The sequence below is a fragment of the Chenopodium album genome, chromosome 12 (genome assembly GCF_948465745.1).
Source record: "Chenopodium album chromosome 12, dcCheAlbu1.1, whole genome shotgun sequence".
NCBI lineage: Eukaryota > Viridiplantae > Streptophyta > Magnoliopsida > Caryophyllales > Amaranthaceae > Chenopodium > Chenopodium album.
The window spans coordinates 40,280,390-40,352,478 of NC_137845.1; the positions used below are offsets into that span (position 1 = coordinate 40,280,390).

The 72,089-nt window shown below is 39.8% G+C and overlaps 3 protein-coding genes and 1 pseudogene across 3 annotated transcripts; all 4 read right to left on the reverse strand.

The window, feature by feature from the left end:
- Positions 1-10,281: 10,281 nt before the first annotated feature.
- On the reverse strand, positions 10,282-12,474 carry LOC145571168 (uncharacterized). Its single transcript, XM_081630244.1, has 5 exons — positions 12,376-12,474; positions 12,163-12,279; positions 11,973-12,054; positions 11,789-11,890; positions 10,282-10,383 (listed from the first exon to the last, which is right to left on the reverse strand). The coding sequence occupies exons 2-5, from the start codon at positions 12,216-12,218 to the stop codon at positions 10,282-10,284; spliced, it is 342 nt and encodes a 113-aa protein (XP_081486370.1). The 5' UTR covers positions 12,219-12,279; positions 12,376-12,474.
- A 5,671-nt stretch (positions 12,475-18,145) lies between these two features.
- Positions 18,146-19,570, reverse strand: LOC145571169 (uncharacterized). Its single transcript, XM_081630245.1, has one exon. The coding sequence runs from the start codon at positions 19,568-19,570 to the stop codon at positions 18,146-18,148; it is 1,425 nt and encodes a 474-aa protein (XP_081486371.1).
- A 508-nt stretch (positions 19,571-20,078) lies between these two features.
- LOC145571170 (protein FAR-RED ELONGATED HYPOCOTYL 3-like) lies at positions 20,079-30,994 on the reverse strand. The gene is made up of 2 exons (XM_081630246.1): positions 30,251-30,994; positions 20,079-20,285 (listed from the first exon to the last, which is right to left on the reverse strand). The coding sequence occupies exons 1-2, from the start codon at positions 30,992-30,994 to the stop codon at positions 20,079-20,081; spliced, it is 951 nt and encodes a 316-aa protein (XP_081486372.1).
- A 75-nt stretch (positions 30,995-31,069) lies between these two features.
- On the reverse strand, positions 31,070-31,665 carry LOC145571171 (protein FAR1-RELATED SEQUENCE 8 pseudogene; annotated as a pseudogene).
- Between the last annotated feature and the right edge of the window lie 40,424 nt (positions 31,666-72,089).

The following is a 72,089-nucleotide window of genomic DNA, read 5'->3' on the forward strand; positions in this document are numbered from 1 at the left end:
CAAAGTAGCGATAGGGACGGAATAATTAAAAATGTTCTGCGATCCTAAATCATTCTTATAATGCCGATACCTGCAAAATAGCGTTAGTTAAACATATAAAAGAGTTAAGGAACACGTATCTTGCAATGTCAAGCACATGTCTCTGGGGTAACCGATTTTATTGTTGTATGCTGTTATGACGACCTCCACAAGCTAGGGGACATCGCCTGAAGACTGCTCTTTGCTATGCTTGTAGCTGCCTTCAATTTCCGCTATGACATTCTTCCACATCTTAGGGAACACCATCGAATTGCTCTGCTTGTAGCACTCTTCTGTCGTTTTGTGACCTTCTTCCGCAAGCCAGGGAACACGATCAAAGATAAATCTGCTTGTAGCCATCTTCCGCTTTTTTGACAACTTCCGTCGTCGAACGTGACTCTTCTTGTAGTTACCTTCAGTTGTTTGTGACAACCCTCCACATGCTAGGAAACGTCGTCAAAGACCATTCTGCCTGTAACGATCCTCAGTTTTGCGTGACAACTTTCTTAGGAAAGTTATCGAAGATCACTGCTTGTTGATCCTCAGTTTGCTGGTGCTTTGGTGTAATGCTTGCTGTGCTATTGCTTTGGAAGTGTTGACAATCCTCTCTTTATTAGGAATAGTTGCAAACACAACTCTTAAATGATGAACGACAATCCGATTTAAGGAAAGTTGTCAATGCCACGTAACAATCCATCCTAGGAAATGTTGCCACGATGAAACGACAATCCGTATCTTAGAAATTTTACCAAAATCCAATTTTTGGGGAAAGTTGCCAATGCTTCGTAACAATCTGTCATAAGAACCTTACATTGATTTGCAATCCACGACTTGGAACATTTTCAAAAAAGAGTCGATCGACAATCCCTTTCAGGAAAAATTTTCCACTTACAAAAATGAATGACAATCCTCGTTGGGGAACCTTTGCCAAAATTTTTAAGATAAATAGAGACCTACGACAATCCTTTGGGAAATTTTTCCATAGGGACTGGGTGTATGACAATCCAATCTCAGAAAAATTGCCAAGGTTTCTATGAATATATGACAATCTGAACTTGAAAAAATTTTCCAATCAGAGAATGAGTACAACAATCCAATCTTGGAAAAATTGTCGAAGATTTGATGAATGTATGAAAATCCAAACTCGGAAAAACTCGCCAAATAGAAGAGGAGCACAACAATCCACACTTGGAAACTTTGCTAGTTTTGAGATGACAATCTAGTCTTGGAAAATTGTCGCATAGGTGATGTGCTTACTTTTGGACCAATGCCTTGGTGTTTGTAATGAGCCAATGTTTAGGCACTTAAGCTAAGTGAGATGATCGTCGTCAGGCCGATCACTAATTGCGATTGTAATCGAGCCGACTAATCATGTCAATTTGCTTATAGAGGCTAAATGGCGTACCAAGGAACCCAATCAATCAATATGACCGTCATCAAGTCGATCAGCAATCAAATATGATTTCAATCAAGCTGACTCCTGTACCTACATCTATATTTTGGACTATAGGACTTTGCTCATGTTTTTAAGGTTGGCCCAAGTTTTGGTGTACTTGACTCATTGTGATTTTTTTGACTCAATGTGATTGACTGACTTGAGGTTGACTCAATGTGTTTTGACACGACATGACTCAATGTGCATGACTCGTGTGTACGTTGTATTGTGATGTGCTTGACTCAAAATGCAAAAAAGAAAAAAAAATTTCCGCCATTTTTGTGGAGGGCACCGACTTTCTCCCGAAAAAGGAAGATGCGAAAAAGAATCGAAGTGAGTGTTTGAGTGTGCATGTTGAATGAGCGTAATCAAGTGTATGCATTGATGTTGCATCTCATTGTGTAAGGATTTATTCATCCTAGGCTATCTCAATTGTTGACTCGATGATGAAAGTATTTGGGTAACTTAGGTGCGGAGGCTAAGTACTTCATACTTTGTGATGTAATGATGTTTATGAGTTATTTTAATATGACAAGGCATGCTTCAACGTTGTGTTAAGATTTCATGACAAAGGGTTCCTAAGGGAAGGATTATTTGGTCATGTATCTGTGCAGTGTGTGAAAGTGACACTAAGGTTAGGCCGCAAAAGCTAAGTGTGTGGAAAAGTATTTTGAAAAGAGTCAAATAGTGGTGACTCTTAGACTGGGTAAGCTAATGAAGTAAGGATCAGCCCCTAAGTCTATCTCTAAATGGATAGGGATTAACACTGGAGATCCCTTGATATGGTCATGTATGAATGTGAATGTGAATGAATGAATTTTTTATTATGGTCGCACCACAATGTGAGGTTGCCTACGTATCCGTTAGGAATCAGGCTGAACATAGCTCTAGCTGAACCTCGCACAAGTGTGTGTATACCTCAAATAGGTCTTTTGATGGGTTGTAACGTGGTTATGCTAAAGGTTGAAGAAGAAAGGGATAAAGGCTCAAGACCCTAGATAAGCCCCCAAAGTGTGTAACCTTGCTTTTTGAATCTTTATATTTTTATGCTCGAGGTTTCTCATTTTTGAACTCTCTTTCTTTTGTTTATTTTTTTTCTCTCTCTTTTTTGCTTTATCATTTTTTTATTTTGATAAGTGTGGGCAATCCCGATCATGCGGTCTATCACTCACTTGGCTTTCATGTTTCTCAGGCACGGTACCGAGCACTCGATAAGAGACGCAATCCGAGACTTGTTCATATCAAAGACATGTTCATATCAACGACAATGGAACACTTGCCCTTTTCACACTTTTATTGCTATTTTAGTCTTTTTTGAATTTTTGAGATAACTCAAGCTTTTGTATTTAGAATTTGCATAAGTTGCACACTATCCCATCCTAAGATTAGGTAGATGTGGGTTGAAAAAAGAAGGGTCTATCGTTAGATGAGGCTCAAAGTGGTTCATCAAGAAAGAATTGTATATTTGAAAGGTGAAAGTGATATGATATAGCTACAAGAGGTGCCTCAAATCATTGGTATACCTTATGCTTAGTTCGGCATGGATTTTTCTTTCTTTTGTTTTGGCAATGCAATGCGATGATCAAATGCAAGAAAAGAAATGCTCATTTTATTAAAGAAGAAACCTATAGAATAAATCCAAGGAAGACAAAAGGTGCCTATGCGAGAATTTATTGGGAAAAGGTTTGAAAAAAAAAGAAGAAGAGAGCATGAAATCTTGTCGTTAAAGTCTACCTCGTACTTTGTCTCATCATTACCTTTTTTTTTCTTGTCAATCACATGACTCAAACTTGATTCAACATCCGTGGATGGGAAAAGAGTGTAGTGTATGAGGTGAACGATGTATGGAGGAAGCATGTAAGATAAAGGAATGTGAATGTGGAAAGTGCTTAAGAAGGAAAGTGTGAGATATGTATGGAAAGGTGATGTAGATGGAGAGATATGGAAAAAATAAGAATAGAGTGGACTCCCAACTCAAATGACAGAAAGAGCGACTCATGCATGAACCTAAGACATGGTCATGGTGTGAAAAGAGTATTTATAAAGTGTGTGCTAAGACTAGTGAGTGTAAGTGGCATGTTTGACTCGTGTCATGACCATATGACTAGACTATGTGACTATACTCAAACGAAATCTAAGTTAGGACTTGTGTAAGACAATAGGGCTGTGTGCTTAGACTCAATTAAGAACTAAATACGATTTTTGTCATTAATAAACTGATTACTTAGATTCGGCGTGAAGACTCAGGCAGAAAACTGGACCATCGCTCAAACGATGGAACTGTCGCGCTGCGCCAGCTCTGTCGCAGTGCGACATTGCTGTCGTGTCGCGCCGGACACTAGCGTGTCGCGCCACAGGCCAAACTTCAGCGTCATTGCTGAAACGTCAGTCTAGGTGTGTTTCTAGTGTTCTAGCTTAGAGGGAGAATCCTATAGACGTACTAAGTCAGGTTCGATCAATTTATTTAGACTTTAAAAACTTATATTAATTGGTTAATTAATTAAGGAAAGTTCTTTAGTCATTAATCAGTTTATTTAAACTTAAACATAATTCAAACAAACGGCTATTGTAATCACATGTAAGTATGCACAAGTAAACAATGCACAAGTAGTCAAATAGTCACAACATGATGCAATGAGTTTGCAACCTAACCATGGCTCTTGTTCTCTAAAGTTCAAGGATAAGGGTTAGTCAAAGAGGGTCCATGGTTATGAGTCCGGATGTACCGCGCGGAAGCCTTACCTTTGGAAGGGTTGGCACATGTGGATGGGACCTCGCAAGTTAAACTTGCTTCCACGGTTTGGTGAATACACAAACTCGGATGTACCCTTCGTTGCCATGAGCGTTCGATTGGGTAGATGGAGCGTGAATTCCCAGAGGGTTATGGCCATATGTAGAACAATAATGGGTTCAGAAAAGTGAGAAAAACTCAATCAGGAAGTAGAATCGAGCAAACAATACTACAATTGGACAAAACAAGAAGGTAGATTTCTGTCTCAGTATTGGAAGAACTTGGCGCAAGACAACAGAGTAGGTAGAACATTATCCATGTTATGAATTTCCAGAACCCTTTGTTGTAAACGGCATAAGACAACCTGGATTGGAAATATTTCTGGATTGTTGCTTTTTAGATGAAATCCCAACTCCTATCCATAAAGAAAAAGCACCCCCATGCATTGACTTTAATGTCATGGGACTTCTCTTTGGGAAAGAAAAGAATGAGCCAAGATATATAGAGGATAACTCTTCACTCATTCAAACAGTCCTACAAAGCGAGAACTTTGATCCTTCCAAGCTCATCACTCCAGCAGAGGATTTAGTACAAGGATGGCGCAAGACAGTGAAGGTGACTACTGCAAACGGAAAGAAGATCTCAAAAACTACAGGACAAGGTCCAATGTTCGAAGAATCATCTGAGTCAGGGTCAGAGTCAGAGTCTTCCCCTATCGAGTCCTCTAAGTCTCTTGTTGTAGCACCTCCCTCTAATTTTTCTATTTCAGCATCTACTCCTAGGATAGTTAGCAATCAAATCCCAACGGACATTTCTTTATTCGATGTAATGATCTCTGAGTTTAATAATATGTCTTCTTCCCCATATTCCTCGTGTCTTTCTTTAACTAAAGATGACGAGTATTGCTTAAATAACGATGAAAATGACAAAGAAATTATTAAAGCAATGGAAACACTTGAAAATAAGACACCAATAATTGAGGACACTGAAACGGTTGATATCTCAAAAGATCTGACAATTAAAAGAGAAGTTAAAATCGGATTCACGCTAAACAAAGATGAAAGAACCGGTTTAATTAATCTACTTAAAGAATTCATCGATGTATTTGCCTGATCATATGAAGATATGCCAAGAATTAATAGAGAAATAGCTCAGCACACTATACCACTAATCCCAGGAATGAAACCTGTAAAACAAAAGTTGCGTCGAATGAAACCGACGTAGCTCTTAAAATAAAAGAAGAAGTACAAAAACAAATAACTGCAGGTTTTATCAGGGTATCCAAATACCCCGAATGGGTTGCAAATGTAGTCCCAGTTCCAAAAAAGGATGTTAGGGTTCGAATGTGTGTCGACTATCGAGATCTTAATAAGGGAAGTCCAAAGGACGACTTCCCTTTACCACACATCGATATTTTGGTAGATAATACAGCGAATCATGCACTTCTCTCATTCATGGATGGATACGCAGGGTACAACCAAATTCTCATGGTCGAAGAAGACATGGAGAAAACAACATTCATAACACCTTGGGGTACTTACTGTTACACGGTAATGCCATTCGGGTTGAAAAACACGGGTGCCACTTACCAATGAGCAGCAACTGACCTACTCCATGACATGATGCCTAAAGAAGTCGAAGTATATGTGGACGACATGATTGTGAAATCTAAAGACCGTCCAGGACATCAAGTGGCCTTAAGAAAATTCTTCGAGAGGGTATGAAAATACAACATGAGGTTAAATCCATCCAAGTGTGCTTTTGGAGTAACCTCAGGCAAACTCTTGGGATATGTCATAAGCTCTAGAGGAATAGAGATAGACCCAACCAAGATCAAAGCAATCGTGTCAATGCCACCGCCCAAAACTGAGAAGCAAATTCGAGGATTTATTGGCCGGTTGCAATGTATAAGTAGGTTCATATCTAAGCTAACAACAATATGTGAACCGATATTCAAGAAGCTTAAGAAAAACGTGCCAGTAATATGGGACGACGAGTGTAAAAAAGCCTTTGAGAAGATCAAAGCCTATCTCGCCAATCCTCCCGTATTAGCCCTGCGCTTCCTAGAATTCCTCTAATGTTGTACTTAACAGTCACCAAAGAAACAATGGGAGCTATGCTCGCACAAGAGGTAGAAGGGAAAGAAAACGCTATCTGCTACCTAAGCAAAATGATGCTCGAATATGAAGCACACTATACATCACTTGAGAAATTATGCCTCACATTGGTGTGGGCCACAACCAAGTTAAGACACTACATGCTTGTTCACATAGTCTTTGTAGTGTCACGAATGGATCCTCTCAAGTACTTATTCGAGAAATCCACGCTTAACGGACGCATATCAAGGTGGATAACCAACCTAGCCCATTTTGATGTAAGATTCATGCCTCAAAAGGCTATTAAAGGATCTGTAGTCTCGGACTTCTTAGCGGACTTTCCGATAGAAGATTCGACACCAATACACAACAATGAATTTCCAGATGAAGACTTGATGGTCACGGAAGATGATACTTGGACTTTATACTTCGATGGAGCCTCGAACCAAAAGGGTTGTGGCGTAGGAGTCCTATTAGTATCACCTAAAGAGGAGCATGTTCCGATTTCAATAAAGTTAGATTTCGACGTTACCAACAACGCTGCAGAATATGAAGCATGCGTGGTAGGCCTCGAAACAACTTTAGCATTGGGTGTAAAGAAACTTCGAATATTCGGAGATTCTTCCTTGATCATCAACCAAATCTCCAAAAGATGGAAAGTAAGGAGCGAAAGCTTAGCCCCTTACCAAACCTATCTGGAAACTCTCACCGATCAACTGGAAAAGGTAGAATACAAATATCTACCTAGAGAAGAAAACCAATTTGCCGATGCCTTGGCAAGACTAGCCTCAATGGTTAGGATTCCTAAGGAAATTGAACAAATGCCTCTAACTATAGAGAAAAGACACAAACCAGCATACATTCAAGCTATAGAGGATGATGAAACTATCCAAGAAGAAGAGGGAAAAGAAGAACCATGGTATACCGATATACTAAATTATGTCACCAAAGGAGAATACCCTCCTCATGCTGACAAAAGAGCAAAACGAGCTTTAAGACTTTTGGCTTCCCAATACGTACTCATAAATGATGAGTTACACAAAAGGGTACCTAAAGGTCGAGCCCTATTATGTGTAGGCAAGAAGGACGCTCAAAGAACTATGAGAATAGTCCATGAAGGAGTATGTGGAACGCACGTTAATGGCAAAATGCTAGTCCAAATGATAATGCGAGAAGGATATTATTGGACTACCATGAATAGGGACTGTCATCAATATGTAAAAGGATTCCCTAAGTGCAAAATTTATGCAAACTTGCAACATATTCCTCCATCTCTTCTCTACACTTACACCTCACCATGGCCATTCTCAACATGGGGAATCGATATAATCGGAAAAATCACACCTCCTGGAACAGGAGGTCACGAGTACATCTTGGTAGCAATCGATTACTTCACAAAGTGGGTTGAAGCACAATCATATGCTAAACTCACTACAAAACATGTAGCACTCTGTAGCGAAAGGAAATAATTTGTCGATACGGAGTCCCACATGAGATGATAACTGACAATGGAACTCACTTTCAAGCCGAATGTGAAGAATTGTTACAAAATTATGGTATTCAACATCACCATTCTTCCCCTTACAGACCTCAAGCAAATGGAGTAGTTGAGGTATCTAATAAAAATTTAAAAACTATAATCGAGAAAATGATAGAAAATTACAAGGATTGGCCTGACAAACTCCATTTTGCACTTTGGGGTTATCGCACGTCAATTCGAACGTCAACCGGAAACACGCCATTCGCCCTAGTCTATGGAATGGATGTCGTGCACCCTGTAGAGCTAGAAATACCTTCTCTACGCATTGTGTTAGAAAGTAAACTCGATGAAGTTGAATGGACTAGAGCACGGTATGAAGAGTTAATTCTACTTGATGAAAAACGACTAGAAGCTCTACATCATACCCAATGCTACCAAACTCGTATGGATAGACACTTCAACAAGAAGGTCAAGACAAGAAACATCAAGGTTGGAGACTGGGTACTAAAAGCACTAAGGAAAAATGTTTTGGATCCAAAAGGCAAATTCAGGCCCAATTGGTCCGGACCATACATTGTCAAAACAATCTTGTCAGGAGGTGCAACTCAATTAACTAACATGGACGACAATGAATTCTCAAACATGACCAATCTTGACCAACTTAAGAAGTACTACCCATAATTACTTGAGTAGGACACTCAAGAGAGCTACGTTTGGCATGATTCCTTAAGAAAGGATACGTAGGCAACCCTTTAAAGGAAGCGGCCACTTTAATTATTAAGAATTTCACGTCCCAGCATTGACAAAAGCAAAAAAAAAAAAAAAAAAAGACCTTGTCGCCAAACGACAAGCGTGTCGCCAGGCGACAGCTGGAAAAGTCTGGCGACAGACTCGTATGAGTAGCGCCAATTCTCTGCGGACATCTGGACAACTTTGGTGCATTCTGGAAGTTTTTTCGACTTCCGTACATGAAGAAATTTTTTCAGAAAAAATATTTTAAGCTGTTTTCATTGCTTTAAATAATTTAATGTAAAGTTAATTTAATTAAAAAGCTGAAATTGCATTAATAAGTAAAGAATTACATTATTAATGGAATTTAAATAAAGCTTAAAAAAATTAAAATTAACTTAAATTGTCTAATAAATTGAAGGAAAAGCAATGCTCTAATCTTTCTTTTCTTTCTTAATTCTTTTCCAATTCTTGTCAGAACCTTCCTCTTCATCCATCACTTTTGCTAAGAGACATCCATTAGAGGATCTACATTCGATTTTAGTATGGATAGTCTCTCCCACAGCTAAAACTCCATGCTTTTTCTCTACCCAAACCTTCTTTTCTGTAGAGTCCACCTTTCTTTTCCCTTTGTCTTTATTATCACTCTTCTTCTTAGGCATCACAGGAGTCTTAAACTCAACTCTTTCACCTAGACGTTCCTTAGCAGGAAATTTCTTGTCACCAAGGCAAGTCTTCACATTGGTCTTCTCAACTTTGGTTCGCTCCTTTTGAGATATACCAGTCAACCATTTCTTCACATCATTGGACAAAGAAGGTGGAACCTTTTCGGTAATCACTTCCCATAAAGGCCTAGCACACAAATACTTGTCAAATCGTTCAACTTCTTGTGAAACAGGGAATTCATAAGGGCGACGAAGATCTCCCGTAGGAATGGTTTGCGCAATCCCATATTGCCTCTTTACTCTACAGGGATAATAAAAGGTCAATTTTGACAAACTAGAAAGACGGCAAAAGGGTTGGGTATTACAACCAATCATCTTTTCAAGCTTCCACCAGGGAACGAACCATTTAATGGAGAAGTCACAACAGGCAAAAACTTTGCCCCACTCACGACGACCCATCTTCAAGGAGAAACGTTTCTTTTGTCGAACAAAGCAATTGGGGGTATATTTGTCAATATTATCAGGAAGACTAATCAATTCTAGTCCCTCCATGAGCCACATCTGTAAAAATTAATGCACATAATCAGTATTGCTATACAAAAATATGTTTTTAATTTCTGTAATTAAGAATATTATTTTTCTACCTGTAATAAAATTGGAGAGCCTCGAAGAGGTGCTTCAGGATTCTTTTTCAATTCATCAAAACTAAGCATAGTCTCTCCAACGATTAATGGCATTGGATTTCTCCCAGATTTGATTTGTTCTAGCACATATATTATAATTGCTTGACCATCATTATTTTTACCATTAGTAAGAAACACTAGTGGAAAAAACATCATCCGTAACGGGCAAAAAGGGCCCATCCGTAACGGGCAGCGTCCGTTACGTATGCGGCCGTTACGGATGGCCAATATTATTCGTAACGGGCGGTGTCCGTTACGAATAACACGTTATTCGTAACGGGTAGATAAAATGTCCGTTACGAATAATGGGTTATTCGTAACGGGCATTTCAGGTGCCCGTTACGAATAATGTATTCGTAACGGGCATATCAGGTGCCCGTTACGAATAAGTCTTTATTTGAACTAAAATAAGACTCTATTCGTAACGGGCACTATAAACGCCCGTTATGCATTCAATAGATACTTTGTCCTAAAGTAGTGCGCCCACTGTTCTCGAACCACATTCAAATCTTCAATATCATACGGGGCTTTCCTTGGACAATAATCCTATTAACAACAAAAAAAAAAAAAAAGCATACAAATGAGGTTACAAAATAAAAACAATCCATAATAGAAAAAATCATTTGAATAAATGTTATGGTCTAAATTATGGAAATAAAACTCAAAATATAGAAATAAAACACAGAACATCCATAATCCACTTATATTTTGGTGTCTATGAATTGAAATCAATGAAAGTAGGACCATTAACTCACTTTTGGGACCATATTAAGCCAAAAAGGCTTCAATATTGCCTAAGGGGTTTCTATCTTTCCCATCTTTCATGTATTGGTTCAAATTATAGAAATAAAACACATAACATCCATAATTAACTTATATTTTGGTTTCTATGAATTGAAATCAATGTAATAGGACCATTTACCCCCTTTTGGGAGCATATAAAGCCAAAAAGGCTTCAAAATTGCCTAAAGGACTTATATCTTTCCTATTTTTCATGTATTGGTTCAAATTATAGAAATAAAACACATAACATCCATAATTAACTTATATTTTGGGTTCTATGAATTGAAATCAATGTAATAGGACCATTTACCCCCTTTTGGGAGCATATAAAGCAAAAAAGGCTTCAAAATTGCCTAAAGGACTTATATCTTTCCTATTTTTCATGTATTGGTTCAAATTATAGAAATAAAACACATAACATCCATAATTAACTTATATTTTGGTTTCTATGAATTGAAATCAATGTAATAGGACCATTTACCCCCTTTTGGGAGCATATAAAGCCAAAAAGGCTTCAAAATTGCCTAAAGGACTTATATCTTTCCTATTTTTCATGTATTGGTTCAAATTATAGAAATAAAAACATAACATCCATAATTAACTTATATTTTGGTTTCTATGAATTGAAATCAATGTAATAGGGCCATTTACCCCCTTTTGGGAGCATATAAAGCCAAAAAGGCTTCAAAATTGCCTAAAGGACTTATATTTATCCTATTTTTCATGTATTGGTTCAAATTATAGAAATAAAAACATAACATTCATAATTAACTTATATTTTGGTTTCTATGAATTGAAATCAATGTAATAGGACCATTTACCCCCTTTTGGGAGCATATAAAGCCAAAAAGGCTTCAAAATTGCCTAAAGGACTTATATCTTTCCTATTTTTCATGTATTGGTTCAAATTATAGAAATAAAACACATAACATCCATAATTAACTTATATTTTGGTTTCTATGAATTGAAATCAATGTAATAGGACCATTTACCCCCTTTTGGGAGCATATAAAGCCAAAAAGGCTTCAAAATTGCCTAAAGGACTTATATCTTTCCTATTTTTCATGTATTGGTTCAAATTACAGAAACAAAACACATAACATCCATAATTAACTTATATTTTGGTTTCTATGAATAGGATTAAAACACATAACATCGCCACACTAACCTCCTCTAAGACACCTTTGCAATCCAAGTGGGAAGTAACAATCTCATACATATATCTCATAATGTAGTAGCCACACTCAACGCCTCCTTTTTGTTGAGCACACTAGCATATATAACAAATAGTAAGGACATTTTATATTCAAAGTTAACAATGTATGATAAAACGGGGTGAGTTGTGTATTTACCTCCATTTGTATGAATTTCAATTTTTGCCTATGTGCTTTCAATTCATTCCCTGTGAGATTTGCCCGATATACTTTATAAGCCCTACAAAAATGATAGATAATTTGGCACTTAGAACAAAATAATCTACAACACCAGAAACAATATGAAAATAGAAACTCAATTGGGCACAATTTGAAGTTAGTGGCTCACGTCATCATGATTTCGGCAATTCTCATTGGTCTTGGATTTTCTTTAGGTTGCTTCATAGAGTCAAACTCATACGCTAAACCTAATTGTAGATCTACCACCACAAGAACCCAATGTCCACTACATCATTTAAAAGATAAAGATAAGTTAGAGTATTAGAAAACAAATCATTTATAAAAACAAGTTTAGTGGAAGTATTAAAAACATAGTTCGAACCTTGCTACATATGGAGCCACTATGAATTTGCAACGTTTACCCGCCTTATCTAATTCATGCAAAAATGCATTCTTCACATACACATAAGTTTCAAGGTAATCACTCTAATTGAAGATTCAGAAATGAGTTGGGGACAAAAGAATGTGATCTCAGTTTTGTTGAAAAGGTCGATGACATTGTCTACTAAGTACCTACATGACAAAGAAAAATCAGCATTATAGAAGTAAAAATATTATTATATTAAATAAAACAACCAATGTAAAGGATTATTAAGTAACCTACATGATATAAACATGGATCAATGAAACATTAGCCCATGCTCCTCTTAGAAATTCACGTACATCGGTAGCAGTTACCCAAATGTGTTTGTCGCTGTCAAAATGAAACATCGAGGCCTTTAAAAGTACCGATGTTGTATCATACTTTGCATCATCAGAACTCATTAACCAATACAACAACTCACACCCCTTACCAAAAGTCTCAACAATTTTATCTTCAAGTGGTTGGAATTTTGTGGGTTTGATGGTAGATTGCCTTGATTTAACGCCACAACTATCGTCCCCTTCTTTGCTTTGGGTAGATCTATGCTTCTTTTTGGGTGATGGTGAAACCTTTAAGAAAAGACGAATATTAGTCCTCGTAAAATATACAAAAATGATGGAATTTAATGTCAATAGTAGACGAATATACCTCTTCATCAAAAAAAACCATGTCAACAGGCCATAGTACAAAGGCAGACTTGGCTTTACCCAACTTAGTCACACCATCGGCATTCGGTATCGGTATATCAAGGAGGGCACAATCGGGATAAGGGTTGTCCACACTAACCCTGTAATGATCGGGTAACATCTTCAGGTTGTGAGTAACTCCACCGATAACAGGATATACCGTTCCATCTGCCACAACCACTAAATTTTGATTGTACTCATCTTTCAAAGCAAGGCGACATTTAGTGGCTACCTACATAATACAAAACACTCGATCAATATTATACATGTTAACCATGCTAAGTCACATCTTTAGTATTAGTTCATAAGACATATACCTCTATCACACGAGTGCTTTGTGTTGCCTCCATGGTCGTCTTCAGTTGCATTCCTTGAAATGCCTTCACGTCACCGGTCATATGTGGTAGTAATTTGGCGAGATAAGCTTTCACCTCCATTGCCACACGTTGATCCAACCTCTCTTGAATCCTCTCTTCAATCCTCTCTTCAATCTTCTCTTCAACCTTTTCATCTAGCCTCGCCTCAAATTCTTGAGTTAGGGTAGCTTTCATTGATTCTAACTCTTCCAATGAGCATCCACCTTGGCCGGATGATTTACCCTTTCTATGTCCCTTCCCAAATACTTGTGTGTGACTAACTCCAACCCCACACCTTCCTAGTCCTTTTACATGCCCGCGGTGATCCTTTTTTCCTAAAGCCTTGTTCAGGGCATCCATACCAATACCTTCACTTGAATCGTTTCCTTCAGCATTCTTTTCCAAGTTTTCCAACTATTAACAAAATAAATGTAAATAAACATATTATACAGCAACAGAATTACATAATGAGATTCCAAGAAAATTTCATAATTTGGCAGAACCTTAACACTAAACTGATCAGATCTGGTTGGCTTAAAATTTTCAGCCAAAACCTGAACTGATCAGAACCGATCTGAATTGATCCGAACTGATCAGAACTTAAATTCCAGCCAACATCTGAACTGATCAGCTCTCAAATTTCTGCCACAACATTACACTTCTCAGCTCAAGAATTTTAGACCAAACCTGAACTGATTAGAACTGATCAGTTCAATAATTGCTTCAAAAAGATCAGTTTGTTAATGATCAGAGCCAAAATTTTCAGCAAAAACATCCCCTGATCAAAATTTTTAGCAAAATTTTTGTGTGAATGATGATTTGTTATGAAGATGTATGTAATAATAATATTTGATGTTACTAGTATAATATAGGTAGCTGCCTGGCTGTGTACTACTAGACATCAGAAATATTAGATGTCTGCATTCTGCAGCCTGTTCTTATATTTATGATGAATTTTTTTTTTTATTTTTTTTTCATGTACCATTATTAGGTTTAGGGACCGGGAATGGATTTACTCCGTATAAAATTATTTTTGAATAGGATAAAATATTTAAATGTTTCGTGGAGATAAAGATATAAATTTAATTTATGCTTAATTAATTTCTAGAGGAAAAATATTTGATTATTATAAATTTCAATGTTATAATTAGAAGGTGTCATGGTTTTGGCTTGTGAGGTGGTGATGTGTTCCGCCTCTTATCCATATTATCAACGGATTAACGAACCAATCTTAGAGATAAACAAGTATATAGGAAGGACATTTTGGATATTTCAAATTCAAGACGAGGTCATTACGACTCATTATTGCCCCTATCTATGAAAAACATCCCCTGATCAGAACAATTCAGTTCTTATTTGTTCTGATCAGTACCTAACTGTTCTGATCAGTTCGGATCAGTTCTGAACTGTTATGATCAGTTCTATACTGTTCTGATCAGTTCTGATCTGTTCTGATCAGTTCAGTTCTATACTGTTCTGATCAGTTCTGATCTGTTCTGATCAATTTAGTTCTATACTGTTCAGAACAGATCACAACAGTTCGGAACTGATCTGAACTGATCAGCTATAAATTTACAGCCCAAACATGAACTGATCGGAACAGATCAGCACTGATCAGAACTGATCAGCTCAAAAATTACAGCCAAAACCTGAACAATACTTACAATAGCACTGGCAATTTGCTGGGTTTCGGTATTCTTCGGGTCTATAGCCCACGATCCATCTGCACGACGAGTTTGACGGGCCAAAATCCACCACATAGACCGGTTTTTAAGCTTTTCACTCATTACACTGCTTGTCGTGGAATCTGTTGTGGTTGAGGTTGAAGATGATTCTGCTGGAATTCTGTTGGTCTTACTCCAATCAACTCGAGCCCTCTCATAACTCTTGGAGCCTAGATGGTGGCGATGCTTATTATTCTTTGCATTTTCCTTGCCTTTTTCACTCAAAGCCTGTTACAAATGAAAAAGCTAGTGTAAGTAGTGTTATAGTTGAAATGAAGTATGTGGAAATTACTTTCATAATTGCATACCTTAAATTCATCTGTATTGCAATATGTCTCAAACTCTTTCCATTGCTCTTCTGTGATGTATCCTTCATAAAGCTCCCAAGGCTTAATGTTTGCACTTGGTGAGTCAGGCGGAGGTGATGTTTCCCTAGTAATGAATCGTGAAATTAACCAAGACTTGTGCTTCCTAAATCTAGCACCAACAGCTTCGTGGAACTTCTTCTCTTTAATACCCTTGGGATCATCAATGTGGAACTTCCGCTACAAAATTAGAGTTTGTTAATATTTAGAATTAATTATAAGTATCACTAACCATATTTATATCTTAATTACCTTACTCTCCTCCCACAAGTTTTGCTTTTGAACTTTATCATAATTCTTATATCCCTTCACATTAATGTTAACTCTTTGAGCACAATTACCAATTTGCTTCCCATAGGCAGCTTCCCACTTTCCCGTAGGCATGTCAAACTCATCAAATTCGAGGAACATGGGTGTAGTTGTTTGGACTGCTTTAGATGGGCCTCGTCCTTTTCTTGTAGATGACTTTCCTTGGGAAGTGGAGACATCCATGTCACCAGATTGTTCATGTCCATCACGATCACCTATGTTTTCTTCCATTGTAGTAGCCTACACCTACACAAAGAATGAAATTAATAAGAATTGGAATCAAAATCATAACATTAAAATTATATTAATGTAAAAACTATACAATAAAGTAACTAATGATTTAAATATATACCAATTTAATAAATTCAATATTTATAGCCAACAATACAAATATATTTGTTAAAGGAATACAATAACACAAACCTCGACTGTAGATATAGGAACCACTTCCCCTTCCTCACGATCATACTCTTCATCATCAACAATATCTTCCCCTTCTTGTAGAGGTTGCACTCCCATTGTCAAAGGCGGGATGTCATCGAATTGGTCATACTCTTCTTCGTCCACAACATCTTCCACACCCACAATTTTTCGCTTGCCTTCAACTACAACACGCCATTGCGAATCTATATTATCCTTGATGTAGAATACTTGTTTCACTTGTGAGGCTAATACAAAAGGCTCTTCACCATCAATGTATCGACTAGAGTCAACCAAGGTGAATCCAAATAACTCATCGATTTTCATACCACGACGGTTATCAGCCCATGTGCAACAAAATAAAGGAATTGTGAAATCAACATAATCCAACTCCCAAATTTCTTGAATGACACCGTAATATTCCTGTGTAGCTTCAACTGGCCTTGTATCCCTAGAGCTTGAGTATTCAGTAGAAGATGCAACCACGACAACACCACTATTTTGTTGCACACTTTTTTCATCCTGACGACAAGTGGCAAAAGTAAATCCATTGATATCGTAACCCTCATAAGTATAAACAAGTGGTTGTGGACCTCGTGAAAGCCACTTGATCGTTTCTGAAACATTCTCATTCCTACTCAATTCAAGCTTCACTTGGCTTTCAAACCACTCAACAAAGTGGCGATTATGCTCCTGCATCAACGCGTAGGAGCTGATCTTGGGATTGTGAATTTTCAACTCATTAAGGTGTTTTTCAATGTATGGATGAACTGCAGATAGATTTTGAAGCACAAATCGGTGGGCTTTCTTATATCGATCAAGTGGAGGCTTAACCAATTTCCGACCTACTGTACCCTTCCCTTGTAGTCTTCCCTCGTGACGAGAAGTTGGAATCCCTATTTCCTTAGCCTTAGCTAAAAACACTGAACAATAGTTCCCTGCTTCCTCGGCTATGGTTCCTTTAACGATGCTCCCTTCGGGATTTGCTCTGTTTTTTGCCTTATCTGCCAAAGTACCCATTTGCCTCTCATAAGGGTACATCCAACGCATAAATACAGGACCACACTCTTTTATCTCACGAGGCAAGTGCATAACAAGGTGAACCATTATGTCAAAAAAGGAGGAAAATACATCTCGAATTTGCATAATGTTTCAACAATATCATATTCCATATCGTCAAGTTTTTTTGGATCTATCACCTTACTGCAAATTGCATTGAAAAACAAGCAAAGCTTCACAACAGCATGCCTAACATGTTTTGGCAAAAGGCCTCGGAGTGCAATTGGCATAAACACTTGCATCATCACATGACAGTCACGGGACTTCATACCAACAACTTTCTTATTAGTAGTAGAAACAAAACGCCCTATGTTCGATGAATACCCCGTCGGAACCTTGATTCCTTTCAAACACTCACAAAAGACCCTTTTTTCTTCTCTAGACAATGTATAACACGCATGGGGCAAAAATGCTTTTTTCGTTGTGTTATTATCCTCGGGCCATAGCTTAGGTCGAATTTTGGCTTTCTTCATGTCTCTACGCACATTATCACCATCCTTTGTCTTCCCTTTGATATTCAACAAAATCCCAATTAGTGCCTCACAAACGTTTTTTTCAATATGCATAACATCAAGACAATGTCGAACCGACAAGTGCTTCCAATAAGGCAGATCCCACAACTTAGACACTTTTTTCCACAACACACCCTTCTTCGATTTTTCTCTGTGCATCTTACCAAAGATTGTCTTAACATTCTTAATTTTTTCATACAATTCAATTCCTGTCAATGGCGCACGACTCACTCTGTTCCCAACATGCCCGTTGAATTGTTGTCTCATCTTCCGGTATGGGTGATTTCGACGAAGTGATCATCTAGTATGCATATACACATTCTTGCCACAATGCTTCAAGCGTGTAATTTCCATGTCATCCTCACAAATAGGGCATGGTTTTTCTCCTTTAACTTTGTACCCTGACAAATTTCCATACGCAGGGAAATCATTTATGGTACAAAACACCATGGCTCTTAATCGAAAATTTGTACCTGAAAGAGCATCAAATGTCACAACACCTTCATCCCACAACAGTTTCAAATCGTCAATAAGGGGCTCCAAATAAACATCTATCTCATGGCCAGGTTGTTTAGGACCTGGGATTAGAAGTGATAACATGATATACTTGCGCTTCATGCACAACCAAGGAGGTAGGTTGTATATTGACAGAAGAACGGGCCATGTACTATGTTGACTACTAAGAGTGCTAAATGGATTCATCCCATCCGTACTTAATGCCAGTCTTATGTTCCTCGGCTCCTTCCCGAATTCTGGAAATTTCTTGTCAATGTTTTTCCATTGCAATGAATCAGCCGGGTGTCTAATCAACCCATCTTTCTTCCTCTCATTTTCATGCCACACCAATTTTTCCGCTTCATCCTTAATTGAGAACAGACGCTTCAACCTTGGTATTATGGGAAGATACCATACTACCTTAGCTGGTGGCCACTTCAAGGGATCCTTATTTGCGCCCTCTCGCTTGTATCGTGACACACCACACTTTGGGCAAGCATCCAATTTTGCATTCTCCTTTCGATATAGCACACAATCATTCGGACAAGCATGGATTTTGGAGTACTCTAAACCCAATGGACACATCAATTTCTTCGCATAGTAAGTCGACTTAGGAATGTCATTTCCTTCTGGAAACATATCAGATAGGGTTTCCAACAACAAAGTGAAACTAGTGTTGGTCCACCCGCTCTTCTCTTTCAAGTTGTACAATGTTAGAATCCCAGAAAGCTTGGAATACTTAGAACAACCAGGGTACAACGGTGTCTCAGCTGCTTTCAACACATTCTCATATATATGAGAATCTTCATTAACATGATCACCTAACCCGTCTATCATCTCATCTATCCTATCTTCCTCCATGTCATCATTAGAACCCACTTCATCTTCCTCAAAACCATTTGGCTCAAATTCATCAGCTTCATTGCCATTGCCGTTAATAGAAGAAGAATTATCCATGGGAGGAAATTTTTCACCATGCCAATACCAAATATTGTAGTCTGGCATAAACCCACGAATAATCAAATGGTCCTCTATTTTCTTAATGTCTTCCCACCTTTTCACATTGTTACAATCACGACAAGGGCAGAAAATAGGTCTTACTTTGGTTAGCCTTTGTTCAACCAGAGTACTCCATTGGTGTTGCACTGCGACTCTACAGAACTCTTTGACCCCGTCTAAGTATTCCGGTGTGGTTCGAGAAGCATTATACATCCAACGACGGTCCATTTCTAACAATGTATGATTAAATCCCAAGAAAAAAATTATATTCAACATCACATATCAACATACTCCAGATGCATGATTTCAAAGGTCCTTATCGCTCCAACCTAACCCATCCTTGGAAGTGTATTCCCACTAGAAAATGGTTGACCACTTTTCGGACCTAAAGAAATTTCGGCAGCATTTCCCTAAGGTTCTCCAAGTACACGACGTAATTGATTTCTTAATTACGTATGTACCCAGAGAACACATTACGGAATGCTTAAACGAAATTACCTTTACTTCCGAAAAACAATCAACCATTTACATCCTAAGTGAGAATACAATTCCAAGAACAGTCCCAAACGGGGACTATTCAAGATTTACTCCTTTAGGAGTAAATCTTGAACGGGTATCTAGGCATATGAAGATATAATGCATTATAAATATTAACATAACAAAAATTCACAAAATATTAGACAAAAAAAAAAAAGAAAAAAAAACAAATTTGAATTTGCAGAAAGTTGGAAGTAAATTAAACACCATTTTCACGCAATCTAGCATCAGAACCAACTGAAAAATCAGATCTTGAGCTGGGTTTTTTCCCAGATTTCCAACAATACAAACAAGGATTAGGAGGGTTTTTCTTCAACCTTTTTACATTTCCAGAAATGGGTTTTTCTGGGTTTCGCAAATTATTGCAATTTTTCACTAAATTTCCACCATTCTCACTCAATTTAACCTTCAAACGCTTAGCATTAGGTGCAGTTTTAGGGGTAAAAAAATTGCAATTAAATCAATCAATTAATTTGGGGAAAAAAAACCTAAAATTAAGTAATTGCAATTAAGCAAATTGAAACAAGGGTTAATAAATTGGGGGAGGAGAGAGATGGAGCAACTTACAGGAAGCAGAACTCTTCAATGGAGAACTCAGTGCGCTTCAATGAAGAACTCAGTGCGCTTCAATGGAGAACTCAGACCGAGCTTCAATGGAGAACTCAGACCGAGCTTCAATGGAGAACTCAGTGCGCTTCAATGGAGAATCAGACCGCGCTTCAATGGAGAACTCAGACCGCGCTTCAATGGAGAACTCAAAAAGCCCTTCAATGGAGAACTCGGAGTGCGCTTCAATAATGGAGAACTCGGAGTGCGCTTCAATAATGGAGAACTCGAAATGCGCTTCAATATTGGAGAACTCAAAGTGCGCTTCAATGGAGGAGAAGAGTGAGAATGAGAGGAGCAAAAGATTGAACTGAGCTTGGAGCTCCTTCAATGGAGTTGAGGGAGGTGAGGACGACAACCTTGCGCGCGAGAGAAAGAGGAAATTTTTTGACAGAGGGATTGAGAAAGGGGAAAGTAAAAATTTAGGGCTTACTTAAAAACCTTATTCGTAACGGACACCCCATGTTAGTTACAAATAACAAGGTCAAAATTCTGTTGACTTTTCTATTTGTAACGGGCAATATTTGTTGGTTACGATTAGTTAGTTAATCGTAACGGGCAGAATAATGCCTGTTACAAATATTAACTTATTCGTAACGGGCACCTATCTGTCCGTTACGAATAACCACTTATTCGTAACGGGCACCAATTTGTCCGTTACGAATAACCCTTTTCCTGCCCAATTCACAACTTTTTTGTAACGGACATTGAATTTGCCCGTTACGAATGACTTAATTGTAACGGAAAATCATATGTCCGTTACAAATAGCTTGTTACAAATAAGATTTTTTCCACTAGTGAAAATATTGGCTAAGCATGCAAAAGAGGAAAGCTCTTCTCCTATAAACATGAAAAGATTCAGAGCGTGGTCTATCAAAATAAAAACGTGCAAATTCTTTTAAATCAACATTATTACCATGCACTATTATTTTTAGATCTTTACCCCTAAGGTCAAGGAAACGCTCATAATCTTTGTAATAATACTCACTCACCCTAGGCATTACTAAAAGATTTAATGAAGGAAAGCCTAGAATGGCACCAAACTCTTCTAGTAAAGGGCAAATTTCATCATAGCCTAATCTAAAGCAATGAGTATTAGGATCCCAATATTCTAAGGTGGTATGAATGAAGTCTATATCAAGATCTACGCACTTTATGCCATAAATACCCCCCATATTGAAAAAGTCAAGTTCTTTTCTCCCCTTAGCAGTTAAAGAACGACACCACTCACGAGTGAATTCACAAAAACTCTTCTTAATTAAAGCCATGATTAATTTTTGAGTTAATCTGTTTGAATTATACAGAAATCGTCAGATTTAGGGGCTATTTATAAACAATTTTTGGCTGATTCCGAATTCTGAAAGGATTTGAAAAAATAAGTCTATCGCCAAACGACTAGTTTTATCGCGTGGCGACAACGAATGTCGCCTGGCGACAACGCGTCTGAGCTAGGGACAATTACGCATTATACAAACCGCGTTTTTCTGACTTCGATTCGACTTTGATTTTGCACATTACACCCCGTTATTCAATACCCCTATATACAATTCCAATCCATATTGCTTTTTTATTTTGATTAAATTGGGCTTAGGCTTATTTTTAGTCGAAATCATTTTATTTTTCATTTTTTTTTAGGGAGAAAGTCGGATACCCTCCATTGATAATAAAAATTACGGAAATTTTTGCGCAAAAATTAAGTCACAATTGCACACGTTTACATGCACATAAAATGAAAAATAAAATGCAAAGATAAAACAGGCTTAATATAAAAATTTGTATATACAATATGTCTAGTATGTGAGTCATATAATACAACGGACCAAGTCCTATGAAGTCAAATAAATAAATAAGCACATGTACAAACTATGGTGCCCGAGGCCGTAGATGAACAGGTACGCCCATCATATCAAAGAACGTTGTAGTCTGGGGTGTATGCCCCTCACCATCTCCTGACCAACCAGTCGGCGGAAACCTCAGCTCAGGGCCAATCCACCCAGGCTCACCAATCGACAACGGCTGAGGCTGCAAGGGCTGCTGCGACGACGAGCCTACCTCTTACATCCCACCACCCATCGAAGGAGCCGATGTCACTCCTCCTTGGCCCGTCGGCCCAGCAAAGACATCCTCAGGCGAAGAAACCGAGTCCTCGGTTGGAGCAGCCTCAAACCGGCCACCTCGGCCGCCATCAGAAGTTCGGCGACGCCTTGAGCCAGATCTAGTCGGCTCTCTCCTAGCCTCGGGTCTCGACCGAGTGCGGGGTGAAGGAATAGGCTGTCCCTGCAAAGGTAAATCAAGTCAGATACCGAGTAAAGAATATAATAAAAGGTGGCGAAAGAAAGACAAGAGAGATACCTCCTCAACGTCGTTCCTCCGACAGGTAGCTCGGTTACGTAACCTCACGAGGTGGCTGCGAAAGGCGTCTATACACCTCACCATGGTTGTCACCACCTCGCAAGAAAACTGTCAAAAGAATAAATTCAGTGATAATACAGAACAAATACAAAAGCAAGAAAATAGATAAGCTCACCCGAATTCGGTGACGAGGAATGGAGTGCTCCACAAAACGTTGATCCTCGAGGTCTGGAGGAATCATCTCCTCAATCGGTCCGAACATACCCTGGTAATGGATAAACCCCCTCGGAGGGACGAACTCCCTAGGTCCAGCTTGATAAAATAAAATTCAAATGATCAGAATTCACTTAAGGGCTACCTAAAGAAAAATAAAAAGTATAGCATACCACTGCCTCCTCAGACAAAACAGGGGTCGGCGCTAGCAAAGGCAGCAAGTCATCCTTGTAACTCTGCTCCAAATGGACATGAGATCGCCAGGGAGACGACCGGCTCGCGGAGTCACGCGTCAACGCCTCATGAAACATATGTTGAGGCGGGCGAGTGGGGACGACGAAAACATCCGAGGAGTGCTGAATAGCTACTCTCTCGCCAAGATACACTGTAACGTCATACGTCCCCTAAAAATAACGACGCTCGGTAGTATACCGCGCGACCAGCTCAGGTATAGCCAAATCAGCCCATGGTCGGTATACCACGCCAGGCTCCTACAAAACAGCTATGTAAGATAAAAGCTCTCAAAAGAGTAATATCAAAAAACAAGTGTTCACGAGAATCTACCGAGAGGATCAGATCTCGAATACGTGCAGTCTCGACCTGGCCGGTACGACCTCCCCAACTGGCGCCAACGGGGAGCTCGCGAGGTGAGGTACTCGTCGGCGAAAGTGAGGGGAAGTAATCATAGAACCAAATCTACACAGATGAGAGAAAGTCAGCAAATGTTTGCACAAGTCTAGAGCTAATTTCAAAAGGATAGAAATATACCTCTACGACCCTCCAGAAACTTGAAAGTGCGACCTCTCCAGACAAGGCCCTGTGACGGCAAAAACGTCGTAGGCCCAGAAGAAAGTCAGAATAGGCCAAGCTGGCCCAATCATACGTCCTGACCAGGTGAAGGTCGCGAACAGCTCTCAGGTAGTAGAGGAGTAGTCGACTACCCTTGTCAGGAGAAAAGGTCCCTAACAGCAAAATAAGAACAAAGATGCGCACCCGCTGCTCGCGAGTGGTCGCATCATCCTCAAAAGCCGCTACTAAGGTGGAACGGCGGATGCACCAGGAACTAAGCTGTCCCGGCTGAGCCTCAGCACGGGCCGGAATAGCAATCAGACCCAATAAATCCAAAACCATCGGCGAGTAGACAGTAATATCACTGTCAAATGGCAGTGGAGAAGAACGAAACTCCAAACCTGTGATGAGACTGAAGTCGGCAGGAGTGACCGTCATCTCACCCAGGGAAAGTGAAAGGTGTTGGTGGTGTCCCAAAAGAACTCCACCAAAGCTCGGACAACGAGGCTACTCCCATCATAGGAGTACATGGCCTGAGTAGCCCAAAAGGGGGAGTCAACCCACAAGACTCCCACAATTGTCGCAACGCCTAGTCTTTGCTAAAGTACGCTTTATTAGCGTACCGATGACGTTGTTGCCAGAACCATGACTGCGAGTCCTCTCGCTGATGAGCCCGCGTCGCACCCGCTCAGAAATATGGTGCTCAGGAGAAAAGAAAAGAGTGTGCTCATCCCACTTTGGAAGAGGTCCAAGTCTAGTAGAGGGGTCCTCACCCTCGCCGACAGGCTCGTCCTCCTGGCGTGTGTCCCTCGACTGAGAACTAGAGTCGTGTTTCCTAACCATGCTATATTATGAAAATAATAAAGATTAAGGCTCTGTAGTATCTAAGGTTCGCCTAGCCGCATGATACTATGTTCGCAAAAAAATGGAGTACGAAGCACTAAACAGAGCACAAATTCAATATAAGCATAATTAGCATTTTCAAGCAACCAAACAATTTCTTGCAATACTATCATAAATATTGTGACAAATAGTACAAGAAGAACTAGTAAAAACACAAAGAACGGATCACATTGTTCTTCACGACCTCAAGAGGTCCAACAATGGTAAATCGCTCATTCTTCACCAAATTGAGTCAAACAAGTCTCGAAACACTCCCAAGGCAATGTGTAAGCATAATCAAGCAAGTTTAAGACATAAAACTCAACAAAAGAAGCAAATTAAGCAAGAACATATTCGGATTTTCGGAAAAGTCGCGAACAAAGAATGCATAATTCAGCAAAAACCGAGTTGAGTTTGAGTAAAACTTACATGGATCGGGAAAATAGATGAAATAAGCTTTGATTTTCCACAAGTTTGAGCGAATTCGATTGAGAATTGAGCAAGAACGAGAAGATCGAAGTTTTGAGCAAATACGAAAAAACAAAACAGCAGCAGTGGAAAATGAAGAAGAAAGGGAGGGTATTTAAAAAACCCGACTCTGTCGCTAAACGACATGTTTTTCGCGTGGCGACAAGCAGAAATAGCGGCGACAAGCAGTTCCGGCTAGCGCTGGAGCGGGGACAGAGTACAGGGCTCCATAATATGGTTATGTGAACCTCGTGCAGCGGTTTGGGTTCCTTGGTACGCCAGTTAGTCCCTCTAAGAAACTTAACATGATGATTGACTCGATTACGATTAAATCAACTGATCGACTTGGTAAAAAGATCGTCTCACTTCGCATAAAGCGCCTGAACATTGGCTCACTACAAAGGCACCGACATAATGGTTCATAAACAACAAAGGCACCGACGTAATGGTTCACAAGCAAGCAAAAGTGCCGACGTACTGGCATAGCGGAAGCAAAGTTCAAGTGAACTTTAAAAGATCGACAAGCGTTGGTCTTCGATAATTTTCTTCAGAGTATTATCGCAACAAATGAAGGTGATTTCAAGCAAAGTTATCTTCGATCGTGTTCCCTAAGATGTGGAAAATGGTCACAAAGCGGAAGAGGATCGTTTCAAGCAAAGCAGTCTTCGATAGTGTTCCCTGGCTAGCGGAAGATTATCACAGTGGAAATTGGAGGCAGTTCCAAGCGTAGCTGTCTTCAGGCGGATGACGTTCTCTAGCTTGTAGAAGGTCGTCAAAACAAAATGAAACAAATCGGCTACCTTCAGAGACGGTCGTCGACGGTGCAAGATACACGTTTCTTAACTCTTTTATCTATTTAACTAACACTAGTTTGCAGGTATCGGTGTTACAAGAATGATTCAAGATCGCAGAACGTTCTGAATCATTCTCCGTCCCTATCGATACTTTAACTCTCGTTTTCGAAACATGCGTTTCTCCAAACTCAGTCAAAGTGGGGGCTTCTGTAGACACCCAAATGTGTCTCCCCAAAACAAAACCCAGTGATGAATACCTTTTGCGTCGAATGATAATCGAATGACGTGAAATTGTGAAAGGTCCGGTGTTGCGGTTGGTTTTTATTAAAAATCCTTTCTTTCTGTTTTCGAAAAACAACTCTATTTTATGAAAATAGTAAATCCAGTTTATTTTGGTCCACAACAAGGGTCCAATAATAGTTTAGTTGGATGGGGCATGCAAAGATCTTTCCAACGATATATTATAAGCCCAATTCCGATGAATAATGAGGAAGTTATGGCCAAAATACTAAACTAGGCCCGGTTAATCTTTACATGCGGCCCGATGATCTAGGGGAGGGCCCAATGTTAATTATTATTCCTAAAAGTTATTAGAGTTAATTATAGTCTTCTATAATTCTCTAGAAGGTTCTTTTAAGTGATAATAAAATTAGAATTAATAATTATATTTTGATAAGTTTTACTTGGAATAAAATATTATTTTATGAAAAATACGATTTCAATTTTCATACGGACTTTAAAAGTCAATTTTGATTGATAAGTGTACTCTGTGTTTGAAAGCGCGTAGGAATCCAGGCTATTGCCAAACGACAGGCCTGTCTCTACGCGACAAGCCTTGTCGCGAAGCGACAAGTTTGGTTTTGCGGCGACACCGTGGAGTTTTATTCCTTATCAAATTCTACCTATTTCCGGACTGTTTTCTTATAAATAAGGTCCTGAACCTCCGTTTTTATCCACAATCATCTACAATTATCCACAATCGTCAGTCATCTAGAATCATCTATTCTCTAAATGCTCTCATCTCTCTAGCTTTTCATAAACAAAGTTCCTCATACATTAGTTCTAGACACACCTAGCCGAGTTCGAAGTTGCCTTCGCCCTAGATGTGAAAGGTTATAATTTATGAGGGTTTGGTCCCAAATCTCCATTTCCATTATTTGATTTAATTGTTTTGTTTAATATTTTCCTTGAAGTTACTAACGCGTGTATTTTGTTATTAGAAAGAGGTACGAGGCATCAAAGTATGTAGTCTTATCGCTCTATTCTTGTAGAAAGCATGTTTAAATTTGTTCAATTCCTAGTATCATGTTAGGATGTTATTATTGCTTTCTAGTATCATGTTTAGGGTGCCTTTTACTCTTTTCTAATATCATGTTAGTATCATGCTAGGGCTAAAGCTTTGATTTTTATGGTTTAGCGACATGCTAGGGTTTGTTATTAATCTTGTTAGTATCATGCCTAGGATCTTGCTATTATTATGCTTTAGCGTTGATATGATTATTTTAATTATTATTGTTATTATTATTATGATTGTTATTATGATTATTATGTTGCTTGATGCTTATTTATTGTTATTGCTTGATCACGCCTTTTATGCATGTTTAAAGGGAATTTGTACTTGTAATCACGCTTAATAAGATAATTAATAATCTTGTTTAGGGTTAATTTGATTATAATTCAAGTGATCGCCAATAATAGTTTTGCTTGTGCATTATATTCAACCAACATAGATAAACAGGTTTAGGGTTAATCTATTGATTGCATATTAGTCAGAAAGCGCACATGAATATATATGTGTAGAATAAAGTAGAGGCCTATTTTTAAGGCAGGTTCAATCTCTTTTAGGTTGGATTTGTACTTTCATCCCCGAACCCTATTTGGTTCAAGATCGTTAAGGGGTGTAATCTTCACCTTGTGAACGGTTTACAAGTTCCTAAATCTTGTTGGCGACTCTTTTGTTCTAGTTTCCTTCCCTTTGGACGCCACCATGCTTAAGTGTATGATCACAGTGTGGTTCAAGTTTAGGGTAATGCTTGAAATATTCCCTTCACATATCTTTTGATCTAGAAGTCGAAATAAGTCATATATTATGTCGTTGGAAAGCTCTCGAAGTCTACTTTTTAACCCAGATAGAATCAGATTAAAATCTTTTGCAAATAAAAAGATATGGCCCAAATAGTGGAAAGGTTTCAGTTTTGGATAGAGTTTCGTATCTCTTTCATATCTAATAACTCCTAATTAGTTTAGGAATGGGATTAAACCTTTGGACCCTCCACATGATCATTGGGCCATAGGTAAAATCCGGTTTGAGCCTAGTTTAGTATTTTGGGTCATAACTTCCTCATTATTCATCGGAATTGGGCTTAAAATATATCGTTGGAAAGGTCTTTTCAAGCCCCATACAGCTAACCAATTATTGGACCCTTATCATGGACCAAACTAAACTGGACTGGATGGTTTTCGTAAATAGAGTACGAAATGAATGATTTTTGAAAACAGAAAGAAGTATTTTTATTATAAACAAAGGAATCACGACACTCTTTCACATCTCACCTTGATCGATAATCAAATGACGTGAAAGATATTCGTCACTATGTTTGGTTTTGGGGAGACACAATCAGGTGTCTACAAGTACTAGTCCGTTTGATGTTCGTCAAACGTTTGTCGTACATAGGGATTATAACGACAACACTCGGGCAGCTAGGTCCTCTTAGTAAGAGAAGCTGACAACACAAGACTGGAAATGTCCCTCTATTAACCATAGGAAACATGTCTTTGTTGTTACAAGGCCTCTCGAAGACCGAGACTGTAAAATGCATGGCCGTGCTCACATTGATTTTAAGAAATCATCTGTTTATTGACAGTCAAACTCGGATTTCGTGAAACACTACTGGACGTAATAAGGATGATGAATAATATTACCTTATAGTTTATGAAGATATATTAAGTGACATAGGAAATAGGCTATACACAAAAGGCGCAATTGTCCGGAAGGACAAGTGGGAGATTGATAGGAATGGTGTCCTTCGAACAAGTGTATTATTCCAATAGAGGGTTTGGAAATATTAGAAAGCTAATTATTTAGTGAGGTAATGTGATCGGAGTAACTAGTTAGAGGCCGCTTCCGATCAGTAAATATTCTTCTATAATTAATATTACAGCTTAATCTTGATTGAACCCTTCGGGTCACACCCAAGCAACTAACGATCCGACACGACAAATTAGTTTGGAAGGAATTAATGAGTCGCTCGAGTTTTCTGAACATTGACGTCGGAAAATCGAGCTAAGAGCATCAAAACTGGGCGTCGCAAGTCGAGTCGAATGAATAAAAGATGAGACAGTAAAAATCAATTATTTAATCAACAATTACCAAAATACCCCTAGCATCGGGATGCCCTGAGAAAACCGAGTTCTAGGGGGAAATGGTGCTAGCATGCCAATGCTACCAAGCATTTTAGTATGCACAGCAGCTAGCAATGCGCTAGCGCGCGCATCAGCTAACAACTAACAATGCGCTAGCGTGCTAGCACGGCTAGCAGTAGGCCACGGCCAACAGCCCGCATATGTGCGTGGCTTGCTGGGCCGAGGTTTTGACCAGCCCGCACGCACAACGCGCACGCAGCAGGCCTAGCCACGCACCAAGGCACCAACTAGGCAGGCCTTGGTGCCCAAGGCTGGGCGCCACGTGGCACGGCGTGGTTGGCTCGGGTGGGCTTGAGTGTAGCGGTTTGGGGAAGCTAGGGGAGGAAGGAAATGGTCCCCTCCCCTTGTGGTCCTCACCTACCCTCTCCCTCCTTGTTGCCACTTGTTGATTAATTATTGCTTTGATATTTTTTTTTATTTTTGATTTAAAAATAAAACGGAAAATTTATTTTTACCAACTTTCCCACATTGATGGGAGAGTGGAATGTTTCTTGGAGTTCTCTATAAATACCCATGTATTGGGACTTGAGAATTCCACTTGAGTTGGAACTCAAAAAGGCATCTCCCTAAAGTGAGAAAACCTTTAAGTTCACATAAAACTCGATTGGTCTGAACTCGGCTAAACTCCGAGTTAGAGACCGTTCGGGTCGTTGTTGCGGGTGGACTATCGTTGGAGGTCTACGCGCTTGCGAGACTCGGCTTTCGAAGTAAGAGCTCATTAAACGAGCGAAGCACGCGTCAAGGGTAAGATGGTCTTTTCACTCTATCTTGTTATTTATGTCTTTTAGTTATATTAATTGTGAGCGGGTCTTGGGGTCGGGTTTTGTTCCGCGGAAATTCTGACTTTCCGAAACCCAACAATAACCATTTTCAATGCCTCATCTGTCTCACTAGTAAGGCGGTAAATAGGCTCAAATGCAATCATAATCCTGTCGTAATGATGAACTTCTATAGTCTTAGAAAGATCATGGTATGCAATCTTCACTCTAGTATTCTTGCGGTGAATATATTCACACCATCTATCCAGGATGTACTTATTAAGCACAGCAGGTACCTGTTGCACTTCAAGAGCATTGAGGCAATGCCTGCAAAGAATGCCACTGCATTCAAACATCTTGCATTTACACTCCACTTCTTCAGTCTGTGAACTATACAAAACCCGATAAATTCTCCACTTATTTACTTTCATTTCCTTCTTATCAAGCTCACTGAAAACATAAACTCTGTCTTTAATTAAGTGCTTAAACATCCCAGATCCAAGCTCTTTTATGCTTGAACAATTACAATATATCAACCTTTTGCACTGTCTTTGTACTTCCACGAATTTAGCATAAGTGTAATCATTCCTAAACGTCTCTTGAATCTTGAAATCTGTGACTAAGCCACGAAGATAAATAGCAAAATTCCCATCAGCCAACCTCTCTGCATCCACCCGATGGTCCATAGCCCTCACATATCTCTCGGCAAAGTCACAAAAACCTGTATTCTTATCGAAAACTTCATCAAAAAAATTGTGAATGCTTTCCAACCTCTGCGTGGTTTTCATTCCAGCCCAAACCATGTGCTTCATGGCCGCAAGAATCCTCATTTCACGCTTTGAATACAATACAACCAACCACATGTTACTTTCCAACTTATACTGTGCTATGAACTGCTTCCACCTTCATTCAAACTCCTCCATACTTAAGCTATCATATATTATATTCTTGAGTTCCTCTTCAAACTCAGAATACCCTTTACACTTGCTTAACTTGCTGCCAAACTTATCAGTGATATGCCACAGACACCATCTATGCCTTGTTTGTGGCATAACCTCCTTCAATGCTTTGCGCATTGCTGCGTCTTGATTAGTCAAGATTTCCATAGGAGGATTTCCCCCAATGACATCAATCCATGTTGAAAAGACCCACCTACCATAACATTTCAAAACAGAATAGTAAACAAAATAAGCAGTCCAAAAATAAGTGTTCAAACAAAAGTTATAGAAATAAAAAATAATAACAAAATAAGCAGTCCAAAAATAGCATCCACCTACTTGAAAGTTTCTGTATTCTCCCTAGATTTTAGGGCACAACCAAGAAATGTTGTCTGCCCATGATGATTTACACCTACAAAATTTGCAAAGGGCAAATCATATTTATTAATCAGAAAAGTAGTATCAAAACACACGACATCATCGAAATCCTCGTAAGCAGCTCGGCTTCTAGCATCAACCCAAAACACATCCTGTAGCACCCCATTAGAATCCAACCTTTGCATGTGATAGAATTTCTTGTTGTTCTTTTACGTCATCTGGAAATAATCCATCATTGCATTTGCATCACCATCTTAAAACTTCAGCTTCTTCTTCCTAGCCCTATAATTATTCATGTCCCTCTTAGTAAATGGCATATTGGCTAAGCCATTCCTCTCACTAGCTAACATGTTATGCATTCTTGAGGAAATTATACCAACATCAGCACCAAATTCAAGCCTTCGCCTCATAAACGACACTTTCTCCTATTCAGCTATCCTGTACTTTGGAACACACATTGCTTTAGATAGGGTTGGATTATGATTAGTATGCTTCAACTCCACTTTCTTCAGTTCCTAGTAACCACTTTCCAACAATTTAGCATACACCTTTGCACCAATACCATATTTTTTCGACTTCTTTATTGCCACGATTCCCCTTCAAACTCCCTTGATAGTCCTTTACCCGCAACCCTCTTCCTAGTGTCTAGTTTTCCATAACAATCACATTTCCACGTTGCAGCACGTTTTACCTGCACTCCTTACACAATCTTATACGCACTTTGAGCAAGCAGCATCCCAAATCCTTCCTGCTTACTATATGCATTATAATAAACATCAGCTTCTTACCATGATTCAAAAATCATTCCCACCTCAGAGGGATCCACCCTAACACACTCCATGTTCACCATGGACTCTTTACGCTTCTCCTCAAGCTCATCTAGAGTGCAATATTGTAGGAAATATTTCAAACATCCCACAGTTGAACCCCACTGTGATCATACACTTAAGCATGGTGGCGTTCAAAGGGAAGGAAGCTAGAGAAAAAGAGTCGTTAATAAGTTTTAGGAACTTGTAAACTGTTCACAGGGTGAAGGTTACACCCCTTCACGATCCATGAGATCGCTAACTCCATAGTGGTCCTGAACCATGACTGGTTATTCGGGGATGAAGGTACAAATCCAACCTAAAAGAGATTGAACCTGCCCTAAAAATAGGCCTCTACTTTATTCTTCTCATATTCATGTGCACTTTCTGACTAACATATAAACAATATATTAATCTTAAACCTGTTTAATCTATGTTGGTTGAATACTAATGTACAAATAAATCTATTATTGGCGATCACTTGAATTAAAACCATATTAGCGTAAATAAAATTATTAATTATCTTATTAAGCGTGATTTCAAGTACAAATTCCCTTTAAACCTGCAAGGGAGGGCGTGATCAAGCAATAACAATAATATCAAGCAACATAATAATATTGATACAACAAATCATCATCATCATCATAATAATCTCATAAAAGCAAAATATTAACAAGATCATAGGCATGATACTAACAATATTAATAAAAAATCCTAGCATGTCACTAAATAATAAAAATCAAAGCTTTAGCCCTAACATGATACTAGCGTACATGATATAAGAAATAGGGAGCAACCTAAACATGATACTAGGAATTAAAATAATCTAAGCATGCTTTCTAAAGATATGAGCAATGAAATTACTCACTTTGTTGCCTCGTATCTCTTTCTATCAAAACAATACAGAAGTTAGTAACTTCAATAAAAATATTAAACCAAACAATTAATTTAAGTCTCGTGATGGATGAATGTTGTTTTTGAAAAGGCAAGGCTTAGAAAGAGGGAGAAAGAATAAGCTTCTAACTTTGAAAGAGAGAGAGAGAGAGAGAGAGAGAGTGAGAGAGAGAGAGAGAGAGAATAGAAAGATGATTGTTAATGATTGAAAAACGGGGAAATACGACCCTATTTATAGAGAAAAACATCCGAAAATTATCAGAGAAGATCGAATTCCAATCGAAGTAAAACTGCTCCCATCGCGGCATGACAAGACTATCACTAGATAATTAGAGTCCGTACTTTATCATTAAAAACAGATTAAATCCTTCAAAACACTTGTTTTATTTCAACTAAAATTCTTTTTCTTTTCTAAAAATATATAAAAATATAATTATTAATCCTGAATAACCTTCTATATTATTCTATTAAATTAAAGTAATTCCTAATGACTTTAGGAATGATAATTAATGGATCCTCCACTTGATCATTGGGTTGCCCATAAACTCATTTAATATCCAATTTAATATTTGAGCCATAACTTCCTCATTATTCATCGGAATTGGGCTTATAATATATCGTTGCAAAGCTCTTTTCAAGCCCTATCCAACTACATAATTATTGCACCCATATCATGAACAAAATTAAATTGTATAGGACATTTTTCATAAATAGGGTACAAAAAGAAAGATTTTCGAAAACAAAAAGAAGTATTTTATTAAAAATAGAGAGATCACTGGGTTTGGTTTTGGGGAGACACAATTTGGTGTCTACAGAAGCCCCCACTTGACTGAGTTTGGAGAAACGTAAGTTTCGAAAACAAAAGTCTAAGTAGCGATAGGGACGGAGAGTGATTCAGAACGTTTTGCGATCCTAAATCATTCTTTGCAACGCCGATACCTGCAAACTAGCATTAGTTAAACAGTTAAAAGAGTTAGAAACGCGTATCTTGCACCGTCGAATACATGTCTCTAGAGTAACCGACTTTGTTTGCTGCATTTTGTAATGACAACTTTCCACAAGCTAGAGAATATCGCCGTCATCGAAGATGACTGCTTGTAGCCATTATTTTTGCTATGACAATCTTCCTCAAGCTAGGGAAAATCGTCGAAGATTGCTGGTTGTAGCTATCTTCAGTTGTTGTGGCAACACCTTGCTACGGAAGTACCTCGCCGCTGTAGACAATCTCCTCTGTACCTCGGGACATCGTCGAAGATTGCTGCTTGTAGCTATCTCAAATTTTGTGGCAGTACCTCGCCGATGTAGAAGACCACTGCTTGTAGCTGTCTCCAAAATCTCGTCTATACCTTGAATTGATCATTTTAATTGACAAATTTTACACCTAAGTGAAAGTCGTGGAAGACCGCTGCTTGTAATGATCCTCAATTTGCTAATGCTTCGCTTGAACGCTTGTTGTGTTGATGTTTTAATGTGATTTTGCTGTGCTAGTATCTCTAGAAACCGTTTGTCAACAATGATTCTTCTCCCTTGACAAAGAGAAAATCTCTTCTTGGGATTCTATAACAAACGCTTTCATTGATAGATATAAGTGTAACATTCAAGTTGAAACTGGCCATAGGGAACTTGAGATGCTAAAGCAAAAGGAAAATGAAGGGTTCACCTCTTTCTTCAATAAGTGGAGGGAAACTTCCTCTAGGATCCTAGAGGTTCCTACCGAAAAGGAGTCCGTAAGAATATTCATCAAGAACCTCTAAGAGAAGTATTCAAAGCTTTGAAATACCAACACAACTTGAATACTTTCAAGGCCGTCTATAAAATAGGCATTGACATTGAAGATGACCTTGCAAAACAAAAAACTACTAACAATAGTAACAACGGTGGCTAGAAAGGAAAGAAGAACGACAATCCTTCTTCTTCCGAACACACCTACTCTAGTAACAATGTTAGTAACTTTGACCTCAATGAAGTCTTAGACATGGATAATCAAGGACCCAAAAAACAACGAAGGAAAGAGTTCACCCCTATTGGGATGAGCTAGGATACTGCTTTCGATCGACTCCATGCCAAGGGACTCATTACTCCTATTAGACCTATTCAAGATCCCGCACCTGAAAAGAGGTTGCCTAGTTGGAACCCTAATGCACACTGCAAATACCATCAAGGTAGGGGTCATACTACTGAGAGCTGTTGGAAGCTAAAAGAGGTCATCCAATAATTTATTGATAATAACAACCTTCCCATACCTCCAGCTGGTAAGAAGACCGAGTGATGATAAAGCACAAGACACAAGGAGGGCTTCAACGACAAGATTTCGTGACCTCCTCTTCTTTTTTTTTCCTCCTTTCCCCAATAAGTCTAGCATAGGCTTTTTTTTTATTTTCCTTAGATTTATTTTGTAGGATTTTTTCTTTTTTCCTTTTAATAAAATGAGCATTTCTTTTCTTTCATATGATCATCGCATTGCATTACAAAAAAAAAAAAAATTCACGTTGGACTAAGCACAAGGTATACTTATGATTTGAGGCACCCCTTGCAGCCATATCATATCACCTTTACCCCTTTCGAATATACAATTCCTTCTTGATAAAACATTTGAGCCTCGTCTAACGATAAACCTCTTTTTCTTCAACCCACATCTACCTCACCTTGGGATGGGACAGTGTACAACTTATGCAATTCCCAAATGCAAAAGCTTGAGCGATGTTATAAAAATTTCGAAAGATTAAAATTACAAAAAATAAAGTGTGCAAAAGGGCAAGTGTTCCAATGTCTTTGATATGAACATGTCTTTGATAAGAACACGTCTCAGATTGCGTCTCTTATCGAGTGATCGGTACCATGCCTGAGAAACATGAATGCCAAGTGAGTGATAGACCGCATGATCGGGATTTCCCACACTTATCAAAAAAGATTCGAATAAAAAAAATGCAAAAGCAAAAAAGATAGAGCAAAAATATAAACAAAAGAGAGTTCAAAAGTAAGGAAACTCAAGCATACAAATACAAAGATTCAAAAGCAAGGTTGCACACCTTGGGGGCATATCTAGGGTCTTGAGCCTTTATCTTTTCTTCTTCAACCTTTAGCCTAACATCGTTACAACCCTTCAAAAGACCTCTTTGAGGTATACACACACTTGTGCAAGGTTCGGCTAGAGCTACATTCGGCCTGATTCCTAACGAATACATAGGCAACCTCACATTGGGGTGCGGCCGTAATAATCATGTATTCATTCACATACATATTCACGCATAATCATATCATGGGATCTCTAATTCTCATCCCTATCCACTTAAAGCTAGAATTGGGGGCTTGATCCCTACATCATTAGCTTACCCAGCCTAAGAGTCACCACTATTTGACTCTTTTCAAAATATTTTTTCCATACATTTAGCCTGTACGGCCTAACTTTAGTGTCACTTTCACACACGTCACAGATACATGACCAAATAATCCTTCCTTTAGGAACCCTTTGTCATGAAATCTTAACACAACGATGAAGGACGCCTTGTCATATCAAGATCACTAATTATCATAATCATCATTGCATTACAAAGTATGAAGTACTTAGCCTCCGTGCCTAAGTTACCTAAATACTTTCATCATCGAGTCAACAATTGAGATAGCGTAGGATGTTATAATCCTTGCACCATGAGATATAACATCAACACATACATTTGACTAAAATCATTCAACATGCACTCTCAAACAATTCACTTCTTCCTTTTCGCGTCTTTCTTTTTCGGGAGAAAGTCGGTACCCTCCACAAAAATGACGGAAAATTTGTGCTTTTCTGCATTTCGAGTCGGACGAGCACAATCACAATACCATGCACACAGGAGTCATGTACATTAAGTCATGTCATGTCATATCACATCGAGTGGAGTCTTGCACCTTGAGTCATGTTGAGTCGTATGTGTCAAAACGCATTAAGTCGAGTACACACAATGAGTTGAATAGCACCAAGCCTTAGGTCAACCCTAAGAAAAACAAGGGCAAAGTCCTATAGTAAAAAATATAGATGTAGGTACACTAAGTAAAAAGCTGAACTAGCTGAAAAAGCTCTGACTAGGATTCAAGCGCATTGCAAAATAAACGATGCAGCACGATGCACCTTGGCGCAGCACGAAGCTTCCTGACACGGCGCGATATACCTGTCGCTGCGCGATGGCTCTGATTCACCCGTGTCAGCCTTTGATGGTCTTCAATTTGGATTGGTCGGTCCGTGACTAATCCATTTGAGCCTTTTGATGAGCATTTGAGCAATGGATAGTTGTTCGATTGGTAATCGGCCCAATTACAGTCTTGATTGATGATCGGCCTGATGACAATCATATTTTGATTAAATGAACACCTTTGAAAAATTACACTTTTGATTAGTAGTCAGCTCGATTACAACTTGATTGATGATCGACCTGATGACGATCAAATGAAGTAGATTTGAAAAAAAGATTAAGAACATTTGGGTAGTGATTGATTATAATCACAAAGAATTCCTAAGATGGAAGATTTCTACAAATCCATTTAAAGACTTTAAGAATATTAGATATGGTTCTTAAAATGATTTTTCCAAAGATGGAAAGGTCAATTACTTCTAAGAGTAAAGACAAGAAGATTCGTAGACTCAAGATGAAGAAGCTTTCAACAGGAGGCTCTAAGATTAAAGAGTCTCTCGCTTGGATTTGAGAAGGGCGGTTTGAGATGAAGCGGTCTTTGATAGCTTTCCCCATGGTTGAGGAGGTTATCATTTGATTTGAGAAAATAGCAGGAGATGGGCGATCTCCGATGGCTTGTGCTAAGATTATGGAAGTCCTCACCAAGATTTGAGAAGAACGGTTCGTGATGAGGTGGTCTGCGACGGCGTTCGTTATGATTGTGAAGGTTGTCACCATGATTTAAGAAAATAGCTCGTGATGTAGCAGCAGATCTTCGACAATGTTCCCTACGATGTGGAAGATAGTCACAACAACAAAACTAAGGATCGTTACAAGAAGAATGATCTTCGACGACGTTCCCTAAGATGTGAAGGGTTGTCAAAAACAACTGAAGATGACTACAAGCAGAGTCACCTTCGACGATGTTCCCTACCTTGTGGAGAATTGTCACGAAAACAGGAGATGGCTACAAACGGAGTTATCTCCGACTATGTTCCCTGGCTTGTGGAAGATGGTCACAAAACAACAGAAGATCGCTACAAGCAGAGAAATCTTTGATGGTGTTCCCTACCTTGTGGAGGACTGTCAGAGCAAAAAAAGGTGAAGACGGCTACAAGCTGAGCGGTCTTCGACGATATTCCCCTGGCATGAGGAAGATCGTCACAAAATTCATAACTAAAAATCGGTTACCCTAGAGAGGTGTACTCGACGGTGCAAGATACACGTTTATTAACTCTTTTATCTGTTTAACTAACGCTAGGTTGCAGGTATCGGCGTTACAAGAATGATTTAGGATCGCAGAACGTTCAAAATCATTCTCCGTCCCTGTCGGTACTTTGACTTTTGTTTTCGAAACTTATGTTTCTCCAAAGTCAGTCAAAGTGAGGGCATTCGTAGACACCCGATTGTGCCTCCCCAAAAACCAAAACTAGTGATGAATACCTTTCACATCATTGATTATCGAACGAGGTGAAATATGAAAGATTCTCATGAATCTCTCTGTTTTTAATAAAAATACTTTGTTTAGTTTTTGAAAATCTTTCTTTTCATACCCTGTTTATAAAAACCGTCCAGTCCTGTTTAGTTTATTCCATAATATGGGTCCAATAATTGTGTAGTTGGATGGGGCTTGAAAAGACCTTTCCAACGATATATTATAAGCCCAATTCCGAGTTATAACGAGGTAGTTATGGTGAAATACTAAAGTGGGTCTAAACGGGTTTTATGTGTGACCCAATGATCATGTGGAGGGTCCACTAATCTTAATTATATTCCAAAACCAATTAGGATTAATTAGGAGCTTCTAGAAGTTTCTAAAAGATCTTAATTATCCTTTTTTGAAAAGATAAGATTAAAGAATTTGAAATTGAATAAAACTTCACTTTTTGAGAATCCTTGTTCTGTGCAAAATGGAATATGTTCAGATATTATTTTAGTGCCTCATCATTTTTATCCAAATTTTATATGGTTGGATAGATCTTGAAATTATCTTTCCAATGATATATTATAATATTAATCCGAGATATAACGAAAAAGATATGAAAGAAATACGAAACTCTATCCAAAACTGACACCCTTCCACTATTTCGGCCATATTACAAATGTTGCAAAGTATACTTCAAGAGATTTCCAACTACATATTATATGACTTATTTTGACTTGTGGATCAAAAGTTACGATAAAAACAAAAATCCGCAAAAAACTGTTTTATCGCGACGCGATAATTCTATCACGCTGCGTTAATCTTATCGTGCTGCAATAGTCCTATCGCGCCGCGATAGTCCTTATCTTGCCACGTCAAAAGGAATATTATTCCAATTCGAATTATGAATCTTTTCTAATCGTTTTCGGATGTTTTTCTCTATAAATAAGGTCGTATTTCCCCGTTTTAATCACCAACAATCATCAACAATCATCTAATTCTTTCTCTTTTTAAGCTAAAGCTTATTCTTTCCTTTTCTCTCTTGATTTCTAAGCCTAGCCTTTTCAAAATTCAATACCGCATTTACGAGTCTTAGACGCACCTAGCCAAGCTCGAAGTTGCCTTCACCCTAGACATAAAAAGGTTGATAATTTCTGAGGATTTGGTCCCAAATCTCTATATCAATTATTTAAATTAATTTTTTGATTTAACATTTTCCTTGAAGTTACTAACGTGTGTATTCTTTTGATAGAAAGAGATACGAGGCATCAAAGTAAGTTATTAGCTTACTTCCTTCTTGTAGAAAGCATGCTTAGATTTATTTAATTCCTATTATCATGTTAGGATGTCTTTATAATTCCTAGTGGCATGTTAGGGCGTTATTTATTGCTTTCTAGTATCATTCTTAGATTGCAAACTATTTCTTCTATCATGCTAGTATCATGTTAGGGTTAAAGCTTTGATCTTTATTGTTAAATAATATTCTAGGATTTGTTATTAATCTTGTTAGTATCATGCCTAGGATCTTGCTAATATTATTATGCTTTGATGAGATTCAGAATATTATTATGACTATGATGATTTTTTGTGTCAATCATCTTATTATATTGCTTGATATTATTATTGTTATTGCTTGATCACGCCCTCTCTTGCAGGTTTAAAGGGAATTTGTTCTTGAAAATCACGTTTAATAACATAACTAATAATTTTATTTAGGTTAATGTGATTTTAATTCAAGTGATCATCAATAATAGAATTGTTTGTGCATTAATATTTAATCAACATAGATTAAACAGGTTTAGGATTAATATATTGATTGTATGTTAGTCAAAAAGCGCACATGAATATGAGAAGAGTAAAGTAGAGGCGTATTTTAGGGCAGGTTCAATCTTTTTTAGGTTGGATTTGTACCTTCATCCCCGAATATCCAGTCATGGTTCAAGACCACTATGGAGTTAGCGATCTCATGGATCAAGAAGGGGTGTAATCTTCACCCTGTGAACGGTTTACAAGTTCCTAAAACTTGTTGGCGACTCTTTTACTCTAGCTTCCTTCCCTTTGGATGCCACCATGCTTAAGTGTATGATCACAGTGGGGCTCAAATTTGGGATGCTTGAAATATTCCCTATGGGGCGTCGGGAGTGGAGAATAATGTTTGATACTCGCGACTTTTCCATCAAGTGGATCGTTCCTTGGTGGAGAATTGAGAAGAGATCGGTGTCAATACAAAATCCTTCGGTCGAATTCCAAGCTTATCAAAGCTAACTTTTTATTGCCCTTCTAGGTTAAAGAGACAATATGGTCTTGCTCAAACCATTCCTTCAGGAGATCTTCGCCGCCCTAATGAATTTCCTTTTTCTCAAGATGTGGAAAAATTTGATGACTATTGGTGCGCTAGACCTTCGGAAGTTGTGTTCCACAGAGTTCCTCCTCCTTTGTCTAGAGATGTGAAGTAGTGATTACTTGGTGTATCTCAAAAGGACAAGAACAAAGTTCGGAACATGAACAAGGACAAAGAAAGCATTAAAGACCTCCTAGGGGATAAGAAAATTCCTCCTAAGGATCTTCTAGCTTCAAAAGTTGAATTCAAGACTCCTATGATGCCTAAAAAGTAAAGTATTGCAAAAGGCCAAGAAAAAAGAAAAGATGACTCTACGGAGAAGAAAGCATGGGTTGAGAAAAAGATTGGTGTAATAGCCAAAGGAGAAACTATATTTACTAAGATTGTATGTAGATTATCTAAGGGATCCCTGTTGGTGAAAGAGATGGATGATAAAAAGGAAGCAGACAAGAATTGGAAAAGAACTAGAAAAGAGAAGGCCGATTAAAGTATTGCTTTACTTAGATAATTTTTAGTTTAAGTCAATTTTATTTAAATATTTCTTTAATTCCATCAATAATGTAATTTAAACTTTATTTACTAATGCAATTTTCAGCTTTAAAAATTAAATAAACTTTTATATCAAAATTCTTTTATTTTATTTAAGCAATGGAAAAAAACTTGAAATATATTTTAAAAAAAAAATAATTCGAGTACGGAAGTCCAAATTTTCCGAAATTCACCGAAACTTGCCTAGATTGACAAAAATTTTGCGATAATGGAAATAAAGATCCATCGCGGTGCGACGTTCCTGTCGTGGCAAGATAATTCTGTAGCGGAGCGACAGTTTTTGTCGTGGCGCAATGGATTGAATTTTTATGCAATGGTAACTCTGGTTCAGCGTGCTGATGTAAACATGTGATATTTGTAAAATTTAAGGTGGCCGCACCCCGTAAATGGATTCCTACGTATCCTTTCTTTAGGAATCAGGCCAAACGTAGCTCTTTTGAGTATAAAACACAAGCAATCATGGGTAGTATTTCTTAAGTTGGTCAAGATTTTTCATGTTTGAGAAATCATTACCATCCATATTAGTTAGTTTTGCAGCACCTCCTGATAGAATGGTTTTGACTATGTATGGTTCAAACCAATTAGGCCTAAATTTGCCTCTCCAGTCTAGAACATTTTTCCTTAATGCTTTCAAAACCAAGTCTCGTACTTTAATGTTTCTTATCTTGACCTTCTTGTTAAAGTGTCTAGCCATGCGAGTTTGATAGCATTGAGTACGATGTAGAGCTTCTAGTCGCTTTTCATCGAGTAGAATTAGCTCCTCGTATCTTGCTCTTGTCCATTCTACTTCATCGAGTTTTTCTTTCTAATGCAATGCCTAAGGAAGGTATTTCCAATTCTACAGGTTGTACGGCATCCATTCCGTAGACTAAGGAAAATGGCGTATCTCTTGTGGATGAGCGAATTGACGTGTGATAACCCTAAAGAGAAAAATGGAGTTTGTTAGGCCAATCCTTATAGTTTTCTGTCATCTATTCGATGATAGTTTTCAAATTTTTATTGGCTGCTTCCACTGCGCCGTTTGCTTGACGCCTGTATGGAGAAGAGTGATGATGTTGAATGCCGTATTTTTGCAGTAATTCATCACATTCCGCTTGAAAGTGAGTTCCATTTTCACTTATCATTTCATGTAGGACTCTGTATCAACATATGATGTTTCTTTATATAAAGAGTGCTACATGATTTGCTGTGAGTTTCTCATATGATGCTTCTTCAACCTATTTTGTGAAGTAATCAATTGCAACAAAGATGTATTCATGGCCTCCTGTCCCAGTAAGGGTGATTTTTCCAATGATATCTATTCCCCATGTTGAGAATGGCCATGGGGATGTATAAGTGTAAAGTATCGATGGTAACGTTGCAAGTTTGCGTATGTTTAGCATTTAGGGCATCTTTTTACATATTGATGGCAATTCCTATTCATGGTAGACAAATATACCCTTGGTGCATTATCTTTTGGACTTGAATTTTGCCATTCATATGAGTTCCGCACGCTCCTTTGTAGATTATTCACATCACCCTTTAAGCTTCCTTTTTGTCTACGCATAAGAGAGCTCTTCCTTAAGGTACCCTTTTATGTAGCTCATCATTTATGAGCGCAAATTGGGAAGCCAAAAGTCTTAGAGCACGTTTTTCTCTCTTGTCAGCATGAAATGGATATTCCCCTTTTGTGACATAATTAAGGATGTCAGTGTACCAAGGTTCCTCTTCCTATTCTCTTCTTCTTGAATGGTTTCATCATCTTCTATTGCTTGAATATAAGCTGGCTCAATCTCCTTAGGAATTATAACCATCAAGGCTAGTCCTTGCCAAGGCATCTGCAAATTGATTTTCTTCTCTTAGTAGATATGTATATTCTACCTTCTCGAGTTGATCAGTAAGGGTTTCCAAGTATGTTTGATAAGGGGACAAACTTTCACTCCTTACTTTCCATATTTTGGAGATTTGGTTTATGATGAGGGAAGAGTCTCCGAATGTGCGTAGCTTCTTTACTCCTAATGCCAAAGCAGTTTCAAGGCCTACCACACATGCTTCGTATTCCGCAGTATTGTTAGTAATGTCGAAATCTAATTATATTGAGATTGGGACATGTTCTTCTTTTGGTGACACTAATAGTACTTTTACTCCACATCCTTTCTGGTTTGAGGCTCCATTGAAGTATAATGTCCAAGTATCATCTTCCGTTTATTTGTGACAATTCTCCACAAGCTAGAGAACATCGTCGAAGATTGCTGCTTGTAGCTATCTTCAGTTATTGTGGCAACACGTTACCACGCTAGTACCTCGCCGCTGTAGACAATCTCCTCTGTACCTCGGGACATTGTCAAAGATTCCTCCTTGTAGCTATCTCCAATTTTGTGGCAGTACCTCGCTGCTGTAGATGGCAGCTGCTTGTAGCTGTCTCTAAAATCTCGTTTATACCTTGAATTGATCATTTTGATTGACAACTTTTACACCTAAGTGAAAGTCGTCGAAGACCACTACTTGTAAGGATCCTCAAATTTGCTAATGCTTCGCTTGAACGCTTGCTGTGTTGATGCTTTTCTGTGCTAGTACCTCGGCGCATTTATAGACGTAATGAGCCGGTACTTTGGCGCTTACGTTGCTTGTGAACCAATACTTCGGTGCTTGTGATGAATCAATACTTAGGCGCTTAAGTAAAGCGAGATGACCGTCGTTAGGCCGATCACTTATTGTGATTGTAATCGAGCTGACTACCAATCTTGTGAATTTTCTTATAGGGGCTAACTATCGTACCAAGGAACCTAAAATGCTGATTAAAGTCCACATAAACTACTTTAGGGTCCCAGGAATTACATCGCTGAAGAAATGAGAGCCAATGCATGCTGCCACGTGCCATCGCGACGCATTAGTTTTGTCGGGGCGCGATAGCTCTGTCGTGACGCGATAGTTTTATCGCGGCGCGATGAAGTGGCGTTTTCCAGATTAAAACCCCTTCTTCTTCCTCATTTTGGCTATTCAACATTTGTTGCTCGATTGTCGCTCAAACCTTCAAATTGTTCGTTCTTGCTCATTTCTCAACGAAATTCGCTCAAACTTCTTGAAAATTGAAGCTCTTGATATCTAGTTCGCCGATCTATGTAAGTTTTGCTCCAACTCCTCTCAATTTGGAAGGATTTCGTGCATGTTTATTTGCGAATTTTTGAAAAATCCGAAAATCTTCTTTCTTGTTTCGCTTCGTTTATCAAATTTCCTGCCATGAAATTGCTTGTTTATGTTTGTATATCACCTTAGGAGTTTTTTGAGACTTGTTTGGCTCAATTTGGTGAAGGAACAAACGATTTACCATTGTTGGTCACCTTTAGTTCGTGAACAAAATGTGGCTTGTTCTTCATGTTTTTGCTGGCTTTTTGTATTTAATTGCTTAATTACTTAGTACTGTTTTTTAATTGCTTAGTACTGTTGTTATTGGTTGAACCCAAAAACATGCTCTGTTTTAGTACTATGTACTCTGTTTTTGAACATAGTATCATGTGGCTAGGCAAACCTTACATACTATAGAACCTTTTAATTTACTTCCTTTATATTTGGAACGTAATTAGTATGGCTCGACGTCGTGGTTCGGGCTCACGCTCTCGTGGGGATCATCGAGAGGACGAGCCTATAGACGCAGGTGAGGGTACATCCACCAATCTTAGGGAGTTTCCTGAGTAGGAAAGACGTACTTTGTACTTTGCGCCCACCTTTCACATTTAGGAGCGCGTTCGTCGTAGCATCATCGATGATCGATTTCGGTGCCATGGCTCAGGCAATAGTGACATTGGGAATCTGTATGACACCTACATTCACAACAACATGGAGCTGCTCACGCTTTGGGAGTCATGCGGCTTGACTCCTCTACTTAGGACTACACAGGCGCTTTACTCTTTGTAGTCGAGCCATTTCCTAGTTCGGGCTCTGGTAGAGTTCTTTTGGGACACCACCAACACGTTCCGTTTTCCTTGGGGCGAGATGACTATCACACCCCTCGACTTCTCTGTTATCACTGGATTGGAGTTCCGGTCGACTGTTGTTCCTATTGGTAGGGACCTTATTCTTTCCTCACCCGAGGTGGATGAGCTTCTAGGTCCTATTGTCGTCCGAACTAGTGCTAAGTCTAGAGCGGGACAGCTAAGCGGTCGATCCATCTGCCGGTCTCTGCTAATAGAGGCCCTTCCGGGGTTATGCGACCACCCTGGAGCAGCGGGTGCGCATCTTTGTTCTGATTCTTCTGTCAACTAAGTAGCCAGGCATTACTCTGCTACCTCCCTGCTATTTGCGACCTTAGACAGGTCGGGACTTTTGACTGGGCCAGCTTGGCCTATGCTGACTTCCTGCTTGGATCACGACTCGCCTGTTGCCATCGAAGCTACAGTGAGGAGGTCACCCTCTCTAGTTTCTAGAGGATTATAGAGGTATACTCTTGTTTTCCTCTATTAGAACTAACTATTCCATGCTAGTTAGCTTTTGCTGATCCTTCCCTGTTTACTACAGGTTTGATTCTACGAGTACTTTCTGACCTTATCCCTGGCTAGGTCTTTGCCTCGAGGGCTCCCGATTGCTGCTAGTTGGGGAGGCCGTTATGCTGGCACGGTTGCTATTGGACTCCTGCGAGAGTCAATTTTGGTGGTACGAATTATAACCATTATTTCCGCTTATTCTACATTGTAGGACACTACTTTATGGATATCTCCTTTTTCAGGATCCTAAGCCTATTTTCTGTCCTGTTTAGTATACAGCTCAGCGCTGCTACTTCCAAGGGACGTACGACGCTGTGGTGTATTTGGGCGAGAGAGTTGCGCTTCAGCACGCGTTCGCGTTCTTTATCATTCTGACTCGTCCTCTGACAGGCTAAAGTCGTATCACCTAATCAAAAGTAATTCCTAAATCCACTAACTAATAAAGTAAAATAAAATACGGAAATAAACTAAAGCTAATAAAATAAAGAAAATAAACTAAAACACTCCAAAATTACCAAAATAAACTAGAAACTTTATTAAAGAGAAAACAAGAGAATAAAAGGAAAAATAAGGGAAAACAAACACGAAAATAACCTAAACACTACCCCTAGGAGTGACATAAATGTCACTTATCAGGAAACATGAAAATCAATCATCAATGCATCAATTAATCAGATCATAAAGGGCTTTAGCTACGTATTACAATCACAGAATTAATCTACCGGTATTAAATCTCATCTCTCGAATCTCGACTTAACCATTTATAAATTAACCTGCCTATTGAAACTAGACTTAAACATCAATTCTCATCTCTCGAATCTCGAATCAATATTGTCAAACTCATGCATAAAAGATCAGGCCTAATCTAGTCACAGAGCATTAAATCAATCAATGGGAAATTAATCAAGCATTGACAATCAACAACAATAAATTACCCCTTCAAATTATTTATGGATCCCCATAAACCTTATAAAGAAAACTACTCAGACATAATTAAATATACACTAAACAAAGCAATTAAAGGAAACATGATGAAAGAAATAAAGTAAATAGCTGAGATTAAAGAAGAAGAAATCGTTACCAAAGTAATCAGAATTAAGGAGTTGAATTGAGAACAAAGTTGTAGAGAGAGAAAGTAATCTAAAAACAAAGTAGAGAGAGAAAGTCTAAGAGAAGAGATCCTAATCAAAATCATTAAATCGTATTTATACCCAAAATAATTACTCCTAATTAAAACTAAGATAAATTGCCGAAATCAGCTCTTAAAAACCTCGCGCCCGATCGGGCCCGCCTTTTTCCAATATGAGCATCTCTCGCGCCCGACCCGGCGCGAAATCGGGCACGAACTAATCTTCCTCGCCCGGTCGAGCACGCCTTCGGGCGGTGCCTATTTTGGCCGGACCCGGACACTTGGGCAAGCTTGGACTTCTCGATTGGGGTCCGATTCTTCGGCCCAATCCGGATTTCCTCTTCGGGTCTTGAATACTTAGTCCAAATGCCTCGGAATCTCAAATGCTAAGCCCTTAATCACCGGTTCGACGACTCTAACCGGTCCTGGGCTATAAAAACTGGTTGTGCTCCTCCAATGCTCGTAGTCACTCCATAATATCCCGGGGAAATGCTCCAAAAGTTCAAATCCCTACAAAAGTCAACCAAAACTACGAAAACACTAGACAACACTAATTAGTAAAAAAAGTGGCTCTAAAGAGCCAAAAACACTACCAATTATGACCAAGGGACGGGGATAAACACTATATAAAATGGACATATCAAACTCCCCCATGCCAAACCTTTGCTTTTCCTTAGGCAAAGATCTCATCAATGAATAAATAAATACATGCCTCACCCCAAATAGTCAAAATCAAGCACAAACAATTCAAGGGAAATCTAATAAACATGTTTCAACATCAACCAATCTCATCCACCCAATTACTCTTCGTCCCTAACAATTGTCAAATAGAGCAAACCAAAAGAGCATATAGAATTCAAGACTAGTGCTCACACACTCAACTCTCATTTATGTGGCGAGTAAAAGATGTACTCGATCGCTCTCCATCTCAACCCCTTTAGGTGAACAATGCCCTCCCAAACTCACAACTCTCGTGTGTTTAAAAAGACAAGCACTCAACCCAGTAGTCGACTCGAAATATGTCAAATCATTCTTTGCATTGATAAACAACTAATTTCACATTCACACAACTCTTGTAATGTAAGGCAAGGATAAAGGGTAGGAAATATTTAAGAAAATGTGGGAGAAAAGCCATGCTAAAAGGGAGCCAAAACCTAATAAAACCCAAAGTCAAAAATAAATAATGACAATCATCTCCAACATACTCAACTCCACCAAACATTCACCAAACAACTCCAAACATAACAAACAATCCCAACACTTACAATATCACTCACAAAAGTATAATAATGTAAAACTTGAGTGAATAAACAAACTTTAATTTCCAAACTTGATTTTCATTGAAATTCACTTTTTCTTTTCTTTTGATCAACCTCCAACTAGAACATTTGAACATTAAACAATTTTTCTCTTTTGCTCGCTCTGTTTTTTTTTTTTTTTTTATTGAAGTTCACTTATGTTTTTCACTTTTTCTTTTCTTTTCTTGAACTTATTTTTCTTTCATAACATCGTACTTTATTTTTTTCTCAAGAACATTAAACTTTCAAATTCATCAAAAATAAGCTACGATCAAGAACAAAATATCTTCTCAAAATCCACCCAAAATGTGCAAATAATAAGCACACTACAAACTCCCTCACCTCACTCACTAATAGCTCCCCCAAGCTAAGCTTGGGACTAGTAACCAATGGGGCAAATATGGCTTGTAATGTGGCTAATAAACAACAAAAAGTCAAGGCAACAACATGGGTAGCAAGAAGGGAACAAATGTAACTAATATCATCTGAAGGCCACCTAAAGAACAAATGCCATCGTCCTCCTCATGTGCATAATAATGAGCCATGAAACACTACTCATAGTTGCAAACCAATACTCAAATTCATTGATATACTAGGAACTAACACACATTCCTAACCAAATCAACTAGTCAAGCACTATATTCACAAGTAGTTGGACAAAATTGACGCATGTTAAGGCATCCAAGCAATCAAACTTCAAATCATGATCAACAAATCCACAATGCTCATCGTCATATACCAAGAATTAAAACAAAAATTTTTTTCAAGTATGAGGCACAGGGAAGCATGATTTACAATTCATTGAAACGTATTTCTGGATTTTTTTTATTTTTCAAATTTTTTTGTATTTTTCATATAAGAAAGAAATAAAACTATACTAGAAAGCAATAAATCTAATCTAAGAAACACACCAAAAATAAAAGAAAACGGAAAAAGAAAGATACCAAATCCAAAAATCTCCCCCAAGTCAAAATCAGACAATGTCCTCATTGGCTCGGCAACTAGCCCAACTGGCTAATCCTCATCATCCTCATCCATGGAGCCGAATCCTCCACCGCTACCTCCTGCACCACCTGCACCAGAAGAGCTACCACCAAAATAGTTAGGCTGAAAACCCCCCAAGCTGGTCCCCCAAAAGGTATGTCCTGGCCGTACCCGTGGAAAGAGGAATAGTCAGTATAAATACCACGTGCGGTAGGATATCTATCGTATCCCTGGGGTGGGGGCTGAAACCAATCAGGGTAAATAGCATCGTCGGGAATATTGCCGCGACAAGCATAATCATCATACATAGGATACAAGGCTCTACCCTTCTCAAGGTACCCTAATCGCTGGTCAAGGGAGCCTACCATCCTCCTAAGGTCGCTATGTGAATACTCTATGCGTCCTATGGCTTGACCTATACTCTAAAGATCCCAGACTTTCTCAGAGTCTCTATGGGGAGGAGGTGGGGATGTATGAGACATGCGAGGTGGTGAAAGCACTACCTCGGGCTCACGCTGGGGTGGTGGTGGAACTGGTGGTGTTTGCCCCCTGGCGTGGGCAACTAAAAGGTCATATCTGTAGGACTCTTGCCCAGGGGGAAAAGCGGTCAACTTGGGGTTAGGCAGGGGAAAGATAGGCAGTGGTTGCTCCGACCCTTTCCTAATGCACCAGTGGGGGACTCGCTGGCTATCCAAACGTACCCAACCCATATCCTCAAGGTATCTAGCAATCATGTAGGTGTTTGGTCAACAGTTAGTGAAACCGTGAGGTCCACTCTCTACAAACCCGGCTTTCTTAACTGCTATCCTGGTAATTAAGCCTCCTCGATGAATCGGGGTAGTAGCATGGTTACTAGCCGAGGCATGTCTGCTAAGGTTAAAAATGATGTATCTAGAAATGTTTAGTTTACCGTACCCAAACACATAATGTCCAATTACAGCTAGTTCATTGGTTTGGGCATTATGCGGCTCATTCCTACTTAGAAAACAAACACCTGCAAATCTTTGCCAGATTTTAGGTACAGGGTGATGGATAGGTTTTGCACTAGCATGTTGGGCGTTAGTTGCCTGTAAACCAGTCAAAACATGACAGATATCCTCCATTTTATATTGTTCATTCCATTGGATGGGTAATTCAGAATTCAAATCAAAAATTTTACAAAAATCAACAAAGGTTAAAATAATATTTCTATTATTTAACCTAAACATCAATTTCGGACAATTTTTGCTATTTACAACAGACAAATAGGAAAGAAATTCACACGTTAATTCACGATAAGTAGGGTAGTGCATATCTACAAATTTCTTCATTCCTATATCGCTTAAAAAACTTTTAACATAATCATATAAACCATAAGATTCAAGAGTAGGGCGGTGTAACCACCGTGAAGGGATTACCTCTCGCCCGTAGAGTTGCTCAAGCCGTTCTTTTTGCTCCCGGGTTGCAATTCGGATGGATGGCCATTGCGGAAGTTGCAATTCCGGATCATATTGTTGACTTGAACTAGAACTCCTCCCAAGAATCGTTCTTGACCTCTTTGATGCCATACTTGCAAAATGGGTATGATTTTTTTTTATTGGAATTTGGGAAATTTTGGTATAAAAATGTAGAGGATGAAGAGAGGGTTAGAAATATGTAAGAATTATTGGATTTGGGTGAGAATTGGAGGGGAGATCTTAGAGAGAAGTTAGAGAGTTTAAAGTTTTAGAGAGAGAAAAAATGGTGGAAAGAGAAAGGAATGAGAAAAGAAAGAAGGAAGAAGAAGAAATGTTGGGCGGACGATGATTGCGCTCGACCGGTCGGGCGATCTAAACTTCTAATTTGTATTGCTCTCGCGCCCGATCGGGCGACAAAACGCTTGAATTTTTCTTCGACTCTCGCGCCCGGTCGGGCGATGAAAAGTTCCGTACTTCGTCAATTCTCGCGCCCGATCAGACGCCGTTCACCAGGTCGGGCGAAAATTCCTAAATTAGAACCCTTAGTCTCGCGCTCGGTCGGGCCCGAGACAACATTAGTACGAGGAATTTGTTTTTTCTCTTTTTATCAAATTTTGCTAACTCTTTTCCTTAAAACCTGTACAAAAACTCAATAAAATCATTAAACTCCCTCCTCTTTCCCCTCACAAGAAAAAGAAAGAAAGCTAGACTAAAAAGCAAGAAAATACGGGTTGCCTCCCGCAAAGCGCTGGTTTATCTAGGTCCCGCACGACCCTCTTACCTCAACACTAAAAATTGACGTGGGGAAAACTAGGTCGTTGGGCTAATCTTCCCTAAGCCAAACAAAATTTATAAACACTCAACAAACCTAAATACAAGTATAGAGGTAAGTCAAGGGTCGAACCCAAAGGAACGGTAATGTCTAAGTGCTTTCAATTATATGCCTAAGCTAGGTCGAAGACAAGAGATAAAAGAGGACACTAACAACTACTAAGACAAAGAAACCAAACAAGTAAAATGCTAGGGATTAGGATTCACTTATAATAGCAATGAACAATGCAAATTGGTTTAGGAAGTTGACTAAGTCAAGCAATGTGAGGGAAGATCAATTATGCAACCAAAAGAGCATATCAAGCTATTCTCCTAGAGGTCTAACTAGCGTCAACTACGATAAACTCTAGCTAGGAAACATCACAAGACACCTCAATCGTGTAAATGCAAGCCACAAATCAATGGTCCGTATCAATGTGAACTTACAATGCAATCTAGTGTGAATAACTAGGGTGATCAAGCCTAAATCAAACACACACATGCACATAATCAATTAACCAATTTAATCACATCATCAACTCCATCAAAATCCCCAATCTACATCAATCCATTACATAATATAAGCTTCACCAAATCCCTAACCAAACAACTACTCTAGTAACATCATCAATTCAACAAACAACTAAAGTAATCAACAATCAAAGAAGAACAATAACTCTAATCAAAAATCAATCATCAAATCATCAAAACACAATCAAAATCAACAATCTAAACATGAATACTAAACAAAACAATAAATGAGATAGAGTTTAGAAATGCTCATTGATAATAGAGTAGATCTCCAATACAATTATCACCATTGGATCTTCAATCTCTCAATCACCATTGAAATTCTTCACTTTCTCTCTCTAAAATCTACTCCTAAAACTAACCCCTAAATCTAGAGAGAGAAGCTCTCAACTAAGCTAAGAATATGATCTAATTCTATTGTTAAAACTCCTTACAAAAATTGGGTTCAAATAGGTATAAGAAGAGAGAGAAAATCGTCAAAATCCGATCGGAAAAGACCCACGTTGGTGCGGCCACACAACAGGGGATGTGCGCCCGCACAACCATGGTGTGCGGCCGCACATCCTTCGTGTGCGCCCGCACATTCTGCGCGTGCGGCCGCACGCAGCTGGGTTTCTTCGAATCTTCAACTCTTCAAGCTCAAGGGGTGCACACATGATTTATGATGGTGATGGAGGACAAGGTAGGCAGTAGCTAGGGCTTAATATTGAGGGCACACACTTCCTTTAAAAGGAGCACAAGAGAAGAACCAAGACTTGGAACTTCCACTTCTTTGCATCTTGAGCTTCCCAAACTCCATGAACTTGATCCTAAAGCCTCTTCCACCATAATGGATCACCAAAATCACGACCCGAACCTCGTCCAATACCTACAACCACGAAAATAGAGCAAATAAAGAAGAAAAGACTAGAAAACCAACGAAAAGCACAAAAGCTACAAAATAAGAGAAGAAAGGTAAAACTAAGCAACAAAGCATAAAACTAAGCACTTATTAAGCATGAAAGCTATGAAAAGAGAATAGAAATGACCTAAATGCTCGTCAAATGTGTGCCATTTATGACACACATCAAATACCCCCAAGCTTACCTTTTGCTCGTCCTCGAGCAAAACAAAACCAAGGGAGTGGAAATGACGAGCTTATTAAAACAAACTAAAGAAGAGACGAGATGAGAATATACACTAACTCACTTTCGTAGGAATCACGGTTGTTTTTAGCTACAACAAGCCCTTTAAACTCCAAAGTCGCCTATGAGGACGAGTGAGGTCTCGTAAGGGTATCCTAAGAGTTTGACCCATAACTCTCACAATAATACAAACAAGGCAAAGCATGAAGAAGAAAACAAAATACAAGAAAAGCAAACAAATGTTCATGAAAGGACTTTTTGCAAATGTACATGCACAAGTGGATGCAAATCTTTCTAAACAAGTAAGGGAGTGCACGTTCCAAGATACCCAAGGTTGATTGAAACATAAATATGCTAAGCATAGGAACTAGCTTTCACAATCCACTTTCATCCCAAACGATCTTACCGCGTTCTTCCTAATAGCTTCAAATCGACCTCTAATGAGCATCCCATTGATTCCACGAAGGAACCGAAAAAAGAGAATTTTTAGGCTACTCGACATCTTGACTTTTGCATCCCCTCTCTCTATTCCTAAAACTCATATTCCTCTCCACCGATGAATAACTCAACCATTTAGGTCAAAAGGTCTTTCCCCAAGGTTGTAACGTAAGGCAAAAGGGTGAAGGTAGGCTAAAATTTAAAATTTGGTGGTTTTCCTAAAAGTGAAGCAAAGAACGGCCAATTCTTAGAATCACAATCAAGTAGTCACCAAACAAAAACAAACTAACACCCCCAAGCTTATTCAAAGCTATAAATCACAAACATATACACAAAAAGCGTGAGAACGCTTCCCCCCAAGCTTAAATGGAGCATTGTCCTCAATGCTCAAAAAGGGAGATAACTCACATCAAAATATTTTTTGAATTTTTCATTTTTCTCTTTTTTTTTTCTTTTATTTTTTAATAGTTCTTTGTCCTCGCCTCTTTTAACTTTGGACGGCTTTTTCGATTTTGCACTTATTTGTCCATGCCTTTTATAATTTAGGACGGCTTTTACTCATACACATTTGCCATTATTCACAAGGAAACCATAACACAAACTTGCTATCATAAAGACCAAACATTTCAACTTCTCCACCACAAACTCCATCAAAATGATCAATTGCGTCACAAAAACCAAGAAAAGAAAGAAAATGAAACAAAAGGCCAAATATCTAAAGATGTGGCTTGAAAAGAAGGTATAAGGCTCAAATGGTTGCAAGAAGGCAAATGTAAACCCAAAAATAAAGAAAATGAATAAAACTATCCTAAAAATGAAAAATACCACCCCGAAAAAGGTGCCTTTGTCCTCCCTAAATGGTTCGGTCTCGGATTCAAGATCTATGAGTCAAGTTTCAAGATTAGGTTTGCAAGAAGTCAAGGATCCATGTCGCTCATACAAGTAAGGTAGAAGGCTTGAAAAACATAGAACTCACATGGTTGTAGCAAAAACTCACTATTGGTGTCAAATCGACTATAGGAAGCAACTACCAAACGGGCCACAAACAAGTAGAATCCGGCTTCATGTTCCCACTAGTTCTAACCAACTACCTTAGCATGCTTTATCCTAGAATCAACCAAGCGTAATCTCAAACCGTGCACACCATTACCATTTAGGATTCAATTATACAAGTCCAAATGTTATTATGTCCAAAGCAAGAACAAAACAAAACACATTGCAAATTTGCCTTGATAGAAAGGAAAATCTTTTTGGAGTTTTCAAAATAAGAGAAACATGGAAAAGCATATACAAAGGTGCAAAGCATATATGAATCAACATCCCACCAAACATGATAGAATACCCTCCCCCAAGCTTGAATGAGACAATACACTCAAACATAAATCATATAATCCATGGGAGGAGAAAACAAGGAGATCAATCCAACAAACCAACATATGTCCAACAAGTCATCATCCACTAGAGAAAGAGCAAAGAAAGATATTACCGGATTTGAGGTGGGTGTAAATACCCGCAAATGACCCAATTAAACCTTTCATAGCTAATTTCTCAAGAATTGAACCTTGTTTCCATGTGCTAGTAAAAATAGGAGTCGACCATCCTTGATTCTTAATCCAAATCGAAGCACCAAAGTATATCAAGTCATGTACCTAGCAAAAGGCACACAAAAATTTCCATGAGAGAAAATCTATTCTAAAAAGAAAAGGAAAATCTAATCTAAAGCACGGGTTACTTCCCGAGAAAGGCTTGCTTAAGGTCCAAGCTTGACCGCTCTAGTAAAATAATAATTCAACGCACGCAAGAGCTTGTCAAATGCACTACTACACATTTCATAAGAAAGTAAGTGTGCACATGACAAAAATAAGGCATGCAACAAGCAAAGTGCACACCTATGAGGAGAGAGATGCCAAGGGAAGGAAGAAGAATCAAAAGAAAACTCAACAAAATAAGAAGAAAAAGAAAAAGAAAAAGAAAAAGAAAAGGAAAAAGAAGGCAAACTCTCCTCAAAATATTTTTGGGTGGCAACATCACCCTTTTCCCAAATTGGAGACAAATGAGCCACATTCAAATCTTCATAGACAAAAGGGTCCCCAATAGGCTTACCAACAAAGGAAGGGAGAAAAATAGGGCAATAGGGATGTGATTAAACTTTTGAGAGAAAGGGGTATGAGAAATAGGCAAAGGGTTAGCTACTCCCTCAACATAAGGTCTCACATCACCAATGAGGGCATGAAAATCAATCATAGAATCCTCAATAGAAGAACGCTCATGATCACCATCTCCCTCAAACATCCAACTCCCAAGAGGTACCACATAATCTCCTCCATTACCTTCATGAACAATAGCTCCCTCAACTTCCTTAAAGCCTAGAGTCTCAAAACCATGCATGAATGGAGGCAAATTAATTTCAAAATCATCTCTCTCCCATGAAGCATCATCAATGAACTTGCTTAAAAGGCTATGGCTATTCCCTATGCACTCAACAAACATAATTGTCATGGATAGAAGAGTCACATTCATACACTTGAAACTCATCACAATCAACAAAGGAAGAGATGTCTAGACTTAAAATTTCATCAAACTCATCATCACTCTCGACTCTCTCTCCTTCACTCCTATGCTCAACAATAAGATCCTCACACACTCTTGGTTGCTCGAAATTACCATCATCACCCTCAACACACACATTAGATTTGTAACTTTCACACATAAGCATCAAGGATGACAATTGGCTTCCTAGCTCTTCATTTCTCCTTCTTCCCTCCTCAAGACGCTCCTCATTCTTTTTCATCATCTCCAATTGACTTCTTAAACAATTAAGAGTCGACTCTTTTGTAGACCCAAGATCATCACGAAGCTCAACATGCCTGATTTGAGTTTCCAAGGTAGCAATAAGGGATTCAAAAGGGGTAGGAGATTGAGGCTCAACAAGAGAAGAAGAAGTACAACCAAAAGTGGGATCATCATCATTACAAGCATGAGCATTTTCATTAAATAGGGGGTTGGGGGCATTTTCAAATGTATGAGATTTGTTAGCTTGAACATGCAACACATTATCATGAACAAAAGAGGAAATAGAATTGGAAGCATTTGTTCTAGGTTTAACTATGGGGTCATGGGACACATCATGGTAAATCATGCTAGCATTGAAAGAATTAACACATTGCACATCAAAAATGGAAGCACGTTTACCCTTGTTATAGACTTCCCAAGCAAACCAAACATAAAATTTCCAAGCATCTTCAATAGAAAATGCTCTAAAATCACCATTATGCATTCCTTCAACTATATCCCTAGTTTGCTCATTCAAACCATGATAACAAATCTCACAAGCTTCCCAAAGACTACAACAATTATAGTCAAGAAATTCCTTAAGTCTATTGAAATAATCACAAAAAGGCTCATCATCATGTTGAGAAAAAGATAGACATGCCATTTTTATAAAGGAAACAAAAACAAAATAAAAGAAAAGTATACACAAAGACCTAGACTCAAGCAATCAAAAACACTCAAACATAGACACCGTTCCCCGGCAACGGCGCCATTTTGACGTGGGGAAAACTAGGTCGTTGGGCTAATCTTCCCTAAGCCAAACAAAATTTATAAACACTCAACAAACCTAAATACAAGTATAGAGGTAAGTCAAGGGTCGAACCCAAAGGAACGGTAATGTCTAAGTGCTTTCAATTATATGCCTAAGCTAGGTCGAAGACAAGAGATAAAAGAGGACACTAACAACTACTAAGACAAAGAAACCAAACAAGTAAAATGCTAGGGATTAGGATTCACTTATAATAGCAATGAACAATGCAAATTGGTTTAGGAAGTTGACTAAGTCAAGCAATGTGAGGGAAGATCAATTATGCAACCAAAAGAGCATATCAAGCTATTCTCCTAGAGGTCTAACTAGCGTCAACTACGATAAACTCTAGCTAGGAAACATCACAAGACACCTCAATCGTGTAAATGCAAGCCACAAATCAATGGTCCGTATCAATGTGAACTTACAATGCAATCTAGTGTGAATAACTAGGGTGATCAAGCCTAAATCAAACACACACATGTACATAATCAATTAACCAATTTAATCACATCATCAACTCCATCAAAATCCCCAATCTACATCAATCCATTACATAATATAAGCTTCACCAAATCCCTAACCAAACAACTACTCTAGTAACATCATCAATTCAACAAACAACTAAAGTAATCAACAATCAAAGAAGAACAATAACTCTAATCAAACATCAATCATCAAATCATCAAAACACAATCAAAATCAACAATCTAAACATGAATACTAAACAAAACAATAAATGAGATAGAGTTTAGAAATGCTCATTGATAATAGAGTAGATCTCCAATATAATTGTCACCATTGGATCTTCAATCTCTCAATCACCATTGAAATTCTTCACTTTCTCTCTCTAAAATCTACTCCTAAAACTAACCCCTAAATCTAGAGAGAGAAGCTCTCAACTAAGCTAAGAATATGATCTAATTCTATTGTTAAAACTCCTTACAAAAATTGGGTTCAAATAGGTATAAGAAGAGAGAGAAAATCGTCAAAATCCGATCGGAAAAGACCCACGTTGGTGCGGCCACACAACAGGGGATGTGCGCCCGCACAACCATGGTGTGCGGCCGCACATCCTTCGTGTGCGCCCGCACATTCTGCGCGTGCGCCCGCACGCAGCTGGGTTTCTTCGAATCTTCAACTCTTCAAGCTCAAGGGGTGCACACATGATTTATGATGGTGATGGAGGACAAGGTAGGCAGTAGCTAGGGCTTAATATTGAGGGCACACACTTCCTTTAAAAGGAGCACAAGAGAAGAACCAAGACTTGGAACTTCCACTTCTTTGCATCTTGAGCTTCCCAAACTCCATGAACTTGATCCTAAAGCCTCTTCCACCATAATGGATCACCAAAATCACGACCCGAACCTCGTCCAATACCTACAACCACGAAAATAGAGAAAATAAAGAAGAAAAGACTAGAAAACCAACGAAAAGCACAAAAGCTACAAAATAAGAGAAGAAAGGTAAAACTAAGCAACAAAGCATAAAACTAAGCACTTATTAAGCATGAAAGCTATGAAAAGAGAATAGAAATGACCTAAATGCTCGTCAAATGTGTGCCATTTATGACACACATCAAAAATTAGGGCCTTTGGCCTACCGCTTGATCGGATGGTTTCTCACCCAGTCGAGCGGTGTTCAGACTACGACCCGGCTTCCTAACATACCCTGTGGGACGCCAATTCACCTTATCTGGTTGATCCTCCTTGTCGTGAACTGGGGGTTCTTCACTACTACACACAAGAGGCCCCTTTTTGACCGATGGTTACTTCAAATTGTCACTGGATTGAGCAGTTGCAACTCGATCTGGTGGAACACTCACTATAGGCTTAGTTTCCACAACTTGCTTTTTTATTTCCACCTTCTCATCTTCAAAGCCAAGACCAACAGTGTAGAGGGCTCTTTCTATTGCATCAACTTCCTTTTGCCATTTGTTTATTTCATCTGTAGAAGAGGCAACACAAGATACCGCCTCCAAGGGATCTTTTACAAGAGCTTGGGGCTTATTAGAACAATTATGAACCACATTAACACTAAAACACTTCTCCTCTATCATGGGGCTTTTAGAGGTATTATTCAAATTGAAAGTAATTTTATCATCCCCTACTGATAGTGTCAATTTGCCACATTTCACGTCTATAATTGCTCCTACAGTGTTAAGGAATGGTCTGCCCAAAATAATTGGGGTTTGCATATCCTCAGCCATATCAAGAACAATAAAATCAACAAGTATATAAAATTTACCTACTCTAACAGGAACATCCTCTAAAACACCTAAGGGGTATTTAAAAGAACGGTCGGCCGTTTGTAGAGTAATATTAGTAGCTTTTAATTTACCCATATTTAGCTTGGAACACACAGACAATGGCATGACACTAACGCTAGCACCCAAATCACATAATGCATTATCAATCATTAGACTGCCAATATAACAAGGGATAGAAAAGCTACCCGGATCTTTCAGTTTAGATGGAGATTTATTATGTAGTATGGCACTACATTCTGCATTAAAAGCGATTGTCTCTACCTCACTAATAGATCTCTTTCTAGTCAATATTTCCTTCATGAATTTTGCATATGCAGGAATTTCTGTAATTAATTCTGTGAAGGGAACCGTTACCTGCAAATCTTTAACCATCTCCAGAAATTTACCGAACTGCTTATCCAAATTTGTATTTAAGTGACGATTGGGGAATGGAAGTTTGATAACCGGGTTTGGAGCATTACTTCTCTTATCTGGAGCTGCTACCTTCCCTGAGTTGTACCCTGCAATGTATTATCAGAAATATTGGTAATACTCTTTAGCCCTGTAGGGCTATTAGCAACATTGTTAGGATTAATGGAATCAAGATTAGCATTATTCATTAAAACAGGTTCATAATTTCTAGGCATGGGGGGCCCATCATAGTGTGAACCACTCCTTAGAGTTATTTCGAAGGCTTGATCCGTAGGCCTGGTTGGCTGTGCTGGCAGGGCTCCCTGTTGACGGGCTTGTAAAGTAGAAGAAATCAGCGCAATTTGATTATCTACAATTTTATTATGTGCTATGATCGAATCAATTTGGGCATCTCTACTCTCCATGTGCTTTAGCATACTAGCCAGCATTGCTCTAATTTCTACCAAAGCGGGGTCGAAAGATGAGGAGGGTTGTTGTGGTTGGTTCTTCTGGCCAACATTGTGATGGTAGTATTTCTGTTGTGGTTGTTGTGGCGCCTGTGATTGTTGTGGAGGTGGCGGATTTTAAACATTAGTGCTCCGGTAGGAAAGATATGGATGATTCCGGAACCCAGGATTGTAGTTGTTAGAGTATGGGTCATTCTGCCTATAATCTTGAAAGGCATTGACTTGCTCCACGGAACTCCTGCAATCTTGCTCCCTATGACCTACAATTCCACAATTTTCACAGAATGCCTCATTAGAATTATTATTAATTGCAGAAACATTAGCTATATTTGCAGTACTAAGATTATCTAATTTTTGACAAATAGAGGTTAATTGAGCTTGTAAAAAGGACACAGAGTCGACACTATGTTTCCTTTTGTTAGCAAACCCTCTAGGATTCCCGTATTGGGAATTGTGGATTGTCATATCCTCGATTACTTGACCTGCATCATCAATATTAAGGTTCACAAACCTCCCACTACCTGCAGAATCCAATATTGTTCTAGATAAATTTCCAATCCCATGATAAAAGGCTTGGATTAACTGCCGTTGTGCTAAATTATGGTAGGGACACCCCCTCTGCAGATCCTTGAATCTTTCCCAAGCCTCATACAAAGTCTCATCTGGCTCTTGGGCAAAGTTTTGAATTGCGCTTCTTAGGAAAGCTGTCATCTCTGCAGGATAATATTTATGATAGAAATTTAAAACAAAAGTCTCCTAGTTAGTTATACCAAGTGCAGTTCTATTTAATCCATTATACCATAATTTGGCTTTTCCACATAAAGAAAAAGGAAAGATAATCTCCCTGATTTGGTCCTGTGTGACTCCAGCTTGCCTGATGGTATTGCAATATTGACAGTAGTCTGCAATATGAAGATTTAGGTCTTCACCCTTAGCTCCACTGAATTGCTTCCTTTCTATCATCGTGATAAATTGGGGTTTAATCTCGAATTGCACCCCATCAAGAGTTGGAGTGGGGGTAAGATGTGGAAAATCTATAAGCGTCGGCTACGAATAATCACTGAGCTTCTTAGGTGTCGTCATCTCTAATTCTGAATCTGAAGGATCTTCTGAATCACTAGAATCAGTTGGAGGGTTTCGGTGATTACTGTTATCCCCAGAACCCGCCAGGATTTTCCTATAAAGATTCTTTTGTCTATGAAAAGAGCGTTTGATCTCAGGATCGAATGGGATATAACCTGATTTATCCCATTCGATCCTGGAACACCTGGGCATACACAAAGAAGTAGACGAAAAATATGAGAACTATCCCAAAGAACTTACGTTCTCTGGGACAGAAGAAAATAATCTAGACTATGAAAACAATCAGAAATAAAAATAAAACCGTTTCCCCGGCAACGGTGCCAAATTTTAACAGGCTAAAGTCGTATCACCTAATCAAAAGTAATTCCTAAAACCACTAACTAATAATAGATAGGGAAGTAGGGTCGAATCCACAGGGAAACGAGTTTTTCTATTCCTAATTAATTATTATAATCTAAATTATTAAGTAACCAAAAGTTGTTATTTAAAGGAACTATACTACGAAGAATATGAGTAAGGGGAAATCAAATAATAAAAGACCTAGGGCATAGGTTCACCAATAAATAATATTCCAGGGTAAAACATGAAAATCAATCATCAATGCGTCAATTAATCAGATCATAAAGGGCTTTCGCTACGTATTACAATCACAAAATTAATCCACCGGTATTAAATCTCATCTCTCGAATATCGACTTAACCATTTATAAATTAACCTACCTATTGAAACTAGACCTAAACATCAATTCTCGTCTCTCGAATCTCGAATCATGCATAAAAGATCAGGCCCAATCTAGTCACGGAGCATTAAATTAATCAATAGGAAATTAATCAAGCACTGACAATCAACAACAATAAATTACCCCTTCAAATTATTTATGGATCCCCATAAACCCTAGAAAGAAAACTACTCAGACATAATTAAATATAAACTAAACAAAACAATTAAACGAAACATGATGAAAGAAATAAAGTAAATAGCTGATTTTAAAGAAGAAGAAATCGTTACCAAAGTAATCAGAATTAAGGAGTTGAATTAAGAACAAAGTTGTAGAGAGAGAAAGTCTAAGAGAAGAGATCCTAATCAAAAGCATTAAATCGTATTTATACCCAAAATAATTACTCCTAATTAAAACTAAGATAAATCGCCAAAATCAACTCCTAAAAACCTCGCGCCCGATCACGCAAAGGGCCGCCTGATCGGGCCCGCCTTTTTCCAATATGAGCATCTCTCGCGCCCGACCGGGCGTGAACTCGGGCGTGAACTAATCTTCCTCGCCCGGCCGGGCACGCCTTTGGGCGGTGCCTATTTTGGCTGGGCCCGGACACTTGGGCAAGCTTGGACTTCTCGATTGGGCTCCGATTCTTCGGCCCAATCCGGATTTCCTCTTCGGGTCTTGAATACTTGATCCAAATGCCTCGGAATCTCAAATTCTAAGCCCTTAATCACCGGTTCGACGACTCTAACCGGTCCTGGGCTATAAAAGCTGGTCGTGGTCCTCCAATGCTCGTAGTCACTCCATAATATCCCGGGGAAATGCTCTAAAAGTGCAAATCCCTACAAAAGTCAACCAAAACTACAAAAACACTAGACAACACCAATTAGTAATAAAAGTGGCTCTAAAGAGCCAAAAACACTACCAATTATGACCAGTCTTACACTGAGAGGCTTTTTCCACGTTTGGCTACACCACCTTCGATATTGGAGGAAGCGGAGGTATGTTTTTGTATCTTTTGATTTTTACTTTGGTAGCCCCCAACGATACTTAATTGTTGGAATTTTTATTTCCGCAGGCTAATGCTGAGGCTGCGGAGTTTATACCTCCGACCATGTCCATCACCTGTAGGGGTCTTATGGACCAATCTAGGAGATGATACCCCCGACTCCTGAGGAGTGGCGTCTAGTGGAGAGATCGATCCCACGACGTCAGACTTGGGTAGGTTTATCTCTTATTTCCGAATGTATGTATATTTAGATATTTTCTAATCTTTTCCTTTTGCATTTTACTCACGAGGTGATGATGAGGATGGACAAAGCTATGGATGCCTTTCGTTATCAGCTGGTGAGGTTGAGCCACCAGGCATCATGCTGTCGAGATGGTGGTGCGACAGAAGAATGTCTCTTGTCTTGCATTGTGTTTGTCTTTTTTGTTTCTTTTATTTGACTTGGCTTACTGTTTGATTTCAGCTTGTTCCTCTATCACGTACTCGTTTGAGGCCATAGGGTAGGAGAGAGAGATTCGGATCACAGCGCCGTCATACCTTGGTTGAGAACCAGGACGGTCGAGAGGGGTCGGATCACACTACAGTCTTGGAGGACTTCGGTTCTTCTTCTGAGAGTACGGTGATGAGGCCACCTGGTCAGGGTACGCTAGTACTTGATCCTTTCACGGCCGATGAGACATATGTGGTTGGCTCGTCGTCGCAGCAGCCTTAGCGGCAGGAGGCTCAACAGGGTAAGGCAGGATGGTTTGGCCCTACTGTTTCTGTTTCGGGGTTTTTTGTGAACTCCTCGAATACTGGTCGCGTTCTTCTGACAATGAGACTTGGACACCTGCAAAACAACAAATATTCCGTTTATCGGAATATTCGCCTCCGACGATCAAGTTAGAGATCGGAAATCGGAAAAGCTAGAGAGAGAAAGTAGAGAGAAGTTGGAGCTTTTTAATGCTCTATATTTATGTTATGTCGTAATCCACCCCTCCCATCATAAATTATTGGGGTATTTATAGGGGTGGGAACATGTGCCCCTCTAGGGTTTATACCCTAGAATTTCGTGACGTGATTGGCTGCGCAATCAGGGGTCGCCACGTGTCATGGGGGGCGCCGTTTTACGGAATTCAAGGTTTTTCTCGGAATTTGGGCCTGATGTAATCAAGGCCTTTTTCTCTTTCTGATGTTGTATTGTGTATTTAAAGGTAGCTGGCATGTGTCACCCTGTCAGGAGGACACGTGTCACCCTCTCATAGTGCCACGTGTCGCCTCCTTATTGGGCCACGTGTCACTATGAGATTGGGCCATGTACTTGGGGTATTTTTACGCTAAACATTTGCCCCTCAGAGGGGGTGGCTCGTACACTTACTGGACGTCCATGTACTCTGGGTTGGGTTTACCTCCCATCTGCCCTGGACGTCCATATACTTTGGACTCAAAGCTCTTTTTGCTACCTGCACGTCCGTATATTTTGTTCTGGATGTCCTCGTAGTCTGGAGTGAGCTTGTCTTCTTGCTCATTTGGACCTCCATATTGTGTACTGGACGTTCTCGTACTCTGAGAGAGGCTTAACCCCTGGTTCATTTGGACGTCCACATACTTTGGACTGGACGTCTTCATGCTCTAAGAGGAGCCTATCTCCTAGCTCATCGGGACGTCCACATATTTTGGACTGGACGTCCTCATACTCTGGGGGAGCTTATCTCCTAACTCATCGGGACGTCCACATATTTTGGACTGGACGTCCTCATACTCTGGGGGGAGCTTATCTCCTAACTACCCAGAGCGTCTACCGCATTTAAAATGAACATCCTTACTTTTTAGTCTGGACGCTCTCGTACTCTGGGAGGAGCTTATCTCCTAGCCACCCAGAGCGGCCTCAGCAGTGGGACTAGACGTCCTCCTATTTTGGTCTGGACGTTCTGATACTCTGGGAGGAGCTTATCTCCTAACTACCCAGAGCGTCCACATATTTTTGAAATGGATTGGGCTTCCTCGATTTCAGGCGTACTCTATGGTTCTTTCATCATGCTGCGTACGTCTGAACTTTCCCCTTTGGACTAAACGTCTAGGAACTGGGCGGACGCATTTTCCTCTTAGATATTTTTAAGTTCTGGAGACTAAGTGTTGAAGGTGTAAATCTCCTGAATTTGTGACTTAACTCACTTCAACTCACTTTGACGTGCCGTCAATTGTCCGTCTGATTTTTTCACAAGTTAATAGAACCCGAACATCATTTTGTCCCTTTCTTCGAGTAATTTCTCAAAAAATTACCGTTTGAATGTTTAGGCAGGAAAGATGGTTTTACCATTTTGCCCCCATAAGTTCATTATATAAATATGGGAGGTGAATTCTCATTTTCACACTTTACCCAATTGTGAATTCTAGAGAGAAGTCAGAGCATTCTAGTGAGAGAAAGTGATTTTTCCTTTAATCTTCAAGAGCGCCGCCGTGAGTTTAAGTTTTCCGGGCATTTTTTGAGTTTTCCGATCAATCTTCAACAACACCAAGAACACTTTGAAGTTTTCAGAACGTACAAAGGTAGGCCGTCTACATTTCTTTCTTTTCTTTACTTGTATTTTTTCTTTTATTTCAATTCTGGATCCATACTCAGCTTCGTCCGACTCTCCTCATGAGGCCGGTCGTTCGCCTGGGACTGAGGAGTCTAGAGTGGACGGAGAAGAGTTGTCTCCTCCTTGGAGTGAGTCTATGTCTGGTGCGTACATACTCACCCCCACTTATTCTTCTCTGTCCCCACAGGCAATGGGAAGAACAATGCGTACGCGCGATCTTCATGCGGCCAGGAACCCAGACGGTAGTCTGGTTCACCCTAGGGTCCCTTATGACCCTAATAACCCAAGTACTATGGAGGTGGAGACTACCTCCACCACCCAAACAACGACCGCCTCCACTGGCTCTCATCACTTGGCTGTGGAGGTCACTTCTTCTTTCGAGGAACGCCAACAAGCTCAAGGCGCCTCGTCCACTCTTGCTCCGGGACTTAGGTTCCCTCAATTTGCCAGCTCAGTCATGGATGAGGCCGAGCTGGTAGCCTGATAAGACCATCCTACCAATCTTGGGGCGGACGCTGCTGGTTCGTCTGTCCCCTCTTCCTCTCAACCTCTACTCCAACTGGGCGGGGCGGACAGACCTATGACGGGAATCTCAATTAGGGAACCGTCCGATCTGCCTATTCACAACGCCCCTCCTTCGGGGAACGAGGCGGACGCTGCCAAAGACAAAGGCAAGTGTCCATTAGTTGAGGAGGGCGTTCCTTCTTCCATGGGCGTACTCAACTCAAGAGGCCGAAGCTCGGCCGAGGCAGCAGACCTGGATAGGGTGCTGCCTTCTGAATTCGGAAGTGCCCCCTCTCACCAAATGGAAGAAGAAGAAGTTGAGAAAGAGGCCGTGGGTGAGACGGCCGAAGGTGAGGCGGCGGCCGAAGAAAACGTCGCCAACATTGATAACTTCAGGGACCCGTACGCCTGTACAGTTGGAGAGACGGCCCTGAAGTTCCTGAAGAAAGAGTTTGAGGAGTACAAGGAGTCCCTCCATTTGGGGGAGGGATTCGAAATACAAGTCCCCAGGAAAGCCATTGCTGTGGCTACCTGGGATGATGAGAAGCCACGCAAAAGGGCTTTTTGCATCTATAGGGCCGCCTTGGATGTAGGCCTTCGCTTCCCTCTTCATCCATTTGTCCGGACAGTTCTGGACGAGTATGACATTGGCCTTTTCCAACAGACGCCAAACAGTTGGTTCAATATATTTGGGTACTTGGAGACGTGCATCTGCAAGGGTTTCACGCCAGACTTTGCGGTCTTCTGTGAGATGCACTCACTTACACGGCTGGAAAATGATACGGATGGTTGGCTCGTCTTGAGCGCGACCAGGGATTACATGGTTGTGGTCGACTGTGTCAGCAAATGGAGGGACTGGAAGCACCGTTTCTACCGCATCAAAACTAAAGATGCGGAGTTCAACCTCCGCATGAACAAGTGCCGTCCAGATCCCATTCAGCTCGGACGCGGGGATCACAAGCCTGACAAGCCGCCCATCCATCCAAGCCAAGAGCACCAACTTGAATATTTCAAGGTCAATCGGATCAAGCGGGGTAACAAAACTGAACGTGTCCCTCGCCATTGGGTTCCTCTAGCCAATTGGCTTAGGGACACCACTTTTATGTCTGCGTACGACCTGTACCAGAACATGCCCCAAGGTGGACACTTAGATATATAAACCTCTTGTACGCACATAGGGTTTTTTAGAAAAATATTCTAACACTTTGCTTTTTTCTCTTTGCAGCGGAGGCGTACGCTATGCTTGACCCAGCACAAAAGGGGGAAGTGGCTATGTCTGAGGCGGACATTGCCCGCTACAAGGCTCGTTTCAAGATGTACGAGCAAATCAAGGAGGTAAACACTTAGTTTATTTTTGAGTCTTTCTTTTTTATTGTCCGTTCTGCTGTATTGGGAGGAACCTGTTTCCCAAGTTTGCACGGATGCATTTCGTCTGTTCATACATGTTGGAAGGGAGCTCCTTCCCCAATTCACACGGACACTGACATGCTTTCTGCCTTGTGTAATTTTTCTAACTTTGCTTGTATGTTTACAGTCTTCCTCTACCCCAAAGGCAAGAAGAAAGCAGCCGGCTTCTTTCACTCCTAATGCGAACGCATCCAAAAGGAGGAAAACGGTCGCCACGAAGACGCCCTCCAAATCCGCGGCCAAGACTAAGTCGCAGACTGCTCAAACGCAGTCTAAAGGAGATCAACCTCGGCTGGTACAAAGCGAGGCCTCCAAATCCGTGGATCCTGTTGCTGATCAGGTCCACGACGCGTCCGTCCTTATGGACGACGAGGGTAAGTCAACCCCGGAAAAAATGACCGGCCTCACCTCGACTCCGCATGTCGAGGTAGTTAAGAAATCTGATTGGTTAAATGCCAGTCAGTCGGCCAGTGACACTGCTGGCCGTTTAGACAACAAGGGGGACGCCTCTTTGCCGCCCCCTCCCATCAATCTCTCTCCTCCAAGCTTCTCCACTGGTTAGCCTTTCTTCTTTATTCTTGTACCATTTGATTTACTTGTACTTGTAAATTTTAGCTAACTCTTCTTGTACGGTCGTCCGCAAACATCTCAGAGGAGTTGCAAATGAGGCTGCCCGGCCAGTCACTGACTGGCGCGGACAGGAAGGCCATGCGCGAGGCCATGGTTCGCGCGGTTCCCCAAGCGCAGCGTGATAAGCTGCGGGGAATCAATGAGGGCTTCCTCGGCCCTATGCTCAACTGTAGTGCTGAGGTACGTCTCCTTTTCTCTATACCTTTTCTTTCCAACACTTAGCAAATTTTTCTATATTTGACTAAGCTTCCTTCTTCTGTCCGCAACTCTTCCTCCGCCTGAACGCCTTCCTTGAATGGAAGGATAAAGAGAACGAGCGGCTGAAGCAGGCTTGGCTCGAAATCAGGAAAGCCGAGGATGTTGTGACGGGGACGGCCGCCGTCCAACGGGTGCATCTTGAGACCCAAATAACCGCGCTGGCCGACAAGGCGGCGCGGCAAACTGAAGACCTGGTCAAACTGGGCAAGGCACTCGAAGAGGAGTCCTTGGCCAGGGAGGCCATGCGGGTTGAGAGGGACGAGGCCGTCCTGGAGAAAGAGAATTGGAGGCTGGGCTTCGAGGCGTCTGAGGCCTTGAAGAGTGAGCTGAAGTTGGCCCAAGCTAACCTTAAGTCTGCTGAAGGCCGAGGTTGAGGCCTTGAAGAAGTCCGTTTCGGACTATGCTGAGCAGCTAAAAGCTCCTCGGCCGCCCAGCGCGGAGGAAATCGTCCGCATTGAGCAGAATGCCAAAAGACAGGCTTAGGGCGTACTTCTCCGATGCCTTCGAGCTGATGGTGGATGATGGTGAGGCCGCATACTATGAAGAACGCTTTAAGAAGCGGCTGAACTATGTCTGCCTCAAGGAAGAGGCGAAGAAGGCCGGCCAGCCTCCTCCAGAGCTGGTAGTTACTTCTCCCGAGTCCGGAGAGAACGAGGGGGAGGGAGAGGATGAGGAGGAGGAGGCAGACGGTGATGCCGCTCCGGTCGAGGACGCCAAGGTTGCAGAGGAGCCTGCCAAAGATGATACGGCTAAGTAGAGCTCAGGTCCTCCAACAACCGTCTGTTCAGCTTCCCAGCTTTCTCTTTATGCAGCATTTTGTTCTTATTTTGAGGCCGCCTGTTTGAGCGGTTTTGTAAACATTTCGACCGCATTTTGCGCGGTCAGTTTAATGAAGATTTCGTCCGCCCGTTGAGCGGTTCTTTAATTCTGTTTCATACTTAGCAATTTTTTGCAATGTTGTACTTTTTGAATGTTTTTCGTACGCTCCTAGGGGTATGCCCCTTTATTCGGTGTTCGCCTAGTCCATACTCTAAGATGTTTGATTAACTTGGTAGTTTTTATGCGTTAAAGGGTATGACGACTAGCAAGTTAATCAAATCATAGTAATGATTGCCCTTGGACTAGGTGAAGCACCGAATCAATTTAATTTGTCGTTCAGCTATCCTTGTACGAGTAGTCCGTTGAATCTATCGCTCGGACGTACCCTAGAAATCCCAAGTATTATCTCAACATAGAGATTCCTGACTCGGCCGGGCTAAACGCCTAGGTATGCCCTTGCTCTATTTGTAAAGGACACTTGCTTTTTAAACAAGTTCAGAATACCTTGCCTCAACCGTCCGCCTTGAATTGGTGCGGACGCATTGTTTTCTGAATTGAATCAGTTTTTTTTTTTTTATTTTCGTGGCCGAATTGCTCCATCGGAAGCAATCTTGCTTCCTTTTTGCTTCGGCCACTCAGTAAGACTGATAAGCCGTGTTGCTATATTGGAAGCAACTTAGTAAGTCATTTCACTCTGCCTTTAATTACAAATCATAATATGCAAATAAAGATAAGTAAAATAGCAAAATAGTTCAACAATGCTTGACTTTTCATTAATTTTGTCGAAAGTACATTGTTGTGGCCGTATGGCTTTGATTACATGGCTCGGTCAATAGACCTAGCTGTATACACAGATTTTTGGCTAAGTACTTAGAGAAACTTAAACATGATATTTCTTCAGATTGTCAGTGTTCCATGTCCGTGGGATCTGACGGCCATCAATTGCTTCAAGGCGATATGTGCCGTCTCGGACTTCTTCCCTGATTCGGTACGGCCCCTCCCAGTTTGGGGTCAACTTGCCGTCCTCATTGGCACAGCCAACAGCTTCCATTTTCCTCAACACTAGATCCCCCATTTTGAGTGGCCGCTTAGACACTCGGCGGTTATATGCCCTTGTCATCCTTAAGCGATAAATTTCATGTCTAAGCGCCGCATTGCCCCTAGCTTCTGGAAGAAAGTCTAGAGCGGTCTTCATGGCCTCCCAATTGGCCGATTCATCATAGAGCGTTACCCGCAAAGTGGGCTCGTACATTTCAATTGGGAGTACAGCCTCAGCTCCATAGACCAAAAAGAATGGATTCTCCCCTGTTGAGCTCTTTGCTGTTGTCCGTATGGAGCATAGCACATTAACCAACTCATCAGCCCATAGGCCGCCCGCCTTTTCAAGCTTGCGCTTGATCCCATTTGAAATCAGCTTGTTATAGGCCTCAACTTGGCCATTGGCTTGTGGTCGGCCGACTGAGGCAAGACAATGAGTTATGCCCTGGTCCCCCAACCATTCCTTGAGTTGGCGCGTCTCAAACTGAGGTCCATTGTCGAACACCATTGACTGAGGTACCCCATACCGAGTGATTATGCTCTTCCAAATGAAAGCGGACACATCCGTCCATTTGATGCCCCGGACAGCCTCAGCTTCAACCCATTTAGTGAAGTAGTCTACTGCCACTAGTACATATCGTCTCTGGCCGGACGCAGGAGTATACGGCCCCAAAATGTCCATGCCCCATTTAGCAAAAGGAAGCGGACTACTAATGGCTGATAAGCTATTTGCTGGACGATGAATAAGGGTTGAAAACCTTTGGCACTTGTCACATTTTTTCACCATTTGCATGGCGTCCGTATTCAAGCTCGGCCAGTAATATCCCAAATGTGTCGCTTTTTCAGCTAAGGCTCGTCCTCCAATATGTGAGCCACAATGCCCCTGATGGAGGTCGTCCAACACATCATGCCCTCTTTCAGGAGTTATACATTTAAGATAAGGCTTCACAAAAGCATTTTTGAATAGCTCCCCATCCTTCATCTCGAACCAGGCCGCTCTCCTCTTCATTAGCCAACTCTCTTTTGGGTCGTCCGGAAGTATTTCATCCCTTAGATAGGAAATAATTCCGTCCATCCAGGTTGAACTTCTATCTATTATCTGAACGGGCTCGGCATCAATACTCCTTTTCTCCTTTACTTCCCAAAACACTGATCTTGGAGTATCACATGATGCCGAGGAAGCCAATTTGGAGAGCGCGTCGCTTGATGATTTTCTGATCGAGGAACTTGTCTGAGAGAGAAATGTTCTAGGCACTCGGCCTCATCCATCACTAGCTGCATGTACTTCATCATGGCCGGCTCCCTAGCTTCGAAGCCACCATTGACTTGGTGGACTATTAGCCGGGAGTCCGAGCATACTTCAACTTTGGTTTCCCCGGCCGCTTTACACATCCTTAGGCCGGCCAATAATGCTTCGTACTCAGTTCATTGTTTGACGCTTGGAACTGAAATCTCAACGCATACTCATATTTGTCTCCTTCAGGAGATTCACATATAACACCAGC

What these genes read in the sequence shown, in the direction of transcription:
- LOC145571168 (XM_081630244.1), bottom strand. Translation starts at nt 12,218, where the DNA reads ATGAAGCAACCTAAAGAAAATCCAAGACCAATGAGAATTGCCGAAATC. An exon ending in ATTGCCGAAATCATGATGAC is followed by an intron (nt 12,055 to 12,162) that starts GTGAGCCACTAA and finishes TCATTTTTGTAG; the next exon opens with GGCTTATAAAGTATATCGGG. An exon ending in GCAAAGGTGTCTTAGAGGAG is followed by an intron (nt 10,384 to 11,788) that starts GTTAGTGTGGCG and finishes TGTTGTTAATAG; the next exon opens with GATTATTGTCCAAGGAAAGC.
- LOC145571169 (XM_081630245.1), bottom strand. Translation starts at nt 19,570, where the DNA reads ATGGACCGTCGTTGGATGTATAATGCTTCTCGAACCACACCGGAATAC.
- LOC145571170 (XM_081630246.1), bottom strand. Translation starts at nt 30,994, where the DNA reads ATGAGGATTCTTGCGGCCATGAAGCACATGGTTTGGGCTGGAATGAAA. An exon ending in TTATTGTTGGGTTTCGGAAA is followed by an intron (nt 20,286 to 30,250) that starts GTCAGAATTTCC and finishes AAGCGTTTGAAG; the next exon opens with GTTAAATTGAGTGAGAATGG.